At 44.3% G+C, this 72,089-nt stretch overlaps 1 protein-coding gene across 5 annotated transcripts; it reads left to right on the top strand.

The window, feature by feature from the left end:
* Positions 1 to 8,701: 8,701 nt before the first annotated feature.
* On the top strand, positions 8,702 to 57,694 carry LOC115149421 (protein FAM163B-like). 5 transcript variants are annotated; one of them, XR_003866864.1, is made up of 5 exons: positions 8,702 to 9,815; positions 46,204 to 46,319; positions 49,108 to 49,706; positions 55,652 to 55,906; positions 57,380 to 57,694. XR_003866864.1 is itself a non-coding variant. In XM_029692261.1 (3 exons), exons 2-3 carry the CDS (start codon positions 46,227 to 46,229, stop codon positions 49,507 to 49,509), a joined length of 495 nt encoding a protein of 164 aa, XP_029548121.1. In that variant the 5' UTR covers positions 8,702 to 9,815; positions 46,204 to 46,226; the 3' UTR covers positions 49,510 to 49,873. The 5 variants fall into 5 exon arrangements, 3 of the variants coding, with proteins under 3 accessions (XP_029548121.1, XP_029548123.1, XP_029548122.1); XR_003866863.1 differs by lacking the exon at positions 57,380 to 57,694 and having other exon boundaries at positions 55,652 to 56,085; XM_029692261.1 differs by lacking the exons at positions 55,652 to 55,906; positions 57,380 to 57,694 and having other exon boundaries at positions 49,108 to 49,873.
* The last annotated feature ends 14,395 nt before the right edge of the window (positions 57,695 to 72,089 follow it).

Below are 72,089 nucleotides of genomic sequence, written 5' to 3' on the forward strand. Positions count from 1 at the left end.
CGACCTAAATGCCAGAACTGGACAAGAACCTGACACCCTCAGCACACAGGGGGACAAACACCTACCTGGAGGTGACAGCATTCCCTCCCCCATATGCTCGCCTTGACCCAACTACGACAACATAACCAACACAAAATGGGTCACAACTCCTGCAGCTCTGTCGGATGCTGGGTATGTACATAGTCAATGGTAGGCTTCGAGGGGACTCCTATGATGAGTAAATAACAATTGCGGTGCTATATACAGGGGGTACCAGTCCAGAGTCAATGTGAGTGGGGCACCGGTGTCGAGGTAACTGAGGTAATATGTACATGTAGGTAGAGTTATTAAAGTGAATATGAATAGATACAGAAAAAAAATATATAATAAAAATTAAAAAAAATGTATGATATGTATGAAATGTATGCATTCACTACTGTAAGTCGCTCTGGATAAGAGCGTCTGCTAAATGACTAAAATGTAAAAAATGTAAAATGTAGATATAACAGAGAGTAGCAGCAGCGTAGATGAGGGGGGCGCAATGCAAATAGTCTGGGTAGCCATTTGATTAGCTCTTCAGGAGTCTTATAGCTTGGGGGCAGAGGGAACAGTCTATGACTAGGGTGGCTGGAGTCATTGACAATTGTTAGGGCCTTCCTCTGACACCGCCTGGTTAGAGGTCCTGGATGGCAGGAAGCTTGGCCCCGGTGATGTACTGGGCTGTACGCACTACCCTCTGTAGTGCCTTGCGGTCAAAGGCCGAGCAGCTGCCATACCAGGCAGTGATGCAACCCATCAGAATGCTCTCAATGGTGCAGCTGTAAAACCTTTTGAGGATCTGAGGACCAATGCCAAATCTTTTCAGTCTCCTGAGGAGAATAGGTTTTGTCGTGCCCTCTTCACGACTGCCTTGGTGTGCTTGAACCATGTTAGTTGTTGGTGATGTGGATGCCAAGGAACTTGAAGCTTTGAACCTGCTCCACTACAGCCCCGTCGATGAGAATGGGGACGTGCTCGGTCCTCCTTTTCCTGTAGTCCACAATCATCTCCTTTGTCTTGATCACGTTGAGGGAGATGTTGTTGTCCTTGCACCACGCGGTCAGGTCTCTGACCTCCTCCCTATAGGATGTCTAATCATTGTCGGTGATCAGGCCTACCACTGTCATCATTAAGTTTGACCACTGTTGTGTCAAACTTAATGATGGTGTTGGAGTCGTAACTGGCCGTGCAGTCATGAGTGAATAGGGAGTACAGGAGGGGACTGAGCACGCATCCCTGAGGGGCCCCCGTGTTGAGGATCAGCGTGGCGGATGTGTTGTTACCTACCCTTACCACCTGAGGGCGGCCCGTCAGGAAGTCCAGGATCCAGTTGCAGAGGGACGTGTTTAGTCCCAGGATCCTTAGCTTATTGATGAGCTTTGAGGGCACTATGGTGTTAAACGCTGAGCTATAGTCAATGAATAGCATACTCCATAGGTGTCCCTATTGTCCAGGTGTGAAAGGGCAGTGTGGAGTGCAATAGAGATTGCATCATCTGTGGATCTGTTGGTGCAGCATGCAAACTGGAGTGGGTCTGGGGTTTCTGGGATAATGGAGTTGATATGAGCCATGACCAGCCTTTCAAAGCATTTCATGGTTACAGACGTGAGTGCTACAGGTCGGTAGTCATTTAAGCAGGTTACCTTAGTGTTCTTGGGCAGAGGGACTATGGTGGTCTGCTTAAAACATGTTTGGTATTACAGACTTAGACAGGGAGAGGTTGAAAATGTCAGTGAAGACACTTGCCAGTTGGTCAGCGCATGCTCAGAGTACACGTCCTGGTAATCCATCTGGCCCTGCGACCTTGTGAATGTTGACCTGTTTAAAGGTCTTACATCGGCTGCGGAGAGAGTGTTCACACAGTTGTCCGGAACAGCTGATGCTCTCATGCATGTCTCATTGTTACTTGCCTAGAAGTTGTCTGGTAGGCTCGTGTCACTGGGCAGCTCTCGGCTGTGCTTCCCTTTGTAGTCTGTAATAGTTTGCAAGCCCCGTCACATCCGACGAGCATCGGAGCCGGTGTAGTACGATTCAATCTAAGTCTTGTAGTGATGCTTTGCCTGTTTGATGATTCATCGAAGGGCATAGGGGATTTCTTATAAGCTTCCAGGTTAGAGTCCCGCTCCTTGAAAGCGGCAGCTCTACCCTTTAGCTCAGTGCGAATGTTGCCTGTAATCCATAGCTTCTATTTGGGGCATGTACGTACAGTCACTGTGGGGACGATGTCCTCCATGCACTTATTGATGAAGCCAGTGACTGATGTGGTGTACTCCTCAATGCCATCGGAACATAGTCCAATCTGTGCTAGCAAAACAGTCCTGTAGTTTAGCATCTGCTTCATCTGATCACTTTTTTATAGGCCGAGTCACTGGTGCTTCCTGCTTTAATTTTTTGCTTGTAAGCAGGAATCAGAAGGATAGAATTGTGGTCAGATTTGCCAAATGGAGGGCGAGGGAGAGCTTTGTACGCGTCTCTGTGTGTGGAGTAAAGGTGGTCTAGAGATTGTTTCCCTCTGGTTGCACATTTAACATGCTGATAGAAATTTGGTAAAACTGATTTAAGTTTCCCTGCATTAAAGTCCCCATTCACTAGGAGCGCCACCTCTGGATGAGCATTTTCCTGTTTGCTTGTGGCGGTATACAGCTCATTGAGTGCGGTTTTAGTGCCAGCATCTGTCTGTGGTGGTACGTAGACAGCTACGAAAAATACAGATGAAAACTCTATAGATAGATAGTGTGGTCTACAGCTTACCATGAGATACTTTACCTCAGACAAGCAATACCTTTAGACTTCCTTAGATATCGTGCACCAGCTGTTGTTTACATATATGCATAGGTTCTTAATGTCGTCGTTCAGCCACGACTCGGTGAAACATAAGATATTACAGTTTTTAATGTTCCATTGGTAGGATATACGTACTTTCAGTTCGTCCCATTTATTTTCCAGCGATTGAACTTTTGCTAGCAGGACGGAATACAAAGGTCAGATTAGCCCCTCGTCTTCTGATTCTCACAAGGCACCCTGATCTTTTTCCGCAAAAGCCCTGTTTCCTTCTCCAGCGAATTACAGGGATCTGGGCCTGGTCGGGTGTCTGTAGTATATCCCACCCGCCCGACTCATTGAAGAAAAACTCTTTGTCCAATTTGAGGTGAGTAATCGCAGTTCTGATGTCCAGAAGCTCTTTTCGGTCATAAGAGACGGTAGCAGAAACATTATGTACAAAACAAGTTACGAACAACGTGAAAAAACAAACAAAATAGCATAGTTGGTTAAGAGCAGATAAGACACCAGCCATCCCCTCCGGCGCCATCATGACAAATCTTAGAATCAACTGTTAAAGACTACCAGAACTCACTGGATTCTCCAATCACATTGAATGAACTGCAAGACAAAATACAAACCCTCCAACCCAATAAGGCATGTGGGGTTGATGGTATCCTAAATTAAATTATAAAATTTACAGACCCCAAATTCCAATTGGCTATACTTAAACTCTTTAACATCATCCTCAGCTCTGGCATCTTCCCCAATATGTGGAACCAAGGACTGATCACCCCAATCCACAAAATTGGAGACAAATTTGACCCCAATAACTACCGTGGGTTGTGCGTCAACAGCAACTTTGGGAGAATCCTCTGCATTATCATTAACAGCAGACTCGTACATTTCCTCAGCGAAAACAATGTACTGAGCAATTGTCAAATTGGCTATTTACCAAATTATCACACGATAGACCACGTATTCACTCTGCACACCCTAATTGACAAACAAACAAACCAAAACAAAGGCAAAGTCTTCTCATGCTTTGTTGATTTCAAAAAAGCTTTCGACTCAGTTTGGCATGAGGGCCTGCTGTAGAAATTGATGGAAAGTGGTGTTGGGGGGAAAATAGGTGACATTTTAAAATCCATGTACACAAACAACAAGTGTGTGGTTAAAATTGGAAAAAAACAAATTTCTTTCCACAGGTCCGGGGCCAAGACAGGGATGCAGCTTAAGCTCCACCCTCTTCAACATATATATCAACGAATTGGCGAGGGCACTAAAATGGTCTGCAGCATCCGGCCTCACCCTATTAGAATCTGAAGTCAAATGTCTACTGTTTTCTGATGATCTGGTGCTTCTCTCCCCAACCAAGGAGCACCTACAGCAGCACCTAGATCTTCTGGTGCTTCAGTAAGACAAAAATAATCGTGTTCCAAAAAAGGTCCAGTTGCCAGGACCACGAACACAAATTCCATCTAGACACCGTTGCCCTAGATCATACAAAAAACTATACATACCTCGGCCTAAACATCAGCGCCACAGGTAACTTCCACAAAGCTGTGAACGATCTGAGAAACAAGGCAAAAGGACCTTCAATGCCATCAAAAGGAATATAAAAGTTGACATACCAATTAAGATCTGGCAAAAAATACTTGAATCAGTTATAGAACCCATTGCCCTTTATGGTTGTGAGGTCTGGGGTCCGCTCAACAACCAAGAATTCGCAAAATGGGACAAACACCAAATTGAGACTCTGCATGCAGAATTCTGCAGAAATATCCTTAGTGTACAATGTAAAACACCAAATAATGCATGCAGAGCAGAATTAGGCCAATACCCGCTAATTATCAAAATCCACATAAAAGAGCCGTTAAATTATATAACCACCTAAAAGAAAGCGATTCCCAAACCTTCCATAACAAAGCCATCACCTACTGAGAGATTAACCAGGACAAGAGCCCCCTCAGCAAGCTGGTCCTGGTGCTCTTTTCACAAACACAGACAGACCCCACAGAGCCCCAAGACAGTTACACAATTAGACCCAACCAAATCATGAGAAAACAAAAAGATAATTACTTGACACAATGGAAAGAATTAACAAAAAAACAGAGCAAACTAGAATGCTATTTGGCCCTAAACGGAGAGTACACAGTGGCAGAATATCTGACCACTGTGACTGACCCAAACTTAAGGAAAGCTTTGACTATGTACAGACTCAGTGAGCATAGCCTTGCAATTGAGAAAGACCACCGTAGGCAGACATGGCTCTCAAGAGAAGACAGTCTATGTGCACACTGCCCACAAAATGGTGTGGAAGCTGTGATGCACTTACTAACATCCTGCCAAATGTATGACCATATTAGAGACACATATTTCCCCCAGATTACACAGACCCACAAAGAATTCAAAAACAAATCAAATTTTGATAAACTACCATATCTACTGGGTGAAATACCACAGTGTGACATCACAGCAGCAAGATTTGTGACCTGTTGCCACAAGAAAAGGTCAACCAGTGAAGAACAAACACCATTGTAAATACAACCCATATTTATGCTTATTTATTTTCCCTTTTGTACTTTAACTATTTGCACATCATTACAACACTGTATATATACATAATATGACATTTGAAATGTCTTTATTCTTTTGGAACTTTTGGAAGTGTAATGTTTACTGTTAATTTTGTCTTATTTATTTCACTTATGTATATTATCTATTTCACTTGCTTTGACAATGTAAACACATGTTTCGCATGCCAATAAAGCCCCTTAAATTGTAATTGAATTGAGAGAAGCAACTGGGCAAAAACTGGTTGAATCAATGTTGTTTCCACATAATTTCAACAAAAAAATGCAATTTGATGATGTTGAATCAACGTGGAAAACTGATTGGATTCGCTAAGTCATCAACGTAGGGGAATTTCATATTTATTTCAGTCAACTTTTACTCTAAATCCAATGACTTGGTGGGATGTTTTGTTGATTTCATGCTGAATTCACGTTAGTTGACAACTCATTCAACTGTAAATCAAAACTAGAAGTTGAAATGATGTCTTTGCCCATTGGGAAATGTCTGCGATTGTAATCAAATGAATGTTTTGTACCAGACATTGTCTCATTTGCTTTTTCCATATTTTTCGGATTGTTGGAAGAGGACAATTCTTTCGGTCCAAATCCTCCCCGTTTATTTTATGTCCATATATCAGCCAGTCTATATTAGTAGCCAACTTCTAAAGCAACTACAATTACTGTAACACATTTCCTGTGGCAAAGAGCTTTCAGATAATCCCTGCATCTTTTACAAATGCATATTGCGGTTTCTTTCGATTAAAAGCCCTCTTTTTGTGATAAATATTTTATTTGGTCTAAAATGATCAGGGAATACAGAGAGTAAGGAATTAGAGACAGCAATATATTGTACCCCTCTTTCCCTATCCTCATCCTCCTGTCATTGGCAATCCTTTATAAAAAAAATAGCATTGTAACATATTCTTCATGTAAAGCCCTCTCTTGACTTAAGACAAATCACTTGTCTTTAGGCTGATATTACATAAAGGTTAACATGTCCATAATTTGTATAGCTGATCTGCCATCTTAGCAGCACCCAGCCAGACCCTGCTGCCCAGTGGGTCTCAGCACCAGCCTAGTATCCCTGTCACTGGTCATTAACATGCTGGCTGAACTCCTAAAGCAGCTAGGCACACCAGATGGACCACTGCTTGTTTTGGCCCCTGGCCAGGTTGGTTGGTTGGGCTGGGTGTGTTCTATGTGTCCCAGTCTGCTCTCTCTGTTCTCTCTGTTCTCTCTGTTCTCTCTGTTCTCTCTGTTCTCTCTGCTCTCTCTGCTCTCTCTGCTCTCTCTGCTCTCTCTGCCCTCTCTGTTCTCCCTGTTATCTCTGCTCTCTCTGCTCTCTCTACTCTCTGCTCTCTCTGCTCTCTCTGTTCTCTCTGTTCTCTCTGTTCTCTCTGTTCTCTCTGCTCTCTCTACTCTCTCTACTCCCTGCCCTCTCTGTTCTCTCTGTTCTCTCTGCTCTCTCTGCCCGCTCTGTTATCTCTGCTCTCTCTATTCTCTCTGCTCCCTCTGCTCTCTGTGCCCTCTCTGCTCTTTCTGCTCTCTCTGCTCTCTCTGCTCTCTCTACTCTCTCTTCTCTCTCTACTCTCTCTACTCTCTGCTCTCTCTGCTCTCTCTGCTCTCTCTGCTCTCTCTGCCCGCTCTGTTATCTCTGCTCTCTCTGTTCTCTCTGCTCCCTCTGCTCTCTGCCCTCTCTGCCCTCTCTGTTATCTCTGCTCTCTCTGCTCTCTCTGCCCGCTCTGCTCTCTCGACTCTCTCGACTCTCTCTACTCTCTGCCCTCTCTGCCCTCTCTGTTATCTCTGCTCTCTCTGCTCTCTGCCCTCTCTGCCCTCTCTTCCCTCTCTGTTATCTCTGTTCTCTCTGTTATCTCTGCTCTCTCTACTCTCTCTACTCTCTGCCCTCTCTGTTATCTCTGCTCTCTCTGCTCTCTGCCCTCTCTTCCCTCTCTGTTATCTCTGTTCTCTCTGTTCTCTCTGTTATCTCTGCTCTCAGCCCTCTTCCCTCTCTGTTCTCTCTGCTCTCTCTGCCCTCTCTTCCCTCTCTTCCCCGTAGCTCAGTTGGTAGAGCATGGTGTTTGCAACACCAGGGTTGTGGGTTCGATTCCCACGGGGGGCCAAGTACGAAGAAAAAAAAAATGTATGAAATGAAAATGAAATGTATGCATTCACTACTGTAAGTCGCTCTGGATAAGAGCGTCTGCTAAATGACTAAAATGTAAAAAAAAAAAAAAAAAATGTCAAAATGTTATCTCTGTTATCTCTGCTCTCTGCCCTCTCTGCCCTCTCTGTTCTCTCTGCTCTCTCTACTCTCTCTGCTCTCTGCCCTCTCTGTTCTCTCTGTTATCTCTGCTCTCAGCCCTCTTCCCTCTCTGTTCTCTCTGTTCTCTCTGCTCTCTCTGCTCTCTGCCCTCTCTTCCCTCTCTGTTATCTCTGCCCTCTCTGTTATCTCTGCCCTCTCTTCCCTCTCTGCTCTCTGCCCTTTCTGCCCTCTCTGCCCTCTCTGTTCTCTCTGTTCTCTGTTATCGCTGCTCTCTCTGCTCTCTGTGTTCAAGCTGCTGCTCCCTCTCTCTCCTCTTTCACTCTTTCAATTCAGTTTCAATTTAAGGGGCTTTTTTGGCATGGTAAACATATATTTCCCTCTCTCTCTCTCTCTCTCTGTGCCCCTCTCTCACACTTTATAGCTGGGTTCAATCTTTCTCTCTGCTCTCTCTCTCTTCTCTCTGGTCTCTGTACTATCGCTCTCGCTCTCTTTCTGCTCTCTCCTCTCTCCTCTCTCTTTGCTCCCAATGTTTCTTCGGACACTTTCAAATAACTTTCATGAATAAGCCATTATAAACACTTATAAGTGTGTATAAATGTTTTATGAATTATTATAAATGTTATATTATAATTCCTGATGCATAGTAAGGAGTATAACAACTATGCATTCTTATAGCTAAGTTGTTATCCATGGCACATTTCGGTCAGTGTGTGTCACATGTTGATGAGGCCGTGCTGCTGAAACACACAAACAGTCGTGAGAAATGTCTGAAATAGGCTATAAAGACAGACAATGTTGTAATCTACCAAAGTGGACAGAAATATAACAAAACTTGCAGTGAGAGTAAACTAGTGTAGCCTATGAAATTGCAGCGGTTCATAACCGCTTCACGAAAAGTGGGCAATTCATGTGATGAGTTTCTATTCTCATACAGTCGTCCTGTCGAAAATGAGAATAGGACAGAGGTGTCGAATCTAACTCTTAGGGATGGTCTTCACGTCGACATCTCTCCAAAGGCTGAATCTCAAGACTCGATATTGTAATGATTAAATTTGTCCCAGTTTTACAGCAGCCATGTACTACATGAGCATTTGGGCTACGTGGAGCGCTGACTTAAATGACCACTTTCTCTGCTCTGTCTGCTCAGCCGCGGGTTCCTCTATTCAGCGGTGAGATTTTCGTAGGTGTCTTTCTTCTGTCTCAATCTCAACGCTTTCGATTGGAGCACCACCAATGCCGATCATTTTTTAACCTGCTGATTTCCATTTGCGCTGCGAGCGCGAGGAAATACGCTACACAGGTAGGTTATAACAAACAAACCGCCCAGTACAGGAATTATAGGGCGACTACCCGAGTTTCAGGAATACGGGCTACATTCACCGATGGACTAACCGAACCAACTGCAGCCACAAGCCTACCAGCGGAGCCAAAACGGGGAGGGGAGAAAAAACAGTTTCAAATCCCTGACGGTTTCCCAAAGGACCCTCGGGAAATCTGACCACTTCTAATTGTGGAAAACTGCTTTGTGGCCGTTACACATGCTTTTGTTACGCACGGTATGAGTGTAAGGACGGTTTTTTAAAGATACCCAGCCGATACCAGGCAGTCACAATACAACCGATCAAACTCCGTCCAACCGGGCGCTGGTGGTATATGGCTGCATGCCTTATCAGAACATATATTTTTGTCGTTTCTTTGGACGTATTTTGAGATTATTTTAAGGAGCTTTGGATATTTAGTTTTTGCGTTGCATGTGAATTGAAAAGAGCCTGGAATTGGCCTCTATATGACTTTTCTATCCTATAGGAATGAGTTGGAGAACGAGAGGAGAGCGACACAAATAAACAACGTGGACTTAACACTATTCATTTTGAGATCATTTCGTTGTGATTTTGGTAGACATTATTAACTCATATTTAAGGCTATGCCTTAAATCCATTTTATAGTTCGTATTAAATAGTTATTAATGTAACGTTTTGTTTTGTACTGGTCACTTTTCCATACGGGGGTCATATGGTGACACTGGAGGGGTTAACACAACTGTTAGGGTCTCAGTCAAGCAGTGACAGAAATAAACGAATCATTATCACCCAAGTCTGCCTTTCCGTGAGTGCCAGCCTCAGTGATGGTCGGAATAGAGATCTAACAAGACATCAACTCTGCTGATGCGACCAGGTACATTTCAAATATCTGTGAAGGTAAGGTCTTACTTAGCCTATACCCATGGCTAGCTGTATGTATTTGCCTTGAACTTGTGATGCTTTTCGTTGTTGTTTCATCTTGGCGTGGAAGACTCAGTCTCCAGACAATGTGTTTGCTGTGTGCATGTTAGCTGTTATTCGTTGTAGACTTTTTTTGACATAAACATGACTTAACGTTATATTTTTTGGAATCTAGCTATGTAGCCTATAAATACAGCGTAGTTCTGTTTTTAGACAACGGTCTACCCCGGGCTCTCCAACCCTGTTCCTGTAGAGTTACCATCCTGTAGGGTTTCACTCCAACCCTGTTCCTGTAGAGTTACCATCCTGTAGGGTTTCACTCCAACCCTGTTCCTGGAGAGTTATCGTCCTGTAGGGTTTCACTCCAACCCTGTTCCTGGAGAGTTATCGTCCTGTAGGGTTTCTCTCCAACCCTGTTCCTGGAGAGTTACCGTCCTGCAGGGTTTCACTCCAACCCTGTTCCTGGAGAGTTACCGTCCTGTAGGGTTTCACTCCAACCCTGTTCCTGGAGAGTTACCGTCCTGTAGGGTTTCACTCCAACCCTGTTCCTGGAGAGTTACCGTCATGTAGGGTTTCACTCCAACCCTGTTCCTGGAGAGTTACCGTCATGTAGGGTTTCACTCCAACCCTGTTCCTGGAGAGTTACCGTCATGTAGGGTTTCACTCCAACCCTGTTCCTGGAGAGTTATCGTCCTGTAGGGTTTCACTCCAACCCTAATCTAGCGCACCTGATTCTAATAATTAGGTGGTTGATAACATGAATCGGGTTAGTTACAACTGGGGTTGGCGTGAAAACCTACAGGAGGGTAGCTCTCCAGGGACAGGGTTGGAGAGACCTGGTACACTAATAATTCAAGTTCAGGTTGTGCTTTGGATTGACATTTAGAGTAATTGACTAATGATTATCTTGAGAGAGAATCTTTGTTTTTACACATTTCATAAAGTGAATTCATCTGGAGGCCTATGCAATCATCTCTTTGTATCACTTGGAGTCACTGTAGTAACTTGGGTTATTGAGTTGCCTTGTTTCCAGTAGCAGGCTGCTGTCCATGGTTCTGAAACACACAAACACGTTTCTAGCGTCCAGCCCCCCGCCCTCTCTCGCTCTCGCTCTCGCTCTCGCTCTCGTTCTCTCTCTGTGTGTGTGTGTGTGTGTGTGTGTGTGTGTGTGTGTGTGTGCATCAGCACACGTACAAGTTAAGCAGGGAGGTTTCATAGTTGAAGTGGTTTGCAGAATGTACCAAACGGCTTAGGGCAGGCTACTGACAACACCTCAGCAGTCTGATCAATCCAAACCAAACTCACTTCCTCCTCCTCCTCCTTGCATGCTCATCTCTCTCAGGCTCACTGTTGCACTGCTCTCCATATAACAGTCCATGTCTGATTCTGTGTTATCATTCAGACCTTATGTGAAAGTGGGACGGCTTGCAGAGAGGTTAGCATGGTCATTGGTAACCATCAAGCTAACACAGAGCTTCAACAGGCACCATCAAGCTAACACAGGGCTACAACAGGCACCATCAAGCTAACACAGGGCTACAACAGGCACCATCAAGCTAACACAGGGCTACAACAGCCACCACCATGCTAACACAGGGCTCCAACAGCCACCACCATGCTAACACAGAGCTACAACAGCCACCACCAAGCTAACACAGGGCTACAACAGGCACCACCAAGCTAACACAGGGCTACAACAGGCACCACCAAGCTAACACAGAGCTACATCACAGGGCTGTGACGTGCACAGGATACAACAGGTGTAAAACATTACACTGAAATTCTTACTTAAAAGCTATGGACGATATAGAAATTGAATTACTAGAACAAGACATTCCCCTTCAAGTCGTCTTTCAGTAACGTGTGGCCCGGCTTCTATTAGTATGTTATTTCTATGAGGAGGCAGGCCTGCACCAGTATGGTCTCCATGTTACAGTAGGCAGGGGACGTCGGACCAAGGTTATGGAGGCAGGCCTGCACCAGTATGGTGTCCATGTTACAGTAGGCAGGGGACGTAGGACCAAGGTTATGGAGGCAGTGTCTGAATTAGCATGACCAGAACCATGTGTGTGTTTAACATTCTGTCATGAAAGACTAGCTTCAGCATGGGGTCAAAGGCCAATGAGGCAGGGTCTGCAGCAGTCACCAGCAGTAATGTCAGCCCTGATGCTGAGGCAAGTCTGTACCAGGGGGAGGGAGGGAGCTATGGACGATATAGAAATTGAATTACTAGAACTGACATTCCTCCTATCTGAGTGGAGAGGAGGAGTAGCGGAGTCTGTAAAGCCCCGATGGCTGCTTGCTCCATGACCCTTCCAACACCCTCGGCCCCCTGGGAACACAGCAATGAGGGAATGTCTGTTTCCTCCCTCCCACCTCCCTCCCTCATGAGAAATCACTCTAAAGCTACACCCCAGCCCCCAGTTCAGTTTCCTTGCCACCCCAACACCCTCCACCCAATTCACAGTTTCTTTGCCACTCCAACACCCTCCACCCAATTCCCATAGTTGGGGAAAGAGACAAAAGACACACACACACACACACACACACACACACACACACACACACACACACACATATTTGGGAATATGATGCTATTTCGGACAGAATCAGTCTTCACATTAGAATCACCAGCCTATAAAGAAAGGGCCTTAATGAAATGGATTCCAAGGCACTGGGAGGTAATGTTCCCCTGTCTGTTTTATGGCTCAGTATGTCACATGGTCTTTGATATGTTCATCATAAAGCTGTAGCCTATATAAAGGATATATTGTATCTCAACCCTTTACAGATATAGGATCTTCATTTAAGCCAGTTTGCTACAACAGGAAATGTGAATTATTATGTGGATTATAATTAATGAACAGTTTTTGTAGGGGTTGATAAACTTTTTGTTACGGCAAATCAAGTATGACATTTTAAAGTGGAAATAACAACCTTTAGAAGCCTTTTTCAACCTTGACTACACTACAAGTTTGCATTTCTTGCTGTGCATGAAAATTCTCAGCAATAAAAGATTGATCAAATTAAGATCCTACATCTGTACTTGGAAATGGTTCCAAGGGATGATGGAGAGGCACTGGGACGCAATGTTATGTTCCCCATTCTACTGTCCTGCATAGGATGCCACATGGATGGTCTTTGTCATGTTCATCATATAGCTGTCAATGCAGGATACATCTCAAGTCATTTCTTGGATGGTTCTTGAATATTTTAATATAAAATGGTAATTTAGCAGACACTTTTATCCAAAGCAACAGTGACAGTGGCAGGTATTCAGTATATGTGAGAATCAAACCCACAAACCTGGTGTTGCCAGCAGCAACACACTAGGCATAGTATAGGAAATCTCAACTCTTCTCTTGGAGGATTTAAATGTATCTTTGTTATTATGATATATAGGCTTAACGGAAGCCATTTGAATGTAAATGTTGTTGAGTGTATGGAGAGGGACACAGCAGGCTACATCCGTCTCTCTGTGTCAGAACGCAGTGGTTAGTCCGTGTCAGTCACTTCTCCTGCGCTCACCACGGCAACACAGAGGCTAACAGCTCAATCATGGCAACAAAGAGGAAAACAGCTCAACCACTGCAACACAGAGGCTAACAGCTCACCACCACAACAAATAGGCAAACAGCTCAGCCACTGCAACACAGAGGCTAACAGCTCACCACCACAACAAATAGGCAAACAGCTCAGCCACTGCAACACAGAGGCTAACAGCTCACCACCACAACAAATAGGCAAACAGCTCAGCCACTGCAACACAGAGGCTAACAGCTCACCACCACAACAAATAGGCAAACAGCTCAGCCACTGCAACACGGAGGCTAACAGCTCGCCACCACAACAAATAGGCAAACAGCTCAGCCACTGCAACACAGAGGCTAACAGCTCACCACCACAACAAATAGGCAAACAGCTCAGCCACTGCAACACAGAGGCTAACAGCTCACCACCACAACAAATAGGCAAACACCTAAGCCACTGCAACACAGAGGCTAACAGCTCACCACCACAACAAATAGGCAAAAAGCTCAGCCACTGCAACACAGAGGCTAACAGCTCACCACCACAACAAATAGGCAAACAGCTCAGCCACTGCAACACAGAGGCTAACAGCTCGCCACCACAACAAATAGGCAAACAGCTCAGCCACTGCAACACAGAGGCTAACAGCTCACCACCACAACAAATAGGCAAACAGCTCAGCCACTGCAACACAGAGGCTAACAGCTCACCACCACAACAAATAGGCAAACAGCTCAGCCACTGCAACACAGAGGCTAACAGCTCACCACCACAACAAATAGGCAAACAGCTCAGCCACTGCAACACAGAGGCAAACAGCTCACCACCACAACAAATAGGCAAACAGCTCAGCCACTGCAACACAGAGGCTAACAGCTCACCACCACAACAAATAGGCAAACAGCTCAGCCACTGCAACACAGAGGCAAACAGCTCACCACCACAACAAATAGGCAAACAGCTCAACCACTGCAACACAGAGGCTAACAGCTCACCACCACAACAAATAGGCAAACAGCTCAGCCACTGCAACACGGAGGCTAACAGCTTACCACCACAACAAATAGGCAAACAGCTCAGCCACTGCAACACAGAGGCTAACAGCTCACCACCACAACAAATAGGCAAACAGCTCAGCCACTGCAACACGGAGGCTAACAGCTCGCCACCACAACAAATAGGCAACAGCTCAGCCACTGCAACACAGAGGCAAACAGCTCACCACCACAACAAATAGGCAAACAGCTCAGCCACTGCAACACGGAGGCTAACAGCTCGCCACCACAACAAATAGGCAAACAGCTCAGCCACTGCAACACAGAGGCAAACAGCTCACCACCACAACAAATAGGCAAACAGCTCAACCACTGCAACACAGAGGCTAACAGCTCACCACCACAACAAATAGGCAAACAGCTCAGCCACTGCAACACAGAGGCTAACAGCTCACCACCACAACAAATAGGCAAACACCTAAGCCACTGCAACACAGAGGCTAACAGCTCACCACCACAACAAATAGGCAAACAGCTCAACCACTGCAACACAGAGGCTAACAGCTCGCCACCACAACAAATAGGCAAACAGCTCAGCCACTGCAACACAGAGGCAAACAGCTCACCACCACAACAAATAGGCAAACAGCTCAGCCACTGCAACACAGAGGCTAACAGCTCACCACCACAACAAATAGGCAAACACCTAAGCCACTGCAACACAGAGGCTAACAGCTCGCCACCACAACAAATAGGCAAACAGCTCAACCACTGCAACACAGAGGCTAACAGCTCACCACCACAACAAATAGGCAAACAGCTCAACCACTGCAACACAGAGGCTAACAGCTCACCACCACAACAAATAGGCAAACAGCTCAACCACTGCAACACAGAGGCTAACAGCTCACCACCACAACAAATAGGCAAACAGCTCAACCACAGCAACACAGAGGCTAACAGCTCACCACCACAACAAATAGGCAAACAGCTCAACCACGGCAACACAGAGGCTAACAGCTCACCACCACAACAAATAGGCAAACAGCTCAACCACGGCAACACAGAGGCTAACAGCTCACCACCACAACAAATAGGCAAACAACGAGAGAGATAGCTAGCACGCCTGAAATAAATGACAAGAAAAAAGACTTGAATGGCAGTCTGCCAAGCCGATGGATGGAGATATAAAAAGATGAAGGGAAAAAGAAAATCAATTATTTTAGCTGCGCTAACTGTACATGTCTGCCCTACAGGAGTCCCTCTGTGGAGAGGAACAGAAAACAACAACACACCAAACACACACCAAACACACACCAAGCACACACCAAACACACACCAAACACACACCAAACACACACCAAGCACACACACACCAAACACATACTAAACACACACCAAGCACATACTAAACACACACCAAACACACACCAAACACACACCAAACACACACCAAGCACATACTAAACACACACCAAGCACACACACACCAAACACATACTAAACACACACCAAGCACATACTAAACACACACCAAGCACACACACACCAAACACATACTAAACACACACTAAACACACACACACCAAACGCACACACACACACCAAACACATACTAAACACACACTAAACACACACACACTAAACACACACACACCAAACTCACACACACCAAACACACACCAAGCACACACACACCAAACACATACTAAACACACACTAAACACACACACACACCAAACGCACACACACACACCAAACTCACACACACCAAACACACACACACACACACACACCAAACACACACCAAGCACACACACACCAAACACATACTAAATACACACTTAACACACACACACACCAAATGCACACACACACACACACACACCAAGCACACACACAACAAACACACACCAAGCACATACTAAACACACACTAAACACACACACACCAAACGCACACACACACACACCAAACACACACCAAACACACACCAAGCACACACACATCAAACACATACTAAACACACACTAAACACACACACACCAAACGCACGCACACACACACACACACACACACACCAAGCACACACACAACAAACACACACCAAGCACATACCAAACACACACCAAACACACACCAAACACACACACACCAAACACACACCAAACACACACCAAGCACGCACCAAACACACACCAAACACAAACCAAACACACACACACCAAACACATACTAAACACACACTAAACACACACACACACACACCAAGCACACACACAACAAACACACGCCAAGCACATACCAAACACACACCAAACACACACCAAACACACACCAAACACACACCAAGCACACACACACCAAGCACACACACACCAAACACACACCAAGCGTGCACCAAACACACACCAAACACAAACCAAACACACACACACCAAACACACACACACAGCAAACACACACCAAGCACGCACCAAAGACACACCAAACACACACCAAACACACACACACACAGCCTGTGCTGTCAAAAAGGCTTTTAATGTAAGTGTTGTAAACAGAAATGAGAGGAGACATGTTTTCCAAAAAAGTAGAATGAAAGAAGTGCTTACTATAGCTCTAACTGTTAATACATGACCTCTGTGGACATTCACTCAGCTTACTGTAGCTCTAACTGTTAATACATGACCTCTGTGGACATTCACTCAGCTTACTGTAGCTCTAACTGTTAATACATGACCTCTGTGGACATTCACTCAGCTTACTATAGCTCTAACTGTTAATACATGACCTCTGTGGACATTCACTCAGCTTACTGTAGCTCTAACTGTTAATACATGACCTCTGTGGACATTCACTCAGCTTACTGTAGCTCTAACTGTTAATACATGACCTCTGTGGACATTCACTCAGCTTACTATAGCTCTAACTGTTAATACATGACCTCTGTGGACATTCACTCAGCTTACTATAGCTCTAACTGTTAATACATGACCTCTGTGGACATTCACTCAGCTTACTATAGCTCTAACTGTTAATACATGACCTCTGTGGACATTCACTCAGCTTACTATAGCTCTAACTGTTAATACATGACCTCTGTGGACATTCACTCAGCTTACTATAGCTCTAACTGTTAATACATGACCTCTGTGGACATTCACTCAGCTTACTGTAGCTCTAACTGTTAATACATGACCTCTGTGGACATTCACTCAGCTTACTATAGCTCTAACTGTTAATACATGACCTCTGTGGACATTCACTCAGCTTACTGTAGCTCTAACTGTTAATACATGACCTCTGTGGACATTCACTCAGCTTACTGTAGCTCTAACTGTTAATACATGACCTCTGTGGACATTCACTCAGCTTACTATAGCTCTAACTGTTAATACATGACCTCTGTGGACATTCACTCAGCTTACTGTAGCTCTAACTGTTAATACATGACCTCTGTGGACATTCACTCAGCTTACTGTAGCTCTAACTGTTAATACATGACCTCTGTGGACATTCACTCAGCTTACTGTAGCTCTAACTGTTAATACATGACCTCTGTGGACATTCACTCAGCTTACTATAGCTCTAACTGTTAATACATGACCTCTGTGGACATTCACTCAGCTTACTATAGCTCTAACTGTTAATACATGACCTCTGTGGACATTCACTCAGCTTACTATAGCTCTAACTGTTAATACATGACCTCTGTGGACATTCACTCAGCTTACTATAGCTCTAACTGTTAATACATGACCTCTGTGGACATTCACTCAGCTTACTATAGCTCTAACTGTTAATACATGACCTCTGTGGACATTCACTCAGCTTACTATAGCTCTAACTGTTAATACATGACCTCTGTGGACATTCACTCAGCTTACTATAGCTCTAACTGTTAATACATGACCTCTGTGGACATTCACTCAGCTTACTGTAGCTCTAACTGTTAATACATGACCTCTGTGGACATTCACTCAGCTTACTGTAGCTCTAACTGTTAATACATGACCTCTGTGGACATTCACTCAGCTTACTGTAGCTCTAACTGTTAATACATGACCTCTGTGGACATTCACTCAGCTTACTATAGCTCTAACTGTTAATACATGACCTCTGTGGACATTCACTCAGCTTACTATAGCTCTAACTGTTAATACATTACCTCTGTGGACATTCACTCAGCTTACTATAGCTCTAACTGTTAATACATGACCTCTGTGGACATTCACTCAGCTTACTATAGCTCTAACTGTTAATACATGACCTCTGTGGACATTCACTCAGCTTACTATAGCTCTAACTGTTAATACATGACCTCTGTGGACATTCACTCAGCTTACTGTAGCTCTAACTGTTAATACATGACCTCTGTGGACATTCACTCAGCTTACTGTAGCTCTAACTGTTAATACATGACCTCTGTGGACATTCACTCAGCTTACTGTAGCTCTAACTGTTAATACATGACCTCTGTGGACATTCACTCAGCTTACTGTAGCTCTAACTGTTAATACATGACCTCTGTGGACATTCACTCAGCTTACTATAGCTCTAACTGTTAATACATGACCTCTGTGGACATTCACTCAGCTTACTATAGCTCTAACTGTTAATACATGACCTCTGTGGACATTCACTCAGCTTACTGTAGCTCTAACTGTTAATACATGACCTCTGTGGACATTCACTCAGCTTACTGTAGCTCTAACTGTTAATACATGACTTCTGTGGACATTCACTCAGCTTACTGTAGCTCTAACTGTTAATACATGACCTCTGTGGACATTCACTCAGCTTACTATAGCTCTAACTGTTAATACATGACCTCTGTGGACATTCACTCAGCTTACTATAGCTCTAACTGTTAATACATGACCTCTGTGGACATTCACTCAGCTTACTATAGCTCTAACTGTTAATACATGACCTCTGTGGACATTCACTCAGCTTACTATAGCTCTAACTGTTAATACATGACCTCTGTGGACATTCACTCAGCTTACTATAGCTCTAACTGTTAATACATGACCTCTGTGGACATTCACTCAGCTTACTATAGCTCTAACTGTTAATACATGACCTCTGTGGACATTCACTCAGCTTACTATAGCTCTAACTGTTAATACATGACCTCTGTGGACATTCACTCAGCTTACTGTAGCTCTAACTGTTAATACATGACCTCTGTGGACATTCACTCAGCTTACTGTAGCTCTAACTGTTAATACATGACCTCTGTGGACATTCACTCAGCTTACTGTAGCTCTAACTGTTAATACATGACCTCTGTGGACATTCACTCAGCTTACTATAGCTCTAACTGTTAATACATGACCTCTGTGGACATTCACTCAGCTTACTATAGCTCTAACTGTTAATACATTACCTCTGTGGACATTCACTCAGCTTACTATAGCTCTAACTGTTAATACATGACCTCTGTGGACATTCACTCAGCTTACTATAGCTCTAACTGTTAATACATGACCTCTGTGGACATTCACTCAGCTTACTATAGCTCTAACTGTTAATACATGACCTCTGTGGACATTCACTCAGCTTACTGTAGCTCTAACTGTTAATACATGACCTCTGTGGACATTCACTCAGCTTACTGTAGCTCTAACTGTTAATACATGACCTCTGTGGACATTCACTCAGCTTACTGTAGCTCTAACTGTTAATACATGACCTCTGTGGACATTCACTCAGCTTACTGTAGCTCTAACTGTTAATACATGACCTCTGTGGACATTCACTCAGCTTACTATAGCTCTAACTGTTAATACATGACCTCTGTGGACATTCACTCAGCTTACTATAGCTCTAACTGTTAATACATGACCTCTGTGGACATTCACTCAGCTTACTATAGCTCTAACTGTTAATACATGACCTCTGTGGACATTCACTCAGCTTACTATAGCTCTAACTGTTAATACATGACCTCTGTGGACATTCACTCAGCTTACTGTAGCTCTAACTGTTAATACATGACCTCTGTGGACATTCACTCAGCTTACTGTAGCTCTAACTGTTAATACATGACCTCTGTGGACATTCACTCAGCTTACTGTAGCTCTAACTGTTAATACATGACCTCTGTGGACATTCACTCAGCTTACTGTAGCTCTAACTGTTAATACATGACCTCTGTGGACATTCACTCAGCTTACTGTAGCTCTAACTGTTAATACATGACCTCTGTGGACATTCACTCAGCTTACTGTAGCTCTAACTGTTAATACATGACCTCTGTGGACATTCACTCAGCTTACTGTAGCTCTAACTGTTAATACATGACCTCTGTGGACATTCACTCAGCTTACTATAGCTCTAACTGTTAATACATGACCTCTGTGGACATTCACTCAGCTTACTATAGCTCTAACTGTTAATACATGACCTCTGTGGACATTCACTCAGCTTACTGTAGCTCTAACTGTTAATACATGACTTCTGTGGACATTCACTCAGCTTACTGTAGCTCTAACTGTTAATACATGACCTCTGTGGACATTCACTCAGCTTACTGTAGCTCTAACTGTTAATACATGACCTCTGTGGACATTCACTCAGCTTACTGTAGCTCTAACTGTTAATACATGACCTCTGTGGACATTCACTCAGCTTACTGTAGCTCTAACTGTTAATACATGACCTCTGTGGACATTCACTCAGCTTACTATAGCTCTAACTGTTAATACATGACCTCTGTGGACATTCACTCAGCTTACTGTAGCTCTAACTGTTAATACATGACCTCTGTGGACATTCACTCAGCTTACTGTAGCTCTAACTGTTAATACATGACCTCTGTGGACATTCACTCAGCTTACTGTAGCTCTAACTGTTAATACATGACCTCTGTGGACATTCACTCAGCTTACTGTAGCTCTAACTGTTAATACATGACCTCTGTGGACATTCACTCAGCTTACTGTAGCTCTAACTGTTAATACATGACCTCTGTGGACATTCACTCAGCTTACTGTAGCTCTAACTGTTAATACATGACCTCTGTGGACATTCACTCAGCTTACTGTAGCTCTAACTGTTAATACATGACCTCTGTGGACATTCACTCAGCTTACTGTAGCTCTAACTGTTAATACATGACCTCTGTGGACATTCACTCAGCTTACTATAGCTCTAACTGTTAATACATGACCTCTGTGGACATTCACTCAGCTTACTATAGCTCTAACTGTTAATACATGACCTCTGTGGACATTCACTCAGCTTACTATAGCTCTAACTGTTAATACATGACCTCTGTGGACATTCACTCAGCTTACTATAGCTCTAACTGTTAATACATGACCTCTGTGGACATTCACTCAGCTTACTATAGCTCTAACTGTTAATACATGACCTCTGTGGACATTCACTCAGCTTACTATAGCTCTAACTGTTAATACATGACCTCTGTGGACATTCACTCAGCTTACTATAGCTCTAACTGTTAATACATGACCTCTGTGGACATTCACTCAGCTTACTGTAGCCACTACCCCGGGTGCCAGTTACAGTATCCTCCTCATGGACAACTGACCATTAGAACAAATGTGCGTCCCAAAATGCACCCTTTTCACAATATCGTGAACTACTTTTGGCCAGGGCCCATAGGGGTCTGGTCAAAAGTAGTTCACTATATAGGGAATAGGCTGAGAACCACCACTGGTGTATATAAGTGAATAATCAACACCAAGAAGACAGTGGAGTGGCACGTAGCACAGACCAATTGTTCAAAGGTTCATGGATGACCAAATCATTCAGTGCCGGACAGTACGTAATCCTGCATGGTGTGTGGTCTCTATACAGATACTCAGTATACGACAACAGCCGTGTCTGTCTGTCTGATAAAGTTTGATTTGATTTGATGGTGATCGATAGTGTTCTTTTGGAATGTTCTCATTCTAGAATGTTGGTGACGTGATTCCATGCAGTGTGCTGGGTTCTGTATATTATATGAGTGATAGATGGTAGTTTGGCAAGATGAGCTCTTCTCATGGAATGTCTCTATCTGTGTGCTTGCAGGGATCTGTACGCTGACATTAAACTGTCCTCTGGGCTGTCTGCTTTCTGGGCAATTGTCTGTGTCTGTGTGCGTGTCTATCTCTCTCTCTCTGTGTGTGGTGTGTGTGTGTGTGTGTGTGTGTGTGTGTGTGTGTGTGTGTGTGTGTGTGTGTCTGTGTCTGTGTCTGTGTGTCTGTGTGTGTGTCTCTCTCTGTGTGTGTGTTTGTGTGTGTGTGTGTGTGTGTCTCTCTCTCTCTGTGTGTGTGTGTGTATATGTGTGTGTATATGTGTGTGTGTGTGTGTGTGTGTGTGTGTGTGTGTGTGTGTGTGTGTGTGTGTGTGTGTGTGTGTGTGTGTGTATGTGTGTGTGTGTGTGTGTGTGTGTGTGTGTGTGTGTGTGTGTGTGTGTGTGTGTATATGTGTGTGTGTGTGTGTGTGTGTGTGTGTGTGTGTGTGTGTGTGTGTGTGTGTGTGTGTGTGTGTGCCAGTCTGCTGACAGTGATGTCAGTTCTGTACTGTGTGCTACTTACCGTTCAATGTTACCTTCCTGTTCAAAGGAAGGCCTTCGGTCACTGTTAGGGTCATTTAAAGGTAAGGACAAGCTAACAAGATTATCATGATGTGATATTGAACCTGGATCGTTTCTCAGAAACCTACTTACTCATACTGTATCATCTTAGTGTGTCCATTGGCTTATATAGGTCAAGTTTGGCAAAGTCAGTGTGTGTGTGTGTGTGTGTGTGTGTGTGTGTGTGTGTGTGTGTGTGTGTGTGTGTGTGTGTGTGTGTGTGTGTGTGTGTGTGTGTGTGTGTGTGTGTGTGTGTGTGTGTGTGTGTGTGTGTATATACAGTTGAAGTCGGAAGTTTACATACACCTTAGCCAAATACCTTTAAACTCAGTTTTTCACAATTCCTGACATTTAATCCAAGTAATAATTCCCTGTCTTAGGTCAGTTAGGATCACCACTTTGTTTTAAGAATGTGAAATGTCAGAATAATAGTAGAGAGAATGATTTATTTCAGCTTTTATTTCTTTCATCACATTCCCAGTGGGTCAGAAGTTTGCATACACTCAATTAGTATTTGGTAGCATTGCCTATGAATTGTTTAACTTGGGTCAAACATTTTGGGTAGCCTTCCACAAGCTGCCCACAATAAGTTGGGTGAATTCTGGCCCATTCCTCCTGACAGAGCTGGTGTAACTGAGTCAGGTTTGTAGGCCTCCTTGCTCGCACACGCTTTTTCAGTTCTGCCCACACATTTTCTATAGGATTGACGTAAGGGCTTTGTGATGACCACTCCAATAACTTGACTTTGTTGTCCATAAGCCATTTTGCCACAACTTTGGAAGTATGCTTGGGGTCATTGTCCATTTGGAAGACCCATTTGCTACCAAGCTTTAACTTCCTGACTGATGTCTTGAGATGTGACTTCAATATATCCACGTAATTTTCCTCCCTCATGATGCCATCTATTTTGTGAAGTGCACCAGTCCCTCCTGCAGCAAAACACCCTCACAACATGATGCTGCCAACCCCGTGCTTCACGGTTGGGATGGTGTTCTTCGGCTTGCAAGCCTCCCCCTTTTTCCTCCAAACATAACGATGGTCATTATGGCCAAACCCTTCTATTTTTCTTTCATCAGACCAGAGGAAAATTCTACAAAAAGTATGATCTTTGTCCCCATGTGCAGTTTCAAACCGTAGTCTGGCTTTTTTATGGCGGTTTTGGAGCAGTGGCTTCTTCCTTTCTGAACGCCATTTCAGGTTATGGTGATATAGGACTCGTTTTACTGTCGATATAGATACTTTGGTACCTGTTTCCTCCAGCATCTTCACAAGGTCCTTTGCTGTTGTTCTGGGATTGATTTGCACTTTTTGCACCAAAGTACATTCATCTCTAGGAGAGAACGGGTCTCCTTCCTGAGTGGTATGACGGCTGCGTGGTTCCATGGTGTTTATACTTGCGTACTATTGTTTGTACAGATGAACGTGGTACCTTCAGGCATTTGGAAATTGCTCCCAAGGATGAACCAGACTTGTGGAGGTCTACAATTGTTTTTCTGAGATCTTGGATGATTTCTTTTGATTTTCCCATGATGTCAAGCAAAGAGGCACTGAGTTTGAAGGTAGGCCTTGAAATACATCCACAGGTACACCTCCAATTGACTCAAATTATGTCAATTAGCCTATCAGAAGCTTCTAAAGCCATGACATCATTTTCTGGAATTTTCCAAGCTGTTTAAAGGCACAGTCAACTTAATGTATGTAAACTTCTGACTCACTGGAATTGTGATACAGTGAATTATAAGTGAAATAATCTGTCTGTAAACAATTGTTGGAAAAATGACTTGTGTCATGCGCAAAGTAGATGTCCTAACCAACTTGCCAAAACTATAGTTTGTTAACAAGAAATTTGTGGAGTGGCTGAAAAACAAGTTTAAATGACTCCAACCAAATTGTATGTGAACTTCTGACTTCAACTGTATTTGTGTTGGTTGTTGTCTGTCTGTACGCATTTCCTGCTCTGCCTGGCAGGTCATTTTAACCCTAAACGCCATCCCTAACCCTCAACCAACCAATCACCATTAGTCTCCCTGATTGGGTTTGATTTCATTGGCCCTGTCTTAAGATCTGGGAAGATGACGGAAAACATTTATGGGAAAATATTAGGATTCTCTGATTGTGTCAAAGAGTACATTTAATTTGATCATTTTTAATACCCTGAGAGTCTGGCTAAGGTTTTTTATTTTATTTTCTGTCTGAATTCAATTTGTTCCGCGACAGTGAATTTTTATAAACAACATGACCAAAAGTATGTGGACACCTCATTCCAAAGATCATGGGCATTAATATGGAGTTGGTCTCCCCTTTGCTGCTATAACAGCCTCCACTCTTCTGGGAAGGCTTTACACTAAATGTTGGAACATTCCTGTGGGGATTTGCTTCCATTCAGCCACAAGAGCGTTAGTGATGTCGGGCACCGATGTTGGGCGATTAGGCCTGGATCACAGTCAGCGTTCCAATTCATCCCAAAGGAGTTTGATGGGGTTGAGGTCAGGGCTCTGTGCAGGCTCGTCAAGTTCTTCCACGCTGATCTTCACAAACCATTCTGTATGGACCATGCCTTGTGCACAGGGACATTGTCATGCTGAAACAGGAAAGGGCCTTCACCAAACTTTTGCCACAAAGTTGGAAGCACAGAATTGTCTAGAATGTCTTTGTATGCTGTAGCGTTAAGATTTTCCTTCACTGGAACTAAAGGCCCTAGTCCGAACCATGAAAAACAGCCCTAGACTATTATTCCTCCTCCACCAAACTTTACAGTTGTCAATTTACATTCAGGCAGGTAGTGTTCTCCTGGCATCCGCAAAACCCAGATTCGTCCATCAGACTGCCAGATGGTGAAGCATGATTCATCACTCCAGAGAACACGTTTCAACTGCTCCAGAGTCCAATGGCGGCGAGCTTTACACCACTCCAGTCGACACTTGGCATTGCGCATGGTGATCTTAGGCTTGTGTGCGGCTGCTCGGCCATGGGACCCCTTCACGAAGCTCCCGACGAACAGTTATTGTGCTGACGTTGCTTCCAGATGCAGTTTGGAACTCAGTAGTGAGGGTTGCAATCGAGGACATTTTTTACGTGCCTAGCACTTCAGCACTCAGCAGTCCCGTTCTCTTAGCTTGTGTAGCCTACCACTTCGTGGCTGAGCCTTTGTTGCTCCTAGGCGTTTCCACTTCACAATAACAGCACTTACCATTGAGTATGGCAGCTCTAGCAGGGCAGAAATTTGACGAACTGACTTGTTGGAAAGGTGGCATCCTATGACGGTGCCACGTTGAAAGTCACTGAGCTCTTCAATACGGACCATTCTACTGCCCATTTTTGTCTATGGAGATTGCATGGCTGTGTGCTCGATTTTATACACCTGTCAGCAATGGGTATGGCTGAAATAGCCAAATCCACTAATTTGAAGGGGTGTCCGCATACTTTTGTATATATAGTGTATTCTCAGCATCCTGTCTTGGTCTAGTGAATTATTATTTTCAAATCAAATCAAATGTTATTAGTCACATGCGCTGAATACAACAGGTGTAGACCTTACTGTGAAATGCTTGCTTATGAGCCCCTAACCAACAATGCAGTTTAAAAAAAATCCGAGTAAGAATGAGAAATAAAAGTAACAAGTAATTAAAAAGCAGCAGTAAAATAACAATAGCGAGACTATATACAGGGGGTACCAGTACAGAGTCAATCTGCGGGGGCACCGGTTAGTTGAGGTAATATATACATGTAGGTAGAGTTATTAAAGTGACTATGCATAGATGGGGGGGGGGGGGCAATGCAAATATTCAGGAGTCTTATGGCTTGGGGGTAGAAGCTGTTCAGAAGCCTCTTGGACCTAGACTTGGCGCTCCGGTACCGCTTGCCATGCGGCAGCAGAGAGAACAGTCTATGACTAGGGTGGCTGGAGTCTTTGACAATTTTTAGGGCCTTCCTCTGACACCGCCTGGTGTAGAGATCCTGGATGGCAGGAAGCTTGGCCCCAGTGATGTACTGGGCCATACGCATTACCCTCTGTAGTGCCTTGCGGTCGGAGGCCGAGCAGTTGCCATACCAGGCAGTGATGCAACCAGTCAGGATGCTCTCGATGGTTCAGCTATAGAACATTGTGAGGATCTAAGGACCCATGCCAAATCTTTTCAGTCTCCTGAGGGGGAATAGGTTTTGTCGTGCCCTCTTCACGGCTGTCTTGGTGTGCTTGGACCTTGTTCGTTTGTTGGTGATGTGGACACCAAGGATTCTTCTCATCAGCCTGTCCTGGTCCAGTGAATTATTATTATCATCAGCCTGTCCTGGTCCAGTGAATTATTATTATCATCAGCCTGTCCTGGTCCAGTGAATTATTATTATCATCAGCCTGTCCTGGTCCAGTGAATTATTATTATCATCAGCCTGTCCTGGCCCAGTGAATTATTATTATCATCAGCCTGTCCTGGTCCAGTGAATTATTATTATCATCAGCCTGTCCTGGCCCAGTGAATTATTATTATCATCAGCCTGTCCTAGTCCAGTGAATTATTATTATCATCAGCCTGTCCTGGCCCAGTGAATTATTATTATCATCAGCCTGTCCTGGCCCAGTGAATTATTATTATCATCAGCCTGTCCTGGCCCAGTGAATTATTATTATCATCAGCCTGTCCTAGTCCAGTGAATTATTATTATCATCAGCCTGTCCTGGTCCAGTGAATTATTATTATCATCAGCCTGTCCTGGCCCAGTGAATTATTATTATCATCAGCCAGTCCTAGTCCAGTGAATTATTATTATCATCAGCCTGTCCTGGTCCAGTGAATTATTATTATCATCAGCCTGTCCTGGCCCAGTGAATTATTATTATCATCAGCCTGTCCTGGCCCAGTGAATTATTATTATCATCAGCCTGTCCTGGCCCAGTGAATTATTATTATCATCAGCCTGTCCTGGTCCAGTGAATTATTATTATCATCAGCCAGTCCTAGTCCAGTGAATTATTATTATCATCAGCCTGTCCTGGTCCAGTGAATTATTATTATCATCAGCCTGTCCTGGCCCAGTGAATTATTATTATCATCAGCCTGTCCTGGCCCAGTGAATTATTATTATCATCAGCCTGTCCTGGCCCAGTGAATTATTATTATCATCAGCCTGTCCTGGCCCAGTGAATTATTATTATCATCAGCCTGTCCTGGCCCAGTGAATTATTATATTCTCAGCAGCCTGTCCTGGTCCAGTGAATTATTATATTCTCAGCTACCTGTCCTGGTCCAGCATTGGCAAGGCTGTTTGTAAGATGTCTTACAGAGATACAGACAGAGAACTCAGCTTACATTACTGTTGATGGAGGGACACACACACACACACACACCATAATGTAATACGGGACTGGAAGCTTGTTTGCATAGCTATGATTGTCAGGCCCTGTTGCCTGCCTCTGAGATGCTTGTGTATGTTTGTCTAGAAGTCTTTCTCCATAACCCCTCCAGCTAGAGTCATTACTTCCACTATAAGGCTGGTAGGTAGGATTAGAAATGTGCCTTGTGACCACTTATTATACTGTTGATGATTCTTCATGTTATGCTGTTGATGATTCTTGATGTTATACTGTTGATGACTCTTGATGTTATACTGTTGATGATTCTTCATGTTATACTGTTGATGATTCTTCATGTTATGCTATTGATGATTCTTCATGTTACAATGTTGATGATTCTTCATATTATACTGTTGATGATTCTTTATGTTATTCTGTTGATGATTCTTCATGTTATGCTATTGATGATTCTTCATGTTACAATGTTGATGATTCTTCATGTTATACTGTTGATGATTCTAGACTTCATTCTAAACAAGAGCTGTTAGTTATATATAATTAACAGTGTATAGTGAAACTGCACATGTGCACAATGTCTCTTGCATCATATCAAAGAAATGGCCTCTGTATTTGACACCTTCTTGGTTTAGGATGACCATGTCTGCTCTGCTCCAAGTTTAATTAGTGTTAAGTACAGTAAAGAGATAACCTTTGGACTCTGCTCACAATTTTCTCTCAATTAATTATTCCATTAATCGTCTTCTGTCCTGGAGGACGATGCTATGTAGGAACGCAATGTGCTCTAGGTCAGGACAAAGCTTTGGGTAGATGTTGTGTTTTCTGTTTTATCTGTGTGTTGCTTCAGCTGAGTTATACACCATATAGTCTAGGCATCACACCATAGATTGGTTAGCAGTAGCTAGGTGGTGACTGGCAGTAGCTAGGTGGTGACTGGCAGTAGCTAGGTGGTGACTGGCAGTACCTAGGTGGTGACTGGCAGTAGCTAGGTGGTGACTGGCAGTAGCTAGGTGGTGACTGGCAGTAGCTACGTTGAGACTGGCAGTAGCTAGGTGGTGACTGGCAGTAGCTAGGTGGTGACTGGCAGTAGCTAGGTGGTGACTGGCAGTAGCTAGGTGGTGACTGGCAGTAGCTAGGTGGTGACTGGCAGTACCTAGGTGGTGACTGGCAGTAGCTACATTGAGACTGGCAGTGGCTAGGTGGTGACTGGCAGTAGCTAGGTGGTGACTGGCAGTACCTAGGTGGTGACTGGCAGCAGCTACATTGTGACTGGCAGTAGCTAGGTGGTGACTGGCAGTAGCTACATTGTGACTGGCAGTACCTAGGTGGTGACTGGCAGCAGCTACATTGTGACTGGCAGTAGCTAGGTGGTGACTGGCAGTAGCTAGGTGGTGACTGGCAGTAGCTAGGTGGTAACTGGCAGTACCTAGGTGGTGACTGGCAGTAGCTAGGTGGTGACTGGCAGTAGCTACATTGTGACTGGCAGTACCTAGGTGGTGACTGGCAGTAGCTACATTGTGACTGGCAGTAGCTAGGTGGTGACTGGCAGTAGCTACGTTGAGACTGGCAGTAGCTAGGTGGTGACTGGCAGTAGCTAGGTGGTGACTGGCAGTAGCAACATTGTGACTGGTAGTAGCTAGGTGGTGACTGGCAGTACCTAGGTGGTGACTGGCAGTAGCTAGGTGGTGACTGGCAGTAGCTACGTTGAGACTGGCAGTAGCTAGGTGGTGACTGGCAGTAGCTAGGTGGTGACTGGCAGTAGCTACGTTGTGACTGGCAGTAGCTAGGTGGTGACTGGCAGTACCTAGGTGGTGACTGGCAGTAGCTAGGTGGTGACTGGCAGTAGCTAGGTGGTGACTGGCAGTAGCTAGGTGGTGACTGGCAGTAGCTAGGTGGTGACTGGCAGTAGCAACATTGTGACTGGCAGTAGCTAGTTTCAGTCTGTCTCAGTCTGTCTCAGTCTGTCTCAGTCTGTGTTTCAGTCTGTCTCAGTCTGTGTCTCAGTCTGTCTAAGTCTGTTTCAGTCTGCTTAGTCTGTGTTTCAGTCTGTCTAAGTCTGTTTCAGTCTGCTTAGTCTGTGTTTCAGTCTGCCTCAGTCTGTGTTTCAGTCTGTCTCAGTCTGTGTCTCAGTCTGTATCTCAATCTGTGTCTCAGTCTGTATCTCAATCTGTGTCTCAGTCTGTGTCTCAGTCTGTATCTCAGTCTGTGTCTCAGTCTGTGTCTCAGTCTGTGTCTCAGTCTGTATCTCAGTCTGTGTCTCAGTCTGTGTCTCAGTCTGTGTCTCAGTCTGTGTCTCAGTCTGTGTCTCAGTCTGTGTCTGTCTGACTTAGTCGGTGTTTGTCTGTGTCTCAGTCTGTGTCTCAGTCTGTATCTCAGTCTGTGTCTCAGTCTGTGTCTCAGTCTGTCTCTGTAGGATCCTGTGTGTGCGTGCGAGTGCGTGTGTGTGCGCGCATGTGTGTGTGTGCGTGCGTGCGTGTGCGTGCGTGTGATATTTCATGGTTCACCCAACCACGTACAAAATCTGGAACATGCTGAAATCGTAAGCCTGTGTAACAGTTGGTTAACACACTCATGGGCAATTGGGCATATTGTAGCTGTGTCACAGTGTCACTGGCAGCATCATGTTTATCTGGCCCTGTGTTGTCTCTGTCTCTCTGATAAACTTATCCTCCCTCCTTCACTCCATCTCTCTCATTTGTCACCCCCCTCTCCGTGTGCCTCGTCCGATCGCGGTGCGGACTGATGGATCTCTCTCTCTCTCACTCTCTCGGGCGCACTCTCTCTCTCTCTCTTCCTCTTTCTCCCCATCTTCCTCTTTCTCCCAGTCTTTCTCTTTCTCCCCGTCACCTCTCTCTCTCTCTCTTTCTCCCCATCTTTCTCTTTCTCCCCGTCACCTCTCTCTCTCTCTCTCTCCCTGTCTTTCTCTTTCTCCCAGTCTTGTCTCTTTCTCCCCGTCACCTCTCTCTCTCTCTCTCCCTGTCTTTCTCTTTCTCCCAGTCTTGTCTCTTTCTCCCCGTTACCTCTCTCTCTCTCTCTTTCTCCCCATCTTTCTCTTTCTCCCAGTCACCTCTCTCTCTCTCTCTCTCTCTCTCTCTTTCTCCCCATCTTTCTCTTTCTCCCAGTCACCTCTCTCTCTCTCTCATTCTCTTTCTCCCTGTCTTTCTCTTTCTCCCCATCTTTCTCTTTCTCCCAGTCACCTCTCTCTCTCTCTCTCTCTCTCTCTCTCTCTCTCTCTCTTTCTCTTTCTCCCCTGTATTTCTGTCTTTCTCTCTATTTCTCTCTCTCTCCCTGTCACCTCTCTCTCTCCCCTCCCGTCACCTGCCTCCTCTGCCACTCTGCCATGCCAAACAGACGCTGGAGAAGGGATGAGGAGAGAGGAGGGATGATGTGAGGAGGAAAGGGGGGACTGTTGTCTTAGTCATTGTGATGCATCACACACACTTTTCCTCACTCTGGCAACAAGTTCAAATGGCTGGAGAGACCTTGCACTGAACTGCCTTCTCCTTCTCCACCCTACTCTATTCATATATATATATGAATATGTTGCCCACTGCTTAGAGTAGGGTGGAGAAGGCAGGCACAATAGCAAAGTTAAAACTTATGTGTGTGTGTGTGTGTGTGTATAGTGTATCAATATATATATATATATGTGTGTATAGTGTATCAATATATATATATATATATATATATATATATATATATATATATATATATATATGTGTGTGTGTATAGGGTATCAATATATATATATATATATGTGTGTGTGTGTATAGGGTATCAATATATATATATATGTGTGTGTGTGTATAGTGTATCATTATATATATATGTGTGTGTGTGTATAGTGTATCAATATATATATATATAGAGACACTACTGTTCAAAAGTTTGGGTCACTTAGAAATGTCCTTGTTTTTGAAAGAAAATCACTTTTTTTGTCCATTAAAATAACATCAAATTGATCAGAAATACAGTGTAGACATTGTTAATGTTGTAAATAACTATTGTAGCTGGAAACGGCAGATTTGTTATGGAATATCTACATAGGCTTACAGAGGCCCATTATCAGCAACCATCGCTCCTGTGTTCCAATGGCACGTTGTGTTAGCTAATCCAAGTTTATAATTTTAAAAGACTAATTGATCATTAGAAAACCATTTTGCAATTATGTTAGCACAACTGAAAACTGTTGTTCTGATTACAGAAGCAATACAACTGGCCTTCTTTAGACTAGTTGAGTATCTGGAGCATCAGCATTTGTGGGTTCGATTACAGGCTCAAAATGGCCAGAAACAAAGAACTTTCTTCTGAAACTCGTCAGTTTATACTTGATCTGAGAAATGAAGGCTATTCCATGCGATAAATTGCCAATAAACTGAAGATCTTGTACAACGCTGTGTACTACTCCCTTCACAGAACAGCACAAACTGGCTCTAACCAGAATAGAAAGAGGAGTGGGAGGGCCCGGTGCACAACTGAGCAAGAGGACAAGTACATTAGTGTCTAGTTTGAGAAACAGACGCCTCATAAGTCCTCAACTGGCAGCTTTATTAAATAGTACCCGCAAAACACCAGTCTCAACATCAACAGTGAAGAGGCGACTCCAGGATGCTGGCCTTCTAGGCAGAGTTCCTCTGTCCAGTGTCTGTGTTCTTTTTCCCATCTTAATCTTTTATTTTTATTAGCAAGTCTGAGATATGGCTTTTTCTTTGCAACTCTGCCTATATATTACTCAGTACCTGAGTAACCTGTAGTGTTAATAAAAAGGCTCACACACCAACATGCACACAGACAGAAAACAAGCATCTGACAGATGGTTAAAAAACTATGACTTAAAATAACTATGTTACTGACTGATGCTAACCCCACCCACCCAGCAGTCCCTTCTCATCTGTACCCCCTGGAGGGAAGATCTGCCGATGACTCGTATAGCCTCTATGACAATCAGTTCAGCCATGCATGGCCATGGCCGACCTCTATATACTATCTATAATATACAGTACATTCGCATCGTAGATTAATTAGCTTGACATGGGTTGAATGGTCATATGCCCCCTGCAAAGCCCCCGGCACCTCTCTGATTCAGAGGGGTTGGGTTAAATGCGGAAGAAACATTTCAGTTGAATGCATTCAGTTGTACAACTGGCTAGATATCCCCCTGTCCCTGTCCCTTAACAATGCAGAGAGAAATAAAAGAGAAATAATATAAAAATAATAACGAGAGAAATAAATACAAAATGAGTAGCGATAACTTGCCAATATTTACAGGGTACCTGTACTGAGTCAATCTGCAGCTGTATGAGGTCATTGGGGTAGATACAGTGTATACATATAGGTAGGTATAAAGTGAATAGTCAACAGGATAGATAATAAAGAGTAACAGCAGCAAATTTGATGAATCAGAAGAGTTAGTGCAGAAACGGGTCAATGCAGATAGTTAAATAGTTAACCAATATCTACTCTGACTAACTACTTATCAGTCTTATGGCTTGGCGGTAGAAGCTCTTCAGGGTCCTGTTGGTTCTAGACTTGGAGCATCAGTTTCGCTTGCCATACGGTATCAGAGAGAACAGTCTATAACTTGGGTGGCTGGAATATTTGACCATTTTTAGGGCCTTCCCCCTACACCACCTGGTATATAGGTCCTGGATGGGAGGGAGGTCAGTTCCAGTGATGTACTGGGCTGTTCGCACTACCCTCTGTAGCGCCTTGCGGTCAGATGCCGAGCAGTTGCCATACCAAGCAGTGATGCAGCCAGTCAAGATGCTCTCAATGGTGCAGCTGTAGAACTTTTTGAGTATCTGAGTGCTCATGCCGAATATTTTCACCCTCCTGAGAGAGAAGAGGCATTGTCGTACCCTCTTCATGACTGTGTCGGTATGTGTGGACCGTGATAATTCCTTAGTGATGTGGACACAGAGGAACTTGAAGCTCTGGTGTGAATAGGGTCGTGCTCGGCCCTCCATTTACTGTAGTCCATGATCAGCTCCTTTGTCTTGCTGACGTTGAAGGAGAGATTGTTGTCCTGGCACCCCACTGCCCGGGTCTCTGACCTCCTCCCTGTAGCCTGTCTCATCGTCGTCGGTGATCAGGCCTACCACAGTCATGTTGTCAGCGAACGTAATGATGGTGTTGGAGTCATGCGTGGCCACGCAGTCGTGGGTGAACAGGGAGTGCAGGAGGGGACTAAGCATCCACCCCTGAGGGACCCCCGTGTTGAGGGGTTTGTATTTAGCTTGTCTGGTAGGCAAGCGTCACTGGACAGCTCACGGCTGGCTTTCCCTTTGTAATCTGTGATAGTTTGCAAGCCATGCCACATCTGACGAGTGTCAGAGCCGGTGTAGTAGGATTTGATCTCGGTCCTGTACTGACGCTTCGCCGGTTGTATGGTTAGTCGGAGGGCCTAGCGGGATTTCTTAAAAACTTCCGGAATAGTGTCCCGCTCCTTGAAAGCGGCAGCTCTAGCCTTTCAGGGCTCCCCAATGGCGCAGCGGCCTAAGACACTGCATCTCAGTGCTAGAGGTGTCACTACAGACCATGGTTCGATCCCGGGCTGTATCACAACCGGCTGTGATCGGGAGTCCCATAGGGCGACGCACAACTGGCCCAGTGTCGTCCAGGTTAGGGAAAAGTTTGGCCAGGGTAGGCCATCATTGTAAAATATGAATTTGTTCTTAACTGACTTGCCTAGTTCAATAAAGGTTAAATAAAATACATTCTTAAAAAGCCCAGAGCAGATGTTTCCTGTAATCCATGGCTTCTGGTTGGGATATGTACATACGTGGCACTATGGGGACGACATCATCGATGCACTTATTAATGAAGCCGGTGACTGATGTGATAAACTCCTCAATGCCATGGGATGAATCCCAGAACATATTCCAGTCTGTGCTAGCAATACAGCCCTATGCGCCCTGGTCAAAAGTGCACTATGTAGGGAGTAGGGTCCCATTTAGGGAACAGTCATGGTCTTATATAACAGTCCATGTCACAATGCACTCATGTTAAGCAAATAAACTCAGTCGCCCATGTCCCATCTGTGTGGATGCAGTCACAAATGAACCTTGAGTGTGTTGTTGTCTTGAGTGTGTTGTTGTCTTGAGTGTGTTGACCCAGGAGGATGTGCTGTCATAACGTAGTTATAGTATGGTGGAAGAGACAGTGTGCTATTGTACTGGCTGTTATCATGGGTAGAGGTGAAACCCATGAGACAAGGATGTAACAGACCAGTGGCTTATGTGTGTGTGTGTGTGTGTGTGTGGGTGTGTGTGTGTGTGTGTGTGTGTGTGTGTGTGTGTGTGTGTGTGTGTGTGTGTGTGTGTGTGTGTGTGTGTGTGTGTGTGTGTGTGTGTGTGTGTGTGTGTGTGTGTGTGTATCCTGGGGCTTGCATACGCTCCGCTCGCTCAGGTAGGCTACATTTTGTTTGTCTTGATGAATTTGATATTGCCTTTGTCCTCTGTCTCACACACACACACACACACACACACACACACACACACACACACACACACACACACACACACACACACCTCTTGTCTGCTCAAATAAGCTTGTGAATTGTTTCAGGTACTGTATCTGTCTGTTGCCATGGGGACTTTGTATCCTTCAGCGACCACAGAGAGCGTGGAGAAAGGGAGAGAAAAAGAGTGAGAGAGAGAGAAGAGAGGGACAGGAAGAAAAGGGAGCGCGCGAGAGAGAGAGAGACTAACAAGTCTGGAGAGTAACAATATTACATTGCTTTGTCACTGGCCTACACACAATACCCTATAATGACACTGGAATTATGTGTTTAGACATTTTTACTAATTCATTAAAAGTGAAAAGATGAAAAGTCTTCAGTCAATAAATATTTAACCCCTTTTTTTAAGGCAGCCTAAATAAGTTCAGGAGTAAAAATGTGCTTAACAAGTCACATAACAAGTTGCACGGTCTCACTCTGTGTGCAATAATAGTGTTTAACATGACTTAAAAAACAAAAGCCTATGCAACATTAACCAATTAAAAACAGTACTGTAGCAATGAGGTTTGTGCAGTAGGCTATAGATTTGGCCTTGTGTTTTAAGTTATTGTCCTGCTGAAAGGTGAATTCAACTCCAAGTGTCTGGTGGAAAGCAGACTGAACCAGGTTTTCCTCTAGAATTTTGCCTGTGCTTAATTTCATTCCATTTCAATTTTATCCTGAAAAACTCCCCAGTCCTTAACGATTACAAGCAAACCCATAACATGATGCAGCCCCACTATACTTGAAAATATGGAGACTGGTACTGTTGTATTGGATTTGCCCCAAACATAACACTTTGTATTCAGGACAAACAGTGAAATGTGGCTTCCTTCGTCTTCGGCAACTGAGTTAGGAAGGACGCCTGTATCTTTGTAATTTCACCATGTTTTCTTAACCCATCTACGGTACCTATAGGTACTACCATCTACTAATTGGTGATCTTCTTTGCGAGCCATTGGAAAACCTCCCTGGTCTTTGTGGTTGAATCTGCATTTGAAGTTCACTGCTGGACTGAGGGATCTTACAGATAATTGTATGTGTGGAGTACAGAGATGAGGTAGTCATTCAAAAATCATGTAAAATACATCTGAGTGGTAGCTCATCTTACAATGTGACTCAGAAAGTGACCACTGCAGTAAAATAAGGCTGCTGGCTTCTTTGTGCTTCTTTACCTAGATCAGTAGGCCTACTGTGACTTATTGAAAAAATGAAACAGCCAGCATAATGTAAAAATTGATCCTTAAAGCAAAATAGTGTTGCTGAATATTTGTTCATCTTCAGTCTGCTCTACGGTGTTGCTGAATATTTGTTAGTCTTCAGTCTGCTCTAGGCTTCATGCTGCTTGGATTTTTTGAAAGCGAAGTAGTGACAGCATTTACTTTTTACTCTACCATTAGGACATCTCTGTTTCTGTGTACCACCTACCTGAGGGGGTTTACCTGGTCAGTCATGTGCTCAGCTGTGTTTGATTTTTATATATTTCCATTCTGACGCAACTCAATTTCTTGGTGTAATAGAAACTGCCAGAGTAACCCTACACAGCTGTTCAATGTCCCAGAATACATCTACTTGAAGGTCAGAAGATGGCGCCGGGAAGAAATGGCAGCAGTTTTATGGGCGCCAAAACAATTGTGCTACTATATGGGTTTTTTCACATTATTTGTAACTTATTTCGTACGTAATGTTTCTGCCACCGTATCTTACGGCAAAAAAGAGCTTCTTGATATCAAGACAGCGATCACTCACCTCGGATTAGACAAAGATTTTTTCTTCAACAAGCAGGATGCACAGGATGTACTTCAGACACCCGACAAGGCCAATATCCCCGTCATTGGCAGGAGAAAGAGAGGCAGGTATCGAGGACACGGGGCGGAGTGCCTTGTAAGGATCCGCTGACGGCGAGTGGGAAATCTGCCTTTACATCAATATTACTTGCCAACGTACGATCATTGGACAATAAATTAGATGAGGTACAACCACAAATATCCTACCAACGGGACATTTAAAACTGTAATATCTTACGTTTCACCGAATCGTGGCTGAATAGCGACATGGATAACATTCAGCTGGCGGGATATACGCTGCACCGGCTAGATAGAACAGCACACTCCGGTAAGACGACGGGGGGCGGTCTGTGTATATTTGTAAACAACATTTGGTGCACGAAATCTAAGGAAGTCTCTAGATTTTGCTCGCCTGAAGTAGAGTATCTCATGATAAGCTGTAGACCACTGTCACGCCCTGACCAGGTGAACTCTGCTATTTTGGTCAGGGTGTGGCATTTCTATGCTTTATGTTCTATGTTTTGGTTATAGCCTTTCTTTGTGTTTTATTTCTATGTTGGGCTCGGGGGTGATTTCCCAATCAGACAGCTGTCGCTTGTGTAGTCTGTTTGGGAATCACATTTAAGTTCCTTTTCCCCCACGATGTTTGTGGGTTGTTGTCTCGTTATTTGAGCACGTAACGCATTGGCAGTTTTTCCTTGATTTTGTGTACATGTTTAATTCTAGTGTGTTAAATAAACATGTATTCGCTCCCAGCTGCGTTTTGGTCCGCTTCCTCGTCTCCCGACGACAATCGTTACAGAACAACCCACCGAACCAGGACCAAGCAGCGGGAGGAAAAGGAGCGCGAGAGATGGGCTCGCGAGGGAAAGGAGTTCTGGACCTGGGAGGAGATCATGTCGGGGAAAGGACCCTGGCGGACGGACTCCCAGGTCGAGGAGGAAAAGCCAGCCGGTAGACGGAGTCGCAGGCGGCGGTCGAGGAGGCCCGGAAAACAGCCCCAAGAAAATTTTTGGGGGGGGCTAATGGGGTGGTCCGGAAGGGCAGAGGAAGAGCCCAGACCACTGCTCTCGTGGGGGATGACGGCGGAGGAAGAGAAGGAGATGAGGCGTTTGATTGAGGACCTGCAGAGGGAAGATCTGGAGGAGGAGCCATGGTATGCTGAGTTGCGCGCTGTGTCGCCAGTGCGCCCGCACAGCCCGGTGCGTCCGGTGGACATGCCCAGCACATGCCGTGCTAGGATGGGCATCGAGCCAGGACGAGTGGCTAAACCGGCTCCACGCTTCAGGTCACCAGTGCGTGTTCACAGTCCTGTCTGGCCCGTTCCTGTTCCCCGCACCAAGCCCACGGTGCGTGTCCCCAGTCCTGTCCGGCCCGTCCCTGCTCCCCGCACCAAGCCATGGTATGCAGAGTTGCGCGCTGTGTCGCCAGTGCGCCCGCATAGCCCAGTGCGTCCGGTGGACATGCCCAGCACATGCCGTGCTAGGATGGGCATCCAGCCAGGACGAGTGGCTAAACCGGCTCCACGCTTCAGGTCACCAGTACGTGTTCACAGTCCTGTCTGGCCCGTCCCTGCTCCCCGCACCAGGTTAGTGGTGCGTGTCCCCAGTCCTGTCCGGCCCGTCCCTGCTCCCCGCACCAGGTTAGTGGTGCGTGTCCCCAGTCCTGTCCGGCCCGTCCCTGCTCCCCGCACCAAGTCAGTGGTGCGTGTCCCCAGTCCGGTCCGGCCCGTCCCTGCTCCCCGCACCAAGTCAGTGGTGCGTGTCCCCAGTCCTGTCCGGCCCGTCCCTGCTCCCCGCACCAGGTTAGTGGTGCGTGTCCCCAGTCCTGTCCGGCCCGTCCCTGCTCCCCGCACCAGGTTAGTGGTGCGTGTCCCCAGTCCTGTCCGGCCCGTCCCTGCTCCCCGCACCAAGTCAGTGGTGCGTGTCCCCAGTCCTGTCCGGCCCGTCCCTGCTCCCCGCACCAGGTTAGTGGTGCGTGTCCCCAGTCCTGTCCGGCCCATCCCTGTTCCCCGCACCAAGCCCACGGTGCGTGTCCACAGTCCTGTCCGGCCCATCCCTGTTCCCCGCACCAAGCCCACGGTGCGTGTCCACAGTCCTGTCCGGCCCGTCCCTGTTCCCCGCACCAAGCCCACGGTGTGTGTCCACAGTCCTGTCCGGCCCGTTCCTGTTCCCCGCACCAAGCCCACGGTGCGTGTCCACAGTCCGGCACGGCCCGTGTCTGGTCCACCGGTGCCCAATCCTGTTCCGGTCGACGGCTCCGCTCCGGAGCCTGAGCATGCCGCTCCACAGTGGTCCAGTCCGGGCCAGAGGGGTAGGGCTAGGGTGGAGGCAGGGGGAGAAACACGCCCGGGGCCAGAGCCTCCACCGAGGGTGAGGCGCCCACCCGGGTCCCCCCCTAATAGACTTTAGGTTGGTGCGCCGGGAGTACGCACCGTTGGAGGGGGGGTACATTCACGCCCTGACCAGGTGAACTCTGCTATTTTGGTCAGGGTGTGGCATTTCTATGCTTTATGTTCTATGTTTTGGTTATAGCCTTTTCCCCCACGATGTTTGTGGGTTGTTGTCTCGTTATTTGAGCACGTAACGCATTGGCAGTTATTCCTTGATTTTGTGTACATGTTTAATTCTAGTGTGTTAAATAAACATGTATTCGCTCCCAGCTGCGTTTTGGTCCGCTTCCTCGTCTCCCGACGACAATCGTTACAACCACACTACTTGCCAAGAGAATTTTCATCTATATTTTCATGGCTGTTTATTTACCACCACAGACCGATGCTGGCACTGAGACTGCACTCAGTCAGCTGTATAAGGAAATAAGCAAACAGGAAAACGCCCACCCAGATGTGGCATTCCTAGTTCCTAATTTCTATCAGCATGTTAAATGTGCAACCAGAAGATAAAAAACTCTAGACCATCTTTACACCACACACAGAGACGCATACAAAGCTCTCCCTCGCCCTCCATTTGGCAAATCTGACCATAATTCCATCCTCCTGATTCCTGCTTACAAGGAAAAACTAAAGCAGGAAGTGTAACCGATGTGAAATGGCTAGTTAGTTAGCGGTGGTGCACGCTAATAGCATTTCAATCAGTGACGTCACTCGCTCTGAGACCTGAAGTGGTTGTTCCCCTTGCGTTGCAAGGGCCGCGGCTTTTGTGGCGCGATGGGTAACGATGCTTTGTGGGGTGTCAGTTGATGATGTGTGCAAGGGTCCCTGGTTCGAGCCCAGGTGGCATTGAGGAGTACACCACATCAGTCACTGGCTTCATCAATAAGTGCATCGATGATGTCGTCCCAACAGTGACTGTATGTACATACCCCAACCAGAAACCATGGATTACAGGCAACATCCGCACTGAGCTAAAGGGTAGAGCTGCCGCCTTCAAGGAGCGGGACCCTAACCTGGAAGCTTAAAAGAAATCCCGCTACGCCCTCAGACGAACCAACAGGGCTGCGGGGCCAGACGGATTACCAGGATGTGTGCTCCGGGCAGGTGCTGACCAACTAGCAGGTGTCTTCACTGACATTTTCAACATGTCCCTGATTGAGTCTGTAATACCAACATGTTTCAAGCAGACCACCATAGTCCCTGTGCCCAAGAACACAAAGGCAACCTGCCTAAATGACTACAGACCCGTAGCACTCACGTCCGTAGCCATGAAGTATTTTGAAAGGCTGGTCATGGCTCACATTAACACAATTATCCCAGAAACCCTAGACCCACTCCAATTTGCGTACCGCTCAAACAAATCCACAGATGATGCAATCTATATTGCACTCCACACTGCCCTTTCCCACCTGGACAAAAGGAACACCTACATGAGAATGCTATTCATTGACTACAGCTCAGCGTTCAACACCATAGTACCCTCAAAGCTCATCACTAAGCTAAGGATCCTGGGACTAAATATCTCCCTCTGCAAGGTCAGGGACTTGGCCGGGTAGTGCCAGAATAACAACCTATCCCTCAACATAATCAAGACAAAGGAGATGATTGTGGACTACAGGAAAAGGAGAACCGAGCACTCATCGATGGGGTTGTAGTGGAGCAGGTTCAAAGCTTCAAGTTCCTTGGTGTCCACATCAACAACAAACTAGAATGGTCCAATCACGTCAATACAGTCGTGAAGAGGGCTGCAACATCGAGAGCATCCTGACTGGTTGCATCTCTGCCTGGTACGGCAATTGCTCAGCCTCCGACCGCAAGGCACTACAGAGGGTAGTGCGTACGGCCCAGTACACCACTGGGGCTAAGCTACCTGCCATCCAGGACCTCTATACCAGGCGGTGTCAGAGGAAGGCCCTAAAAATTGTCAAAGACCCCAGTCACCCTAGTCATAGACTGTTCTCTCTGCTTCCGCATGGCAAGCAGTACCGGAGCACCAAGTCTAGGACCAAAAGACTTCTCAACAGCTTTCACCCCCCAAGCCACAAGACTCCTGAACATCCAATCAAATGGCTACCCGGACTATGCATTGTGTTCCGCCCCCCCAACCCAACCTCTCCACTCTGTATAAAATCATTATATAGGATAAAGGTATTACATGTTACGTTTTAGTCATTTAGGACATGCTCTTATCCAGAGCGACTTCCAGAGCGAGTAGTGAATGCATACATTTTCATACTTTTTTTCCATACTGGTCCGCCGTGGGGAATGGAACCCACCGCAGACTGTGCCATTATATGCTGTTGAAGTGGACTGTGTGTGGCTAACAAATGGTTTCTTCTGCCTAGCTGTGCACTGCTAAAAAAAAGAATGGTAATTTGCTGGTCTATAAAACCTTTTTGAGAGGGAAGCAAGCCATTGAAACGTTTTGGTTATACCACCATTTGTTTGTGGTACGTTAGGTGTGTTCTTGGTGAGGTAGAGCTCAGGGAAGGTTTGATCTGTGATGCTGACCTGCCGTGTGTACTTTCCATGCACTATGTTCTAGGAACAGACAGGTTAACAATAAAGAACACTACAGGAGTGAGGACATTTCCAGTTCATTATATTGTTTCTCTGAGCTAGCTTGTTGAATGGGTCTCTGTGGCAGTGTTCCTATTTCCCTGTGCATGTCTTTCATCTCCCCTGTAGCGTGTTCACGCTTGCTCTCCTATTTCAACTTTAGAATTGTCAAAAGTAATTGGCAAGACTCCTTTTGTGGTTAGTGCCACGTTTCATTAAAATGTGCCAACTTATTCCTTTGGACCCACTGTGTGTGTGTGTGTGTGTGTGTGTGTGTGTGTGTGTGTGTGTGTGTGTGTGTGTGTGTGTGTGTGTGTGTGTGTGTGTGTGTGTGTGTGTGTGTGTGTGTGTGTGAGAGAGAGAGAGAGTTTGCGTGTATGAGAGAGAGTTTGTGTTTATGAGAGAGTGAGGGAGGGAGAGAGAGAGAGGGGGAGAGAGAGATCATTTACATTGAGAGGGAGAGAGAGAGAGATAATTGAAATTTAAATTGAGAGAGAGGGGGGAGAGAGAGATACTTGAAATTGAAATTGAGACAGAGGAGGGAGAGAGAGAGGGAGAGGGAGGGAGAGAGAGAGGGGAGAGAGAGTGAGGGAGAGATAGAGAGAGAATTTACATTTTAATTGAGAGGGAGAGAGGGAGAGATGGGGGAGAGAGGGAGAGAGACAATGAGAGAAAAATTGAGAGGGGGAGGGAGAGAGAGAGGGGGGAGAAGGAGGGGAGAGAGAGAGACCGAGAGAGAGAGATAAAGAGAGAGAGGAGAGATGTGTGTGTGTCTCTATGTGTTTGCATATGTCTCAGTCTGTGTGTGTATGTACTGCTGTGTGTTTCTGTGAGCATGTCTGCATTGTGTGTGTGTGCGTGTGTGTGTGTGTGTGTGTGTGTGTGTGTGTGTGTGTGTGTGTGTGTGTACAACATCTCTCTTGCATCTGTTATTCCACTAGACACGTTCACACACAAGAACTGAGACAACAAGATTTCTACATTGTTGCTTAAAAAATGGTCTGTCTTCCTCCTCTTCTACTGTAGTGGCTGGACACTTTCTGTTTGCCTGCTTCCATGCTTTCCACTGTGTCTACGGTAAATAATTTATGCATCATGTCGTGTTACAGCAACACATCTCTCACACACTGATCTGATGAGATCATCCCTAGGGGACGCTAGGGGCTCGGGCTACACACAGCAGCACTGTGGTGGTGGATTTATAGCATGGGTTATTGGTGGAGGGGTTATATCATGGGTTATTAGTGGAGGGGTTATATCATGGGTTAATGGTGGAGGGGTTATATCATGGGTTAATGGTGGAGGGGTTATATCATGGGTTATTAGTGGAGGGGTTATATCATGGGTTATTAGTGGAGGGGTTATATCATGGGTTAATGGTAGAGGGGGGCTATATCATGGGTTAATGGTGGAGGGGTTATATCATGGGTTATTGGTAGAGGGGGCTATATCATGGGTTATTGGTGGAGGGGTTTATATCATGGTTTATTAGTGGAGGGGGGTTATATGATGGGTTATTGGTGGAGGGGTTATATCATGGGTTATAGGTAGGGGGGGTTATATTGTGGGTTATGGGTGGGGGGTTATATCATGGGTTATTGGTGGAGGGGGTGGTTATATCATGGGTTATAGGTAGGGAGGGTTATATGATGGGTTATTGGTAGAGGGGGGGTTATATCATGGGTTATAGGTAGGGGGGTTATATGATGGGTTATTGGTGGAGGGGGGGTGGGGTTATATCAGAGGTGCGTGCATCCAAATGTGCGTTTGTATGTGAGGATAGCACATACTTAACATGTACACTGAGTCAACAAAACATTAAGACCACCTGCTCTTTCCATGACATAGACTGACCAGGTGAAAGCAATGATCCCTTATTGATGTCCACCAATCAGTGTAGATGAAGGGGTTAAAGAAGGATGTTTTAGCCTTGAGACAATTGAGACATGGATTGTGTATGTGTTCTATTCAGAGGGTGAATGGGCAAGACAGAAGATTTAAGTTCCTGTGAACGGGGTATGGTAGTAGGTGCCAATCGCACCAGTTTGAGTGGGTCAAGAACTGCAACGGAGCTGGGTTTTTCATGCTCAACAGTTTCCCGTGTGTATCTAGAAAGGTCCACCACCCAAAGGACATCCAGCCATCTTGACACAACCGTGTGAAGCATTGGAGTCAACATGGGCCAGCATCCCTGTGGAACACTTTCAACACCTTGTAGAGTCCATTCCCCGACAAATTGAGTCTGTTCTGAGGGCAAAAGGGGGGAAACTCAATATTAGGAAGGTGTTCCTAATGATATTTACACTCAGTGTAGTATAGTACTGTACTTTACTGTATACTGTGTGTAAAAGGTATTTGAGTAGGTAGCTTCCTCCGTCCTCTGTCGGTAGGAGGTATGATCAGATGTTCATGTTCTGTGGGGGTTTGGGTAATTTAGTACCAGTAACATAATTAGCCCCAGGTCAGAGGTTAATGAGCCATCACTCTAGTCTAGCTGGTCAACACAACCAAGTCAATACCATAGACATATAATCATTCAGAATAGAGTGATTCTATTTCTATAGTCAATACTCTCAGAGACACACGGACATAGTACGCACAAGAAATTTGTCATATTTTGTAGACTTTATATCTTTGAGATTTTTTAATTTCGACACCATTCTGTAGTCCAGTCTAGTCTGTGGTCCAGTCTAGGTCCAGTCTTGTCTGTAGTCCAGTCTGACAGACCTGAATGAGACTGTTATTCTGCTGTCTTTTTAATTCTCTGTTTTGGTTTTCAGTTTCTTCTCTTTCCAATTCTTAGCACAGATCTATTGACCTGTACATTAGATTTGTCAGACTAGATTCTATCCGGTAGGTTTGCTACAGTATGTGTTGTTTGTAGAGAGTTCCCTATATTGACTTGATCAGATCCATCTAAATGAACAAGGTAAAGGGCTAAAGACAGGTTGTTGTTGTCTTTCCGAGGACCCGACCACGCTGTAGTTGGACTAGAGGAGAGGTTAGTTTGGTTGGGAGGTTAGGTTGGTTGAAGTGCAGTCTCAGATGTGTGTGTCAGTCAGCGCTAAGGCTGGTTGATTTGGGATTTGCTCGGTTGTTATTTTCATTCCTTCATGAAGTCAATCACAGTGTGATATCATTTGTCTTAGTCCTGGTTTAAGTATAGCATTGATACCGCCAAAGAGGCGCTCAGTTTTGCCTCAGCAAAGCCTTAGTGTGAACACTGCTGTCTTCATTTGTTTCCTCAGTGACCTCTGAGTAAGGTTCAGAGTTCAGAGGTCATAATCCATCCCAGCCCCATCCGTTTCTCTGTCTGTCCCTCCACAGCTCATCCTGTTTTTGTTATCTCCCGTGTCTGTGTTTCAAGCAGAGAGACAAAGTCTACATTATGGATTTATGCTTTGATTTTATTACATGTTAGGAAAGGGAGGATAATTCAATAAGCACCCTCAGTGGATGACGTAGTTAAAGATCTGCTTAATGAATACAATACACTGATAGATACTGTCTTTATTTTTAATCTTTCTCTCTCTACCTCACTATCGATCTCTCTCTGTTCTCTCCCTGCCCGTACTCTTTCTCTCTCTCCTCCATCTCCCTCTCTCTCTTTCTTTCCTCTCCCCCCTCTGTCTCTCTCTCTTTCCTCTCTCTCTCTCCATCTTCTCCTTCCCCCGCTTTCTTTCATTCTCTCTTCTCTGCAGGCTGTTGATGGAGAGGATTTCGAATGACAGCCGGGACAGTGGTCATCACAGGCGGTATTTTAGCTACAGTTATCTTACTGTGCATCATCGCAGTACTGTGTTACTGTAGACTGCAGGTAAGACCTTCTCATGCCCTCGCTCTGTGCAGATGTACTGTAAATCTGACTGAGAGCAAACTGGCTTCTTTAATAAGCTGTTGCTTGTGTCTTGAAAATCATTAGTAAAACTGAGATACCACAACAAAAAGTCAAGGCACTAAATGAAAAAGCCTTTATTTAGTTGGCTTACCTATGGCCTCTCTCATGCCCCTCTCAAACCCCTCTCAAGCCCCTCTCTATAACTCTCTTCATTGTGGTCAAATCATGTACTGTCACTGAATTGTCAGTGTCACAATAAGCATTGAGCCCCCTCTATTCCTCTGTCTAAGACCTCTGACTGAGAGCTTTAGTAAGATGTGGCATGTATCTTGATCATCAGTAAAACTGAAAGCTTCATCGAGGTCAAGCTATATGGTACCAGGATGTGCCTCTTGGGACAGCTCCTCTCTTCATGGAGGTCAAGCTATATGGTATCAGGATGTGCCTCTTGGGACAGCTCCTCTCTTCATGGAGGTCAAGCTATGTGGTATCAGGATGTGCCTCTTGGGACAGCTCCTCTCTTCATGGAGGTCAAGCTATGTGGTATCAGGATGTGCCTCTTGGGACATCTCCTCTCTTCATGGAGGTCAAGCTATGTGGTATCAGGATGTGCCTCTTGGGACATCTCCTCTCTTCATGGAGGTCAAGCTATGTGGTATCAGGATGTGCCTCTTGGGACAGCTCCTCTCTTCATGGAGGTCAAGCTATGTGGTATCAGGATGTGCCTCTTGGGACATCTCCTCTCTTCATGGAGGTCAAGCTATGTGGTATCAGGATGTGCCTCTTGGGACAGCTCCTCTCTTCATGGAGGTCAAGCTATGTGGTATCAGGATGTGCCTCTTGGGACATCTCCTCTATTCATGGAGGTCAAGCTATGTGGTATCAGGATGTGCCTCTTGGGACATCTCCTCTCTTCATGGAGGTCAAGCTATGTGGTATCAGGATGTGCCTCTTGGGACAGCTCCTCTCTTCATGGAGGTCAAGCTATGTGGTATCAGGATGTGCCTCTTGGGACAGCTCCTCTCTTCATCGAGGTCAAGCTATGTGGTATCAGGATGATCCAATGTCCCGATAATCACACACTTCTTAAACAGTTAGTCATCACAACATTACACAACCAGTGTGTGTTCAAGCCACGCTATCACGTTTCAGGAGAAGACCCAGATGCAGACAGTGTCGAAGTAACAAAAGTGTATTACTAGAACAGGGGGCAGGCAAAACGACAGGTCAAAGGGCAGGCAGAGGTCAGTAATCCAGATCAGAGTCCATAAGGTACAGAACGACAGGCTCAGGGTCAGGGCATACAGAATGGTCCAAACCAGGAAAACCAGAAAAACATGAACCAGAAAAAGACAGGAGCAAGGGGAAACGCTGGTAGGCTGAACGAACAAAACCAACTGGTAACAGACAAACTTAGAACAAAGGTATAAATACACTGGGGATAATGGAGAAGATGGGCAACACCTTGAGGGGGGTGGAGACAATCACAAAGAGGTGAAACAGATCAGGGTGTGACATACACGTTTCATTATTTTAGGCATTTTATACGGGTAAAGTTTGTTTGTTTGTTTATCTGGATCCCCACTAGCTTTTGCAGAAGCTGCAGCTACTCTTCCTGGGGTCCACAAAACACACAAAACATGACAAGTAACAAAATACTGATACACTGAACAAATCAAATCAAATGTTATTTGTCACATGTGCCGAATACAACAGGTGTAGACCTTACAGTGAAATGCTTACTTACACGTCCTTAACTAAGAAGTTTAAATAAAAAAAGTGTTAAGTACAAAATAGAAAAGAACAGTCACACAAATTTAAAATACAACGATATACAAACAATACAACAACAAAAAACAATGTCTGGTTTAGACTGCGTCTGTGTGTGTGCGTGTGTTTGTGTCCCATCACAGTACCCGCCATTCCATGAGTTGTTGTCTGTTTTTTAAAGGTCATTTTGCTCTTTTCTTGAGGAGTTGGAGATCCCTGACCACAGTCTGAACAACAACTGTGTCCCTATTAGGTGTTGCTGTAAGCGTTTCTCAGATCAGAACTCTCTCACTAGACACCATGTCGTGTTGTCCAGCAGGGTTCTTTGGTTCTGGGATGTCTGATGATTTGTGCTCATCAAACCATCAGTGTGTAGATAGGACTGGGTGGGATGGATCGGGGTGAGTTGAGACACTTTCCATTACACTGTATTACCATGAAACTGTAAGTGGGTCAAAAAGAGATGACATTTCATTAACTAACCATTCATTCCTATTCCATTCAGCTAAATGACAGACAGCACAGCTCCTTTTCTCAGAGTCATGTCTGAGTAATTATACAAATACTCGGTTCATCTCTCATCTCTTTCTCTCAGGCACGCTCTCTTTGCCAACCTCAGATGTATCTCAGTGTAAAATGTTGTAACAGCTCAATGTAAAGTTTGATAATAGCTGACCAAATTTCCATGTGTGCCACACTAGACAGTTTTAAACACAGTGTAGCTTTAGAGCAGGCCTGCCATGTCAGTCAAGTAATGGAGCTCTATATTTTAAGTGATAATTGCTGTTTGCAGCATCTTCATCGTAATGTTTCGTTGTCAGCGTTACAATGAATATCATGTAGAGAATGGACTTTCCAAAAGAGCCTTTCAAGTCTTTGAATTATTTGACAGTTGTGTTTGAACCAGGTCTGTCACAGATAAACCTACTGTAGAACATTTGTTATTGTCAAGGGTATGCTGTGATTATTAAAGTTATCTCTCCTTTCTCCCTGACAGTATTATTGCTGTAAGAAGGAGGAGTTGGAGTCGGAGGAGGAGGAGCCCGACTTTGCAGTGACGTCCCGCCTCCCGCCAGTCCACTCCAACCATAACATCGTGGCGGCGTCGGTCGCCGCCTCCACCCCTAACGGCCCCGCCCTCTTCACACCACCTTTAGCGCGGAAACTAACGCGCTCGCAGACATTCTGCCCGTCGTGCACACACCATGATGTGCCCTTCTACCTGCAGCACCCGGACGGCCTGCGGAACGGCGGCGACCGCATCAGCTACCGTAGTATCCAACAGCATGACCTGGAACTGCCCTTAGAAATGCCCAGCTACCACAAACTGAACCTGACCCGGTCAGTCACCATGAGGGACATGTTCAACCGCAGCTGCAGCATCAGCACTGACGTCTAGTGGCATCGGCGCCACCCCATGGCATGGAGGGCTCATGGAAACAGATAGATAAATACAATGGGGACAAATATTGGGACTGCAGCTCGACAACCACAGCTCCATGTCCCCGGTCTTATGCTGAGATATAACCACACATTAACTGGTGAAAAGATAAGCATCAAACAAAATCCATCCTCTCCTCATTCGCTTGGTCTGAGGTGAGTAGGATGTTGACCCTCAAATAAAACAGTTTCTACTCTGTCTGGACTCGTATTGGATTACCCTAAACCCTCCGGTCTAACTAAATTACCCTCTGGTCTAACTAAACCACCCTCCGGTCTAACTAAACCACCCTCCGGTCAAACTAAACCACCCTCCGGTCAAACTAAACCACCCTCCGGTCAAACTAAACCACCCTCCAGTCACCACCCTCCAGTCTAACTAAACCACCCTCCGGTCAAACTAAACCACCCTCCGGTCTAACTAAACCACCCTCCAGTCACCACCCTCCAGTCTAACTAAACCACCCTCCGGTCTAACTAAACCACCCTCCAGTCTAACTAAACCACCCTCCGGTCAAACTAAACCACCCTCCGGTCTAACTAAACCACCCTCCGGTCTAACTAAACCACCCTCCGGTCTAACTAAACCACCCTCCGGTCAAACTAAACCACCCTCCGGTCTAACTAAACCACCCTCCGGTCTAACTAAACCACCCTCTGGTCTAACTAAACCACCCTCCGGTCAAACTAAACCACCCTCCGGTCACCACCCTCCGGGCAAACTAAACCACCCTCCGGTCTAACTAAACCACCCTCCGGTCTAACTAAACCACCCTCCGGTCTAACTAAACCACCCTCCGGTCAAATGAATTACCCTCCGGTCTAACTAAACCACCCTCCGGTCAAATTAATTACCCTCTGGTCTAACTAAACCACCATCCGGTCTAACTAAACCACCCTCCGGTCTAACTAAACCACCCTCCGGTCTAACTAAACCACCCTCTGGTCTAATTCACATCAACTGTACCTTTGAATAACAAATACCAGACTTTCTGTAGTTGCTGCTAAATAAACCAAGAAACCATGGTGATAAGGATAAATAAGAGGGCTATGGAGGCTCCTCCCACTACTGCCACTCTCCACCAATCCCCAGCTTGATCACCAGAAAGGGGACGGAGCAGATCATATCCGAAGTTATGGTCCATGTTATAGAGTATGATGGAAGAGAGGGGAACAACATGTTATAGGCCATAAAAACATAGGAAATAAAGGGCTTCTGGTGGATTATGGGGGATGGATTCCACTGCTCTTTTTCTATATGCTCTTTTTGAGAGAGAGAGAGAGAGAGAGAGAGAGAGAGAGAGAGAGAGAGAGAGAGAGAGAGAGAGAGAGAGAGAGAGAGAGAGAGCAAAAGAGCAAAAGAGAGAGAGAGAGCAAAAGAGAGAGCAAAAGAGAGAGAGAGAGCAAAAGAGAGAGAGAGAGCAAAAGAGAGAGAGAGCAAAAGAGAGAGAGAGCAAAAGAGAGAGAGAGAGAGAGAGAGAGAGAGCAAAAGAGAGAGAGAGAGAGAGAGAGAGAGAGCAAAAGAGAGAGTGAGAGTGAGAGAGACCTTTTACTAAGAGAACATTAGAGACTAGCGTCTTCTTAAGGAAGACCAACCAGGGTGATGGCTTGATCTTGTCTTGTACATACAGCTGCAGATTAGGATTCTGTTCTTAATGTCAGTGTGTTATGAGGGTGAGACGTGTGTCCATCTAGTGTGTGTCTTACACACCAACAAAGTGATGTATAAAAATCATTCTAGCCAGCGCTGTACACGAAACGTTATCCTACTTTTCAGACTAACTGGACTGCAATAACAGTAAAAGGACATTAAAGCGTGGGCTTTAAGTTATGTTATTTATAAATGTGCCAATTTACCAAACAGTAGGGTTGGTTTAACTCGTTGGGATAAACAAGCTAAGAGGGTTTTGGAAAGTCGTTTTCCCTTTTTTAGGTTTTACTTCAGTCGTTACTGTATACTGTCTATTCTAATTAGGTCTGATGAGAAAACATACCGATGAGAAAAATAAATAAACAACCTTCATATTTTATACACTTTAGCTTTACAATGTCATTTATGGTAATCTTGTTCACTGGAGTTTCAAATCGTGGTCTTTTCACCTGATTCCTTGTGTCTAAAATCTGAGATCCACGGGCTAATAAAGCTAAACAATATTTTGTGGCTTTTCTTCATTCATTTGGTTTGGACTTGGCCTAGCTCCCTCCACATGCTTTGCTGGACTAAGAGGATGTACTAACTCTGCACTCGATTGAGCGGCCTGGAAGAGTCTGGTGGTTCTTTCTGGGTTCTGCTAGCAGCACCGGAGGAGAGAAGGCCTCAGCTGTGCTGTGTGTACAGTATAGTCAGGATGGGGATGAGAGACTCTGCGGGTGTGTTTTCATGCCCACAGGCCACTCTTTCAATCCGATTATTTACTGCTCAGATGAAATCGGAGGGAATGTGCAGTGGGGGCTGGAATCTGATTGTTATTGTCATTGGATGCGTTGCCTCTGTTTTCTCATTTATTTTACCACTGCTGGTTAACCAGCTAACACTGTTGTTTTCTTTGGTTTGTTTATTCCACCACTGGTTAACCAGCTAACACTGTTGTTTTCTTTGGTTTGTTTATTCCACCACTGGTTAACCAGCTAACACTGTTGTTTTCTTTGGTTTGTTTATTCCACCACTGGTTAACCAGCTAACACTGTTGTTTTCTTTGGTTTGTTTATTCCAACACTGGTTAACCAGCTAACACTATTGTTTTCTTTTGTTTGTTTATTCCACTGCTGGTTAACCAGCTAACACTGTTGTTTTCTTTGGTTTGTTTATTCCAGCACTGGTTAACCAGCTAACACTGTTGTTTTCTTTGGTTTGTTTATTCCAGCACTGGTTAACCAGCTAACACTGTTGTTTTCTTTGGTTTGTTTATTCCACCACTGGTTAACCAGCTAACACTGTTGTTTTCTTTGGTTTGTTTATTCCACTGCTGGTTAACCAGCTAACACTGTTGTTTTCTTTGGTTTGTTTATTCCACCACTGGTTAACCAGCTAACACTGTTGTTTTCTTTGGTTTGTTTATTCCACCACTGGTTAACCAGCTAACACTGTTGTTTTCTTTGGTTTGTTTATTCCACTGCTGGTTTACCAGCTAACACTGTTGTTTTCTTTGGTTTGTTTATTCCAGCACTGGTTAACCAGCTAACACTGTTGTTTTCTTTGGTTTGTTTATTCCACCACTGGTTAACCAGCTAACACTGTTGTTTTCTTTGGTTTGTTTATTCCAGCACTGGTTAACCAGCTAACACTGTTGTTTTCTTTGGTTTGTTTATTCCACCACTGGTTAACCAGCTAACACTGTTGTTTTCTTTGGTTTGTTTATTCCACCACTGGTTAACCAGCTAACACTGTTGTTTTCTTTGGTTTGTTTATTCCACTGCTGGTTAACCAGCTAACACTGTTGTTTTCTTTGGTTTGTTTATTCCACCACTGGTTTACCAGCTAACACTGTTGTTTTCTTTGGTTTGTTTATTCCACCACTGGTGGTTTACCAGCTAACACTGTTGTTTTCTTTGGTTTGTTTATTCCACCACTGGTTAACCAGCTAACACTGTTGTTTTCTTTGGTTTGTTTATTCCACTGCTGGTTAACCAGCTAACACTGTTGTTTTCTTTGGTTTGTTTATTCCACCACTGGTTAACCAGCTAACACTGTTGTTTTCTTTGGTTTGTTTATTCCACCACTGGTTAACCAGCTAACACTGTTGTTTTCTTTGGTTTGTTTATTCCACTGCTGGTTTACCAGCTAACACTGTTGTTTTCTTTGGTTTGTTTATTCCACCACTGGTTAACCAGCTAACACTGTTGTTTTCTTTGGTTTGTTTATTCCACCACTGGTTAACCAGCTAACACTGTTGTTTTCTTTGGTTTGTTTATTCCACCACTGGTTAACCAGCTAACACTGTTGTTTTCTTTGGTTTGTTTATTCCAGCACTGGTTAACCAGCTAACACTGTTGTTTTCTTTGGTTTGTTTATTCCACCACTGGTTAACCAGCTAACACTGTTGTTTTCTTTGGTTTGTTTATTCCACCACTGGTTAACCAGCTAACACTGTTGTTTTCTTTGGTTTGTTTATTCCACCACTGGTTAACCAGCTAACACTGTTGTTTTCTTTGGTTTGTTTATTCCAGCAAGTGAAACATTTTGTCTGAACAGTATGTGAATTTTTATTTAATTTATCTATTCTTGCATCATGTTTATTCAAAACAAACACACAGATACATATACAGTACACACATGTATGAATACATAATATTTTTTTTAAATATATCTTCTTTTTAACAACTTTACTACTGACAGCCGCACAGGAAATTAGTGCCATAAGGAATTGTATGAGAGACAGACATTAAATACATGATTATATTTATTTTAACTTCGATAATTATTATTATTATTATACAGTATTGGTGTTCTTTGCTGAACTACAGTATTTGCATTTTATGATCAACTTTCTTTGTTTCTGAGCTCTGTAAGGTAAAACATGTTTATGTTATTGTTTTGACTGTATGACTAACCAACATATGGTCAATAAAAGGGTGTGAAAATCTCTAGTATTTATGCGCTTCTCTACTACTGTAGTTGTCACAAGGAAAGAAAATACACATTTTCTTACTAAAGACTTGGCTAAGGACCTCCTCCTCCAGTCCTTACTTACTCTTCAGTTATACTATAATACTAGAAAAACATAAATGAGTTATACTATACGGAAGAAAAACAGAAATGCAGCATGTAAAGTGTTGGTCCCATGTTTCAATAACAGATCCCAGAATTTTCCATACACACAAACCCTTACAAAAATCCATTTGTTGCTGCAAACTTCCCGCAGGTTTGTGCCAAATTTACTACGAACTAAATAGTGTGGCACAAAATGTTGCCATAAGTTTTCAAATGTTTGCCACTAGTGGTGAATCTGCGGCAAACCTTTGGCAACAATAATATTTATTGCCACTAGTGGCAAACCGTTTACCTGAAGCCGTTTCTGGTGAACACATGAGTTCCAAGACCAGTAACCGTTGAAGACCAATCAAGGGGATTAGAAACATCTGTTGGAAAATGGAAACCAAGCTATCGAGCTAGCTACAGTACCTAGCTACCAAAGTTGTCTGTTGAGTGTGTTACTTAATAATAAAAAATTAAAACAAAACTTTAACATTTTATTACCTAAATGATGCCTAGTTAGCAATGTCATCTTTTATGGGATAGAGTGAAACACATTTTGGTGATACCAGTTTCTTTCTGTCAGCGCCACTGACTGACTGGCTAGCGCTTAGCTAGCTAACGTTAGCTATCATATTTTAGCAAAATGAATGTGATAGGTGCAGTACCTTGCAAAAGTATTCATCCCCCATGGCGTTTTGACTATTTTGTTGCATTACAACCTGAAATTTAAATGGATTTTTGTTTGGATTTCATGTAATGGACATACAAAATAGTCCAAATTGGTGAAGTGAAATGAAAAAAATAACTTGTTTCAAAAATGTAAAAAAATATAAAACGGAAAAGTGGTGCGTGCATATGTATTCACCCCCTTCGCTATGAAGCCCCTAAATAAGATGTGGTGCAACCAATTACCTTCAGAAGTCACATAATTAGTTAGATTGCACACAGATGGACTTTATTTAAGTGTCACATGATCTGTCACATGATCTCAGTATATATACAGTTGAAGTCGGAAGTTTACATACACTTAGATTGGAGTCATTAAAACTCGTTTTTCAACCACTCCACAAATTTCTTGTTAACAAACTATAGTTTTCACAAGTCGGTTAGGACATCTACTTTGTCATTCTTCACAAGTCATTCTTCCAACAATGGTCATGACTCGTTTCATGCTTCAGGTAATTAATCTGAATGAAATGGTTGGCTGGAAACGTGGTTAGAGTAAATTAACCTATGAGCCACAGCCCCAAATGAATGGAAGATGTAGGCATCAAACAGGGATTGGGTGTTGATTGATGTAAATGGCTATAAAATATACAAAATAAATTGTGTGATGGCATTGTCAGTGTGCCTCCATGCTTTGTACAAGTCCTCATATTCTAAAATCTAATGATTTCTCTAACAGGTTGGGACCAACATGGTTGAGTATCTGAACCAGGCGGAGGTGACCAGACCCTAACCATGTGTGTTGGCTCTTGGGGACTGCTCACAGGTGTTTACAGTCATTAGTGGACTGGCATTGGAGCAAGGTACACTGCTTGGGACACTGGATGTGTGCTTCAAGTCCTATTACGCTTGAAATCAACTTTCCAACTGCGCCCCAGCATGGGACTTCCTACAGACCATGGTGTAACAGCTGCCAGGAACAGAATCCCCCGCAGTAAGACTGTTGCGAGTGTCTTTTCTTCTACTGAACAATAGTTGATAAGAATCTGCTCTTGTATGTAGTGTGAGAAGTGACAGGGGGAAGCACAGCCTTCTGGCTAATGTGTTCCTGTGAATTAATAATGAATGGATGAGCCATGAGTGTCTCATTTCAATACTAATATGCTCTTAAGGCACTATTTATAGTTCTGTTAAATGTACTTTTAGTTCGTTTTTGTATGCATTTTAGCCTGCTTTTGGCATACAGTACGGTATGTGGCTCAATTGCCTTTAGTTCAACTACTGAAGCGCATGCTGGTATGCTTCCATCCCATCACAACAATTTATTTGAAATATAAATGTTACATTTTGGTGATTGTGAACAGTGCTTCATGAATGAAATGCAATTAAGTCGGCAGGTAGCCTAGTGGTTAGATCGTTCGGCCAATAACCAAAATATTGCAAGATCGAATCCCTGAGCTGACAAGGTAAAAATCTGTCATTCTGCCCCTGAACAAGGCAGTTAACCCACCGTTCCTAGGCTGTCATTGTAAATAAGAATTTGTTCTTAACTGACTTGCCTAGTTAAATAAAGGTAATAAAGTCACTAGTCCATGTCCTTAGTAGTGACCTTCAAATGTTATATTTTACACTTGTTTTGTTTATTAATGTTTTAACTCGACTCAAATGTAGACCATTATTGTATGTCAAAACAGCAGTGTGTGTGCTGTCACCTAAGATAGCTGTAAGTGTGTCAGTGAATGTGAATATCTATCGATTAGCTCTGGCACTGCCTGACAGACAGATCTGTGTTAATACCACTCTAGACGGACAGACTGTCGCATGCTTTGTTCTTTTCAGATTTCAAATTCAGCTGAGGCTTTCAAATTCAGCTGAGGCTTTAGTATGAAGTTTGGACTGTTTGGTTCATGAAATAATATACATGAATTCTCATAATCAATCCTATTTCATGAAATCTTATCTTGTGAAATAATATATATTTAGACAATAAGGTTTTGTTTCAATGTGCTATTTATTTATATATATATAGTACATTCTCTGAAGTATGTTGTGAAATGCAGGCAATAGAAATGATTTGAAATTCAACATTAACATCTTGATTGTGTGTGTAGGAAATGGAGGGGGAGGGATGGTAGAGAAGGCAAAAATATGCAAGCAAAATTTAAATTAGGATGACGCTGAAAATAACCCAACACACTGGGTTGTTTTAACCCGGCAATATAGTATAATTTACCCAGCATTTGGGTCAAGCGCTCAACCTAAGGCGCTGGGTTAGAAGCACAACCCAAACCCCAAGTTGAATTAACCGAACAATGAGTTTGGCCAATATTGACCCAGAACAATAATTAATTTTGGAAAAATGATATGAATTGCCATATTAGGCATAACTCAATTTCTACCTTTTTTAAGATGCCAAAATATAAATTGTTTTCAGTATCCTAATTTTGTTTTCCGATTTTTGTTTCAGTGCATGCATTCAACAAGCTTTGGACAAAGAACTTCCACAGGGCTGCCATCTCCAGTGTTCACCCAAAAAGGCAATAGTTCTGGACTGGGTTTGATTTCTGTTTGTTTTAATTATACATGTTTTTTATTATCTTTTAAACTTCCATTGGTTAATCTATTGCTCATGTATATAATTGTTGTTGTCCCTTTGAACATCCTACGGTCAACATCCACACAGTGTTCACATTTCTCTCATGTAAATGTTGTAGCTACATAACACATATTAAATAAACCATTTATTTGGGAAATATACAGTCTTTGCTATTTTCTTCATTACCATGCTGATGATTTCAAGTTGTAATGTATATATTTTCTGTTAAAAGACATTGAATACATGTTTAGTATATTTACATTTCGTTTTACTCTGTGAAGTGATTTCATTTAAAGTTATGATTTTGTCACACCCTGATCTGTTTCACCCTGATCTGTTTCACCCTGATCTGTTTCACCCTGATCTGTCACACCCTGATCTGTCTCACCCTGATCTGTTTCACCCTGATCTGTTTCACCCTGATCTGTTTCACCCTGATCTGTCACACCCTGATCTGTCTCACCCTGATCTGTTTCACCCTGATCTGTTTCACCCTGATCTGTTTCACCCTGATCTGTCACACCCTGATCTGTTTCACCTGTCCTTGTGCTTGTCTCCACCCCCCTCCAGGTGTCGCCCATCTTCCCCATTATCCGCTGCGTATTTATACCTGTGTTTCTGTCTGTCTGTGCCAGTTTGTCTCGTTTGCCAAATCAACCAGCGTTTTTCTCCTAGCGCCTGGGTCACCGCTTACATCCCTGTTAGTGAGCATGTTCTCCTTTACCAAGATAATCCATCCACCTGACAGGTGTGGCATATCAAGAAGCTGATTAAACAGTATGTTCATTACACATGTGCACCTTGTGCTGGGGACAACAAAAAGCCACTAATATGTGCAGTTTTGTCACAAAACACAATGCCACAGATGTCAAGTTTTGAGGGAGCGTGCAATTGGCATGCTGACTGCAGAAATGTCCACCCGAGCTGTTGCAAGAGAATTGAATGTTAATTTGTCTACCATAAGACGCATCCAATGTTATTTTAGAGAATTTGGCAGTACTTCCAACCAGCCTCATAACCACAGACCACGTGTAACCATGCCAGCCCAGGACCTCCACATCCGACTTCTTCACCTGCAGGTAGTCTAAGATCAGCCACCCGGACAGCTGATGAAACTGTGGGTTTGCACAACCGAAAAATTTCAGCATAAACTGTCAGAAACCGTCTCAGGGAAGCTCATCTGCATGCTCGTCGTCCTCACCAGGGTCTTGACCTGACTGCAGTTCGGCGCCATAACAGACTTCAGTGGGCAAATGCTCAACTTCAATTTACACTGGCACGCTGGAGAAGTGTGCTCTTCACAGATGAAACCCGGTTTCAACTGTACCGATGACAGAAAGCGTGTATCTCACTGCATGAGGCAAATGGTGGTCACACCAGATACTGACTGGTTTCCTGATCCACCCCTCTACCTTTTTTAAAGGTCTCTGTGACCAACAGATGCATATCTATATTCCCAGTCATGTGAAATCCATAGATTAGGACCTAATGAATTTATTTCAATTGACTGATTTCCTTAAATCTTGAAATTGTTGCATGTTGTTTTATATTTATGTTCAGTGCACATCACATATTCATCAGCAACAATGACTTGGTCACACCAGTTACTGTAAAATATGGTGGTCACACCAGTTACTGTAAAATATGGTGGTCACACCAGTTACTGTAAAATATGGTGGTCACACCAGTTACTGTAAAATATGCTGGTCACACCGGTTACTGTAAAATATGGTGGTCACACCAGTTACTGTAAAATATGGTGGTCACACCGGTTACTGTAAAATATGGTGGTCACACCAGTTACTGTAAAATATGGTGGTCACACCAGTTACTGTAAAATATGGTGGTCACACCAGTTACTGTAAAATATGGTGGTCACACCAGTTACTGTAACATATGGTGGTCACACCAGTTACTGTAAAATATGGTGGTCACACCAGTTACTGTAAAATATGGTGGTCACACCAGTTACTGTAAGTGACATCAGGTATGACATCAGTGGATAGAAATATACATGCATATAAAACAAGGCACTTCCTATCATAGTTTAGGTCCAGTGATGAGAAACAAGGCCTGATATATAATAGTTATGTATGCCATTTAACAGACACTTTTATCCAAAGTGACTTACAATCATGTGTGCATACATTTTTTTATGTACAGGCGGCCCTCGGAATCGAACCCACTATCCTAGTGTTACAAGAGCCGACTGAGCTACAGAAGGTCTCATACTATAACTGTGAGAAGGGTTTACATAGAATCTCCCCAGCTGTAATATCCTGTAACATACCAAACAGCCTGTCAAGACCACTGCTATAAAGTATATTTTCTCTGCTACAGTACTAGGCTACCTTTTTGACGTGATAATGAGGGAAATAAAACGTTTTGAACTGGAAATGACACGAGAATGAATGAGAGCTTAATTTTTCCAATATAAGAGTGAGTGAGGATAGTGTGGGGTTTTATAAAGTAAAATGGGAATTCAGAGGGAACTGTAATTACTCATTGGATGACTCAATCCTGATTCATGTAAGAATGAAAAGGAACTCTCACGATGGACAGACAGGACACCAATGATGTCATTGTCTCCTTTTAGTATTTTTGATCTACAGACAAAAATACCCAAATGCATCCACATTGTTCTGCTAGGACAAATCATTTGAACAGTGAGTCAGGATAGAGATAATGCACTAAACTCTCTCCTGTTTTGTACATTGTCATTAATCAATCAATCAAATGTATTTATAAAGCCCTTTTTACATCAGCCGATGTCACAAAGTGCTGTACAGAAACCCAGCCTAAAACCCCAAACTGCAAGCAATGCAGATGTAGAAGCACAGTGGCTAGGAAAAACTCCCTAGAAAGGCCAGAACCTAGGAAGAAACCTAGAGAGGAACCAGGCTCTGAGGGGTGGCCAATCCTCTTCTGGTTGTGCCGGGTGGAGATTATAACAGAACATGGCCAAGATGTTCAAAAGTTCATAGATGACCAGCAGGGTCAGATAATAATCACAATGGTTGTAGAGGGTGCAACTGGTCAGCACCTCAGGAGTAAATGTCAGTTGGCTTTTCATAGTCAGGGTTCAGGGTTCCATAGCCGCAGGCAGAACAGTTGAAACTAGAGCAGCAGCACGACCAGCTGGACTGTGGAAACAAGGAGTCATCAGGCCAGGTAGTCCTAAGGCATGGTCCTAGGGCTCAGGTCCTCCGAGAGAAAGAGAGAGAGAAAGAGAGGGAGTATACTTAAATTCACACAGGACACCAGATGAGACACTAGAAATATTCCAGATATAACAGACTGACCCTAGCCTCCCAACACATAAACTACTGCAGCATTAATACTGGAGGCTGAGACAGGAGGGGTCAGGATACACTGTGCCCTGTCCGACGATACCCCTGGACAGGGCCAAACAGGCAGGATAAAACCCCACCTACTTTGCCAAAGCACAGCCCCCACACCACTAGAGGGATATCTTCAAACCTAGAACAAGCATCTCTGTTTTGTCTGAGTTTAAAAGTAAAACATTTGCCGCCATCCACTTCCTTATGTCTGAAACACAGGCTTCCAGGGAGGGCAATTTTGGGGCTTCACCATGTTTCATCAAAATGTACAGCTGTGTATTGTCCGCATAGCAGTGAAAGTTAACATTATGTTTCCGATTGACATCTCACCTAAGAGGTAAATTAAATAGTGAAAACAATAGTGGTCTTAAAACGGAACCTTGAGGAACACCGAAATGTACAGTTCATTTGTCAGAGGACAAACCATCCACAGAGACAAACTGATATCTTTCCGACAGATAAGATTCTAAACGAGGCCAGAACTTGTCCGTGTAGATCAATTTGGGTTTCCAGTCTCTCCAAAAGAATGTGGTGATCAATGGTATCAAAAGCAGCACTAAGGTCTAGGAGCACGAGGACAGATGAGGACAGGTCATTTACCACCTTCACGAGTGCAGTCTCAGTGCTATGATGGGGTCTAAAACCAGACTGAAGCGTTTCGTATACATTGTTTGTCTTCAGGAAGGCAGTGAGTTGCTGCACAACAGCTTCTTCAAAAATGTTTGAGAGGAATGGGAGATTTGATATAGGCCGACAGTTTTTTATATTTTCTGGGTCAAGGTTTGGCTTTTTCAAGAGAGGCTTTATTACTGCCACTTTTAGTGAGTTTGGTACACATCCGGTGGATAGGGAACGGTTTATTATATTCAAAATAGGAGGGCCAAGCACAGGAAGCAGCTCTTTCAGTAGTTTAGTTGGAATAGTGTCCAGTATGCAGCTTAAAGGTTTGGAGGCCAAGACTATTTTCATCAAAGTGTCAAGAGATTTGATATTAAAAAACTTGAGTATCTCCCTTGATCCTTGGTCCTGGCAGTGTTGTGCAGACTCAGGACAACTGAGCTTTGGAGAAATACTCAGATTTAAAGAGGAGTCCGTAATTTGCTTTCTAATGATCATGATCTTTTCGTCAAAGAAGTTCATGATTTTATCACTGCTGAAGTGAAAGCCTCTCTTGGGGAATGCTGCTTTTAACCTCGTCCCACCTAGTCAACAGCCAGTGGAATCGCGTGGCGCGAAATACAAATACCTCATAAATGCAGCACTAACCTTTGATGATCTTCATCAGATGACACTCCTAGGACATTATGTTATACAATACATGCATGTTTTGTTCAATCAAGTTCATATTTATATCAAAAACCAGCTTTTTACATTAGCATGTGATGTTCAGAACTAGCATTAACGTTCACAAAATACATAACAATTCTTTTAAGAATTATAGATACAGAACTCATTTATGCAATCGCGGTGTCAGATTTTAAAATAGCTTTCGGCGAAAGCACATTTTGCAATATTCTGAGAAGATAGCCCGGCCATCACGGCTAGCTAATTTGACACCCACCAAGTTTGGCCCTCACCAAACTCAGATTTACTATAAGAAAAATTTGATTACCTTTGCTCCCAGAACTTCTACTTCAACAACAAATGTTGTTTTGGTTCGAAATAATCCATAGTTATATTGAAATAGCTCCGTTTTGTTAGTGCGTTGAGGTCACTATCCGTAGGGTGACGCGCGAGTGCATTTCGTGACAAAAAAATTCAAAATATTCCATTACCGTACTTCGAAGCATGTCAAGCGCTGTTTAAAATAATTTTTTATGCGATTTTTCTCGTAAAATAGCGATAATATTCCAACCGGGCGACGTTGTATTCATTCAAAGACTGAAAGAAGAACATGGAGTCCTCTCGTAGACGCGCACTCCAGTGTCATTGTTCCCTGCCTGACCACTCCCAAAAACTCCTGCTGTTTTTCGCCCAGAGACTGCAGAGACGTCATTCCACTTTCTGGCGCCTTCTGAGAGCCAATGGAAGCCTTAGAAAATGTCACGTTACAGCAGAGATGCTGTATTTTTTTATAGAGATGCCAGAGAAGGAGAACAAATTGTCAGACAGGGCACTTCCTGTATGGAATCTTCTCAGGTTTTGGCCTGCCATATGAGTTCTGTTATACTCACAGACACCATTCAAACAGTTTTAGAAACTTTAGAGTCTTTTCTATCCAAATCTACTAATTATATGCATATTCTCGTTTCTGGGCAAGAGGAGTAACCAGTTTAAATCAGGTACGTTTTTTATCCGGCCGTGCAAATACTGCCCCCTTGCCCCAACAGGTTTTAAGTTAGCTTTGTGACAGTATCAAAAATAAATATTGGATTGTTCTTATTCTCCTCAATTAAGTAGGAAAAATCGGAGGATCGAGCAGCAGTGAGGGCTCCATAATATTTATTCCACGGGACAAAACTAGGTCCAGAGTATGACTGCGGCAGTGAGTAGGTCCAGAGACATGTTAGACAAAACCCACTGAGTCAATGATAGCTCCGAAAGCCTTTTGGAGTGGGTCTGTGGACTTTTCCACGTGAATATTAAAGTCACCCAAAATGTGAATATTATCTTCCATGACTACAAGGTCCAATAGGAATTCAGGGAACTCAGTGAGGAACGCTGTATACGGCCCAGGAGGCCTGTAAACAGTAGCTATAAAAAGTGATTGAGTAGGCTGCATGTATGTATGTTTTATGCGGACCCCAGGAAGAGTAGCTGCTGCATGTGCAGTAGCTAATGGGGATCCTAATAAACTAAACTCTCTCTGAGGCCAGAGAAATCCAATTTTCTGGAGCCATTGAGGCCCCTCTGTAAAAGAGAAAGCCTGGAGGCTAGAGTACAGGAGTGGCCCATTTCCCTGTCATCTCACCGTCCCCTCACCCCCCTCTAGTGCTGAATAATTTGTGTTTTTTGAGGTTGGTTCGGTTTAAATGATTTTTTAAAACATTGAATGCAATATGCATTATGTGGGTTGAATGCTGTAACAAAACAAAACAGAACAAAACAATTAATACAAGTCTCATAATGGTAGTGACTGCCCATTACTGCTTAGCAACCATCAGTTATTCACATGACTTTAATAACATATTTCAGTTGTTGAGAATATTACATTGGTTTTATTTGATGACATTATTATTTAATTACAAGTCATCATCTCATCTCTTTAGAGCTGCAGCCTATGCCGTCTGACAAAATCACTATTTAGTAGTTCTTCAAAGTAAATAAGGCATATTTTTAGGACTGCTGGTAGAGATACACTACATGACCAAAGGTATGTGGACACCTGCTCGTCGAACATCTAATTACAAAATCATGGGCATTAATATGGAGTTGGTCCTTCCTTTGTTGCTATAACAGCCTCCGCTCTTCTGGGAAGGTTTTCCACTAGGTGTTGGAACATTGCTTTCTTCCATTCAGCCACAAGAGTATTAGTGAGGTCGGGCATTGATGTTGGGTCGATTAGGCCTGGCTTGCAGTTGGCGTTCAAATTCATCCAAAAGGTGTTCGATGGGGTTGAGGTCAGGGCTTTATGCAGGCCAGTAAAGTTATTCCACACCGATCTCAACAAACCATTTCAGTATGGGACCTCGCTTGTGCACGGGGGGCATTGTCATGCTGAATCAGGAAAGGGCCTTCCCCAAACTGTTGCCACAAAGTTGGAAGCACAGAATCGTCTAGAATGACATTGTATGCTGTAGGGTTAAGATTTCTCTTCACTGGAACTAAGGGGCCTAGCCCGAACCATGAAAAACAGCCCCAGACCATTATTCCTCCTCCACCAAACTTTACAGTTGGCACTATGCATTGGGGCAGATAGCGTTCTCCTGGCATCTGCCAAACCCAGCTCGTCAATCGGACTGCTAGATGGTGAAGCGTGATTCATCATTCCAGAGGTGTTTCCACTGCTCTAGAGTCCAATTGACTCCTCTTTATACCACTTCAGCTGATGCTTGGCATTGCGCAGGGTGATCTTAGGCTTGTGTGTGGCTGCTCGGCCATAGAAACCCGTTTCATGAAGCTCCAGACAAACAGTTCTTGTGACGTTGCTTCCAGAGGCAGTTTGGAACTCATTAGTGAGTGTTGCAATCGAGGACAGACAATTTGTACGTGTTACGCGCTTCAGCACTTGCCGGTCCCGTTCTGTGAGCTTGTGTATCCTACCACTTCGCAGCTGAGCTGTTGTTGTTCCTCGACGTTTCCACTTCACAATAACAGCACAGTTGACCGTGACAGCTCTAGCTGGGCAGAAATTTGACAATGTGCCATCCTATGACGGTGCCACGTTGAAAGTCACTGAGCACTTCAGTAAGGTCATTCTACTGCCAATGTTTGTCTATGGAGATCGCATGGCTGTGTGTTCGATTTTATACACCTGTCAGCAACTGGTGTGGCTGAAATAGTCACATCCACTCATTTGAAGTGGAGTCCACATACTTTTGTATATATAGTGTACAGATGCTCTCTATATCCCCTCACTAGCGCATATTTTTCTGTCTCTTCCAAAGCAGGCATAAAAGAAACACAGACCGGACAGTAGATGCCCAATGGATTATGGTCATTGTAGTTAATTACCACGTTATACGCGCTAGACTATGTAGGATATTGGCCTGTTGGAAACTACAACTCCCTACTACATTGAACAGTTCAGGCTGGATCTGATCCCCCCCTCACCCTCCCCTCACCCTTCCCTCACTCTCAATCAATCACATTTAATTATAAAGCCCTTTTTACATTAGCAGATGCCGCAAAGTGCTTATACGGAAACTGAGCCTAAAACACCAAACGCAAATAAATGCAGATGTAGAAGCACAGTGGCTAGGAAAAACTCCCTGGAAAGGCAGAAACCTAGGAAGAAACCTAGAGAGGATCCAGGCTCTGAGGGGAGGCCAGTCCTCTTCTGGCTGTGCCAGGTGAATATTATAAGAGTAGAAGGCCATTAAGGCCAGATCATTCTCCAAGATGTTCAAATGTTCATAGATGACCAGCAAGGTCAAATAATAATCACAGTGGTTGTAGAGGGTGCAACAGGTCAGCACCTCAGGAGTAAATGTCCGTTGGCTTTTCCTAGCCGAGCATTAAGGTTGAGACATAGCCCCCACACTACTAGAGCGATATCAACAGACCACCAACTTACTACCCTGAGACATTGCGGAGAATAACCTATGAAGATCTCCCCCCAACGCACGAGCCCGAGGGGGTGCAAAACCGGACAGGAAGATCACGTCAGTGACTCAACCCACTCAAGTTGAGTATAGCAAAAAAACCTGGCACGATGTGACGCACCCCTGCTAGGGACGACATGGGAGAGCACTAGTGAGCCAGTTACTCAGCCCCCCATAATAGGGTCAGCGGCAGAGAATCCCAGTGGCGAGAGGGGAGCCGGCCAGGAAGAGACAGCAAGGGCGGTTCGTCACTCCAGTGCCGTCCTGTTCACCTTCACACCCCTGGGCCAGACTACACTCAATCATAGGACCTACTGAAGAGATGAGTCTGCGTCTCTCACATGGATAGGCAGACCATTCCATAAAAATGGAGCTCTATAGGAGAAAGCCCTGCCTCCAGCTGTTTGCTTAGAAATTCTAGGGACAGTAAGGAGGCCTGTGTCTTGTGACCGTAGCGTAGGTGTAGGTACGTACGGCAGGACCAAATCGGAAAGATAGGTAGGAGCAAGTCATGTAATGCTTTGTACAGCGTTGGGGAGAAACAGATTACATGTAAGGGATTACAAAAAAACGTAAACAAACACTGTATAGCCTCATAACATGGTTAAAACAATAATGTGTATATCATGGATGGTCAGTCCTTGCATTCATAGCTCTCTCTATTAATCTAAGAGTGGTAAAAAATGTCCAGGCCCTTCCCTCAGTTTTTTACCAAAATAGAGGCGGGCGACGGTTTTGTTATTGTTTCATCTGTGGATTTGCCCTTTAAACAGCTGTATATTATCAAGATATCAAAGTGTTACCAACAAAAAGGCAAACAATAGGCCTATAGCAATTGCAGCATATGGCATTAATTTTTCACATGTAAATAGCAGTTTTCAGTAGTGCTCAAAGCATGCCATTCCATGAGCACAAAATCATAATCAACAGAGTAGGGCTGGCTAATAAGTCCTTAGTTTTGGGGTTATACTCAGGTTAAACAATTTGGCTAATCTATGCTTCCATATTTCCAAGTCCTATTCCTGATAATCAAGGGGTATAACATTTATTGGAATGACTGGAATTATGATAGACTTTGGTTTTTAATGTAAAGTTACAATGTAATCGTATTATTATATGTAGTAGAGAGCGATGGGTTAGAAGAAGCCTACATAACCAAACCATAAAGTAGAAGTTTACATCCATGTATGGCCAGCTATGTCAACTTTAACATTGATTTATCCTGCAATAGATGTCATTCAATTGGTAAACTACATTTTTGTTTTCTTCTAATGCCTCTTAAGGGGAAAGTCATCTAAAAGTAACTGAATGTAATCAGATCACGTTACTGATTTTGGGTAATCCAAAAATTACCTTACTGATTACAATTTTGGACAGGTAACTAGTAACTGTAACGGATTACATTTAGAAAGTAACCTACCCAACCCTGGCTTTGTAGGTTACCAGTAAAACCTTAAAATCAGCCCTTAACAGGTAACCACTAGCACTTGAGTAATATGATCACATTTTGGGGTTCTTGTCAAGGTCCTAGCAACAGTATTTAGCACTAACTGAAGTTTATTTAGTGCTTTATCCGAGCAGCGGTAGCCGGAGAATAGAGCATTGCAGTAGTCTAATTTTGAAGTGACAGAAGGGCCTCCCGAGTGGTGCAGCGGTTTAAGCCACTGCATCGCAGTGCTAGAGGAGTCACTACAGATCCGGATTCAATCCCGCGACCGGGAGACCCACGAGGCGGCGCACAATTGGCCCAGCGTCGTCTGGGGAGGTTTTGGCCGGCTGGGATGTCCTTGTCCCATTGCACTCTAGCGACTCCTGTGGCGGGCCGGGCGCATGCACGCTGACTTCGGTCGCCAGGTGTACGGTGTTTCCTCCGACACATTGGTGCGGCTGGCTTCTGGGTTAAGTGGGCATTGTGTCAAGTGGCTTGGCGGGTTGTGTTTCAGTGGACACATGGTACAGGAGTTGCAGCGATGGGACAAGACTATAACTATCAATTGGGGAGAAAAAGGGGTAAAAAATATATATAATAATAATAATAAAAATAAGTGACAAAAGCAGGGATTTGCTGTTCTGCATAATTTTTGGACAAAACGTTTCAGACTTTTGCAATGTTATGAAGATGGAAAAAAGCTGCCCTTGAAATATTGTTGATATTTTCGTCACCCCCTCTCATCCTCCCCTCAACCTCCCCCTAAACCTCCCCCTCACAATCCCCTCTCACCCTCCCCTCAACCTCCCTCTAAAACTCCCCCTCACAATCCCCTCTCACCCTCCCCTCAACCTCCCTCTAAACCTCCCCCTCACAATCCCCTCTCACCCTCCCCTCAACCTCCCTCTAAAACTCCCCCTCACAATCCCCTCTCACCCTCCCCTCAACCTCCCTCTAAACCTCCCCCTCACAATCCCCTCACCCTCCCCTCAACCTCCCTCTAAACCTCCCCCTCACAATCCCCTCTCACCCTCCCCTCAATCTCCCCCTAAACCTCCCCCTCACAATCCCCTCTCACCCCATCAATGCAGCCTCCTAGCCACAGGCCTCCCCTTCAAAACTGGGGACTCAAGGGGTGTTTTAGGCTACGTCATGTAATGGATCTATTTGGGGCCTATGTGTTAGGCCATGTATTGAACCTATAGGGGATATGGGGTGTATTGAAGACATTGGTCAGTGGATGATTGCCTTAGATATAGTATAAGGACCATGGACTACTTTCTCAGAACCATCTCCACGGAAACTGAAGCCTCAGCCAACACAATTTAAAGTATAGCAAGGGTAGAGACGTCTCCAAATGAAGGTTACACCACCACTTAAAGATCACAAGCAAGGCATCCTGGGTGGCGCAGTGGTCTAAGGCACATCATCACAGTGCTAGCTGTGCCACCAGAGATTCTGGGTTTGAGCCCAGGCTCTGTTGCAGCCGGCCACGACCGGAAGGTCCATGGGGCGGCGCACAATTGGCCCAGTGTTGTCCGGGTTAGGGAGGGTTTGGCCGGCAGGAATATCCTTGTCTCATCGCACACTAGAGACTCCTGTGGTGGGCCGGGTGCAGTGCATGTTGACCAGGTCACCAGGTGTACAGTGTTTCCTCCAACACATTGGTGCAGCTGGCTTGTGGGTTGGATGTGTGTTGTGTCAATTGGGCTGTGTTTCAGAGGATGCATGGCTCTTGACCTTTGTCTCTCCCAAGTCTGTACGGGAGTTGCAGCGATGAGACAAGACTGTAACTACTACCAATTGGGGAGAAAAAAGGGCAAAAAAATAATAAATAAATAAAAAGATCACAAGCATTGTACATTCCCTAATGCAGTGGTCACCACATTTCTGGAGTCAAGATCCCTTTCTGAGTGAAAATGCAAGCCTGTGATCTACCGCTAGGGCTGTCTCCAACTAAAAACAAATCTTGGTCGACCGAAAGTCGTCTGTTCTTTCAATCGATTGGTTAAACTTTTTAAACATGTATTTTTCCATATATAGACACACCGTATGTGTTTTAATAAAATCAACAATATGCATTGAGCTTGTCTGATGCTTTAAGCTTACTGTTTGATGAAATAACACACAAATGACTCAAGAGGGAGCCAGAGATCTATAAGAAGAAAAAACCTTAACCTGACCCAACCATTCTCCTCCTGCTAGCTTTCGCAGATTCGGCAACATTTCTCATGTAGAATGCCAATTTATTTTACCATTTATACGGATTAGAATAAACGCAAACTTGTTTCTCACAAGTGTAGAATAGGTTGTGAACTCTGCAAACAATGTGTCCACTCTGACAATGAGAACGGTAAGACTGAAATAATAATATACAGAATGCTTTAAGAAAATTCCCCATAACCAAATTAACATTTTATATTAGAAATGATAGGAATTAACGGTAAATGCACTACTGGTGATATATGTAATGGGGAATTTACATATACACTAACAATCAAATGCAAACAATTCACACAATGAAGTTATGAAACAATGAATGCACAAATTGGTGTAATTCCTGGAGAGAGAAGTGCATTGTGCATATGGGCCCTGCATGGTTAATCCTATGTATGCATTGGCCATGCAGCGTTTATGGTGATACAGCCTCTGCATAAGTCAGGGCAAACATACTTCTTGCGCTTCGCAGAGCAGTGCAGAGCTGTTGTCAAGGAAGTGAGCTTGTTTATACAGGATGTACCGCCCCCACCTACCGTAAACCAATTATGTCAATGCAGAGCTATACAGAGCCCTTGGATTGTTACAACATTTGCGAGACGCATGGCGATGCGGTACAGAGCTTGATTTGGCCTCTGCGTGCCTCCTGAGGCTCCGCAATTGCATCACACCCTCCATACGGACCCTCCACCACATTTTCAGAACAAGCATAAATTGGCTTTTAAGTTTAGGCCTCCCCAATGGATTAGTTCACTGAGATGGACGCAAATATACACTGCTCAAAAAAATAAAGGGAACACTTAAACAACACAATGTAACTCCAAGTCAATCACACTTCTGTGAAATCAAACTGTTCACTTAGGAAGCAACACTGATTGACAATAAATGTCACATGCTGTTGTGCAAATGGAGTAGACAACAGGTGGAAATTATAGGCAATTAGCAAGACACCCTCAATAAAGGAGTGGTTCTGCAGGTGGGGACCACAGACCACTTCTCAGTTCCTATGCTTCCTGGCTGATGTTTTGGTCATTTTTGAATGCTGGCGGTGCTTTCACTCTAGTGGTAGCATGAGACGGAGTCTACAACCCACACAAGTGGCTCAGGTAGTGCAGCTCATCCAGGATGGCACATCAATGCGAGCTGTGGCAAGAAGGTTTGCTGTGTCTGTCAGCGTAGTGTCCAGAGCATGGAGGCGCTACCAGGAGACAGGCCAGTACATCAGGAGACGTGGAGGAGGCCGTAGGAGGGCAACAACCCAGCAGCAGCTACCTCCGCCTTTGTGCAAGGAGGAGCAGGAGAAGCACTGCCAGAGCCTTGCAAAATGACCTCCAGCAGGCCACAAATGTGCATGTGTCTGCTCAAACAGTCAGAAACAGACTCCATGAGGGTGGTATGAGGGCCCGACGTCCACAGGTGGGGGTTGTGCTTACAGCCCAACACCGTGCAGGACGTTTGGAATTTGCCAGAGAGCACCAAGATTGGCAAATTCGCCACTGGCGCCCTGTGCTCTTCACAGATGAAAGCAGGTTCACACTGAGCACGTGACAGACGTGACAGAGTCTGGAGACGCCGTGGAGAACGTTCTGCTGCCTGCAACATCCTCCAGCATGACCGGTTTGGTGGTGGGTCAGTCATAGTGTGGGGTGGCATTTCTTTGGGGGGCCGCACAGCCAGAGGTAGCCTGACTGCCATTAGGTACCGAGATGAGATCCTCAGACCCCTTGTGAGACCATATGCTGGTGCGGTTGGCCCTGGGTTCCTCCTAATGCAAGACAATGCTAGACCTCATGTGGCTGGAGTGTGTCAGCAGTTCCTGCAAGAGGAAGGCATTGATGCTATGGACTGGCCCGCCCGTTCCCCAGACCTGAATCCAATTGAGCACATCTGGGACATCATGTCTCGCTCCATCCACCAACGCCACGTTGCACCACAGACTGTCCAGGAGTTGGCGGATGCTTTAGTCCAGGTCTGGGAGGAGATCCCTCAGGAGACCATCCGCCACCTTATCAGGAGCATGCCCAGGCGTTGTAGGGAGGTCATACAGGCACATGGAGGCCACACACACTACTGAGCCTCATTTTGACTTGTTTTAAGGACATTACATCAAAGTTGGATCAGCCTGTAGTGTGGTTTTCCACTTTAATTTTGAGTGTGACTCCAAATCCAGACCTCCATGGGTTGATAAATTGGATTTCCATTGATTATTTTTGTGTGATTTTGTTGTCAGCACATTCAACTATGTAAAGAAAAAAGTATTTAATAAGATTATTTCTTTCATTCAGATCTAGGATGTGTTGTTTAAGTGTTCCCTTTATTTTTTTGAGCAGTATATATACACTACCAGTCAAAAGTTTAGACACACCTACTTATTCAAGTGTTTTTCTTTA

Source organism: Salmo trutta, chromosome 15 (genome assembly GCF_901001165.1).
Source record: "Salmo trutta chromosome 15, fSalTru1.1, whole genome shotgun sequence".
Classification (NCBI taxonomy): domain Eukaryota; kingdom Metazoa; phylum Chordata; class Actinopteri; order Salmoniformes; family Salmonidae; genus Salmo; species Salmo trutta.

Excerpts from the sequence above, each read along its gene's own strand:
- LOC115149421 (XM_029692261.1), top strand. The coding sequence starts at position 46,227 with ATGACAGCCGGGACAGTGGTCATCACAGGCGGTATTTTAGCTACAGTT. Across the intron at positions 46,320-49,107 it reads TGTGTTACTGTAGACTGCAG|TATTATTGCTGTAAGAAGGA; the intron begins GTAAGACCTTCT and ends TCTCCCTGACAG.